Raw genomic sequence first — 72,089 nt, 5'->3', positions numbered from 1 at the left:
GAGCTGGTGGTTACTGTTCACCAGAGGCCCAAGGAAGAGGTCTGTAATTGGGTCAGTGGGGCTACACAACCCAAGGAGGAGGAGGAGGTGTTGGACCAAGGAGACAGGGCTGCAGCTGTGTCAGCGAGGCCACATGACCCAAGGTGAAGGAAGAGGCTGCATGGCTTGAGGAGGAAAGGCTGCAGCTGTGTCGCCTACACCTGCATGGCCTGAAGAGGAATCAGCTGCTCTACCGGCTGGGCCCGTGTGGCCCAGGTGGAGACTGTTGTATCAACTACCCTGTGGGACAGAAGAAAGAAGGCTGCTCCTGCCTGCATCCTGAAAACTCTGGAGGAAAGACAGCATTTATGCTTGTGTGTGTGTGTGTGTGTGTGTGTGTGTGTGTGTGTGTGTGTGTGTGAGAGAGAGAGACAGAGAGAATGTGTGTGAAACAACATGAGTGTGCATGTGTGTGAATGACTGGCAAAGAGCATGAGTGTGCAAATATGTATGTTTGTGTATGTGAGAAAGCATAAATAAGTAAGAGTGTGTGTATGTGTGTGAGAGAAAGTATAAGTATGCGTATGTGAGTGAGAGACAGAATGAGTGTGCATGATTGTGTGAGAGCATGTGTGTATGTGAGAGACAAACTATGTGTGTGTGAGAGAGATACAGGGCATGTGTGTGCGTGTGTAAGACAGCATGTGTGAGTGTGTGTGTATGAGAGAGAAAATGTGTTTCTGTGTGAGTGTGTGTGTGTATGTGTGTATGTGTGAGAGTGAGAGAGAGAGAGATGCTGCACAAGGCCAAGAGGAGGTTCTTGTTGCCTGTATGCTTGAGAGGGAGAGAGAGAATGTGTTGTGTATGAGGAAGCATGTGAAGGTGTGTGTGTGTGTGTGTGTGTGTGTGTGTATTTAAGAGAGCATGTGTGTGTGTGAGCAAGCGAGTGTATGCATGTTGGAGAGTGTGTGTATGTGAGAAAGAAGGAGAAGAAAGATTGTGCGCTCCCTTTCCCCACTAATCCATAACAATCTCAGGGTGACTGGAAATCAAAAGTTCCCGGGTATGGAGAGCAAGGGATTTTTTTATTCTTATTTGTTGTCTGCTGTTTTAAATATTTTATTGGTGCTTGTGAAATTTTCTTTTTAATTTGTATATGAGTTTTTAATTACTGGATATTCTTTTTGCCAGCAGTTTTAAAATATTTATTCTTTCTCCAAGTATGGTTTTATTATGATGTTTTATTGTTGATGTTTTATGTGAATTATGATGGGTGTGGGGAGTGGGGAGTGGGGAATGCAGGGGGTAGGAGAAGGTTAGGACCTATGGGCCCATGCCCTGGATCTTTGAAGAACCTACCAATGCCTCTGCTTTCCATTATTGAAGTTTCCCATGGTGGCGGCTTCCTACTCTTCTTCCCACTGCTGTCTTGGAGACTCAAATCACTTCTAACCTTCATCACGGAGGCAGAAAACAGGGTAGCCGCCTTGGGTTGTGTCTCTCCCTTCAGGAGGCCTTCCGCTGCTGCCTCACTGTCGCCTCCATGCTGCAAGTCTTTTGCTCCTCTGTTGCAGGTCTCGCTAGTCCTTGGGTCACAGCAAAAAAAATATATATATCGAGGCATACGACCTACCCCTCCCTAAGGTAAGGAATGCCTCCACCCGCAGCAACAGGCAGCCAGTTCACCAGGCCCCTGTTTACCTGGAGCTTTTCCTGCATCTCCCTAGCAACCAATGTGAGTAAAAAAAAAATGTTTAAAATAAAGTTAATAGGCTACTGCTCCTGCTTCTGCACTTTTTTTGGTGGTGGGGGGAAAGAGTATGTGAGTGATCCAGTCAGAGCCTGTGAGTGTGTGTGACTATATGTGAGTAAGCAATAAGAATGTATGACTCAGTGTGTGAGAAAATGTGATCATTTGGTTGCCAGCATACACGAAAGTGTGCACCTGTGACTGAGTGTATGTGTGTATCAGTGAGCATGTGAAAAAGTGTGTGTGAGACTGAGCATTTGTGTCAGTGAGTGTCTGAGAGAGTGTGTGAGACTGAGCATTTGTGTCAGCATGTGTGAACGTGTCAATCAGTGAGCATGTGTAATAGTGTGTGTATGTGTTACTGGGTGGATAAATGAGTCAGTCAGTGTGTGTGACTGTGTGTGCCTGAACATGGAAATGTGTCAGTGATTGTGTGAGAGTGTGTTTGTGTTAAATGTGTGTATATGAGAGCGAGAGGAGAAAGTCTGTGCAAATGGAACTAGTAATAAACATAGAAAAAACAGAATTCATACACCTTCAACGAAAAAAATTGTAAGAATTCAAAACCCCATTAACCTTAATAATAATAAATCAGTGGAGTTAACTGATAAGGCTAGAAACCTAGGGGTGATTATAGACACAGAACTCAGCCTTAAGCAACACATAGCGATAAAAACAAGAGAAGGCTACGCCAAACTAATGATACTCAGAAGGCTAAAACCCTTATTAACTCAAGAACACTTTCGTACAGTACTACAAGCACTAATATTTGCTAGCACGGACTACTGTAACACACTTTTTCTTGGATTACCATATACCACAATAAGACCACTACAAATACTACAGAACTCGGCTGCCAGAATACTTACTGGGAAAGGCAGAAGAGATCATATCACCCAAACACTGGCCGACTTACATTGGCTCCCAATAGAACAAAGAGTGCAATTCAAAACACTATGCACAATTCATAAACTAATAAATGACGAAAATGCCGACTGGCTAAACACCGCACTTCGATTACATGTCCCTCAAAGGAATCTCAGGTCTGCCGATAAAGCACTACTAACCATACCCTCAGTAAAAACTGCAAAGTTGACCCAGGTCAGAGAGAGAGCACTATCATTGACAGGACCATTATTATGGAACACATTACCACTTGAGCTAAGACTAATGAAAGATTTAAAACTCTTCAAAAAAAAGCTTAAAAACTTGGCTCTTCAAAAAAGCATTCCACAGTAAGGTCGCAGAAGAAACAACAAATACATTCAGCTGAAAGTCACCTATAAAAGCAGAGTTATTTGTCTTTTTATTTTAATTTTGCTATTTTACTCATAATTAAAAATTAATTTATAAACAGTATGCACATATACGATTAGAACGGCAATCAGAAATAGCATTTCCAACCCACTTTTCAACTAGAGTATATTATTGAACAATGTAACCGTAAAATATTGGCACCGCTTGGATAACTTAGAAAACTATCAAACCTACATCGTGCCTAAATGTAAACCGTTGTGATGGTCTACTACTAAACGACGGTATAGAAAAGTTTTTAAATAAATAAAAATAAATAAATAAACATTCCTCACTCCTGACCATCTCAGGGCTTTTGGAATCAAAAGAAAAAGTTCTGAGGCATTTTATTTATATTAATTTAAGAGTAGGAGATTTTTTATCTTTATTGGTTTTAATTCTTGGGTGTTTGATGTGTCTGCTGTTTTGAAATATTTTATTGGTCTTTGGGAAAATTTTGTAAACATTTTATATGAAATTTTAATTATTGGATATTCTATTCATCAACTATTTGAAATATGTGTAGTGGGTTCCCCATTCTCGGTACTTTAGCCTTACCTAGGGATTCTATGGGTCCGGGTTCAGTCTAGTCTGGGAGGAAGAATAATCTTCCAGGGCCCCTAGTGTTTCAAAATCTTCTCTCATCCCAGACTCACACTGGAGGTAGAGGACCTCCAAAAGGTGCCAAAGTGTCCAGAGAAGGAGCAAAAAAGTCAATAACAGCAAGAGTAGATGGAATGATTCATACTAGTGTTCAGCCAAACAGTTCCATCACTGGGTGGAATAATCATCAGAGAAAAAATCACTTGAAGTCCAAGGATGATGTTCAAATGAAAAGCTTTACTGTAATTTAAATAGAATGATCCAAGTCACAATTCCAAAAATTAAAAGCAACACAAAAAAGGTAGCGGCAATGAAAATTATTGTCAGTTTGTCCATCTTGGGTGTTAGCTCCCTTCTCACTTCCCTTGCACCATTATCCATGGAGAAAAATTCCTCCCCATGAAATGTGGGATAACTGGAATGGAGTTCCAGCATAAAGTCAATCACCAGACAGAATATCCCCAGACACAGAAACTGCAGGAAAAAAGTCCCCAAGCACAAAAACATTAAAATTCTCCAATGGGTCAAAATCCTAAACTTCTTTCTCAACTTGGAAAAATCTCAAAAGGGTTTAGCCCCTTGAGTCCTTATTTCAAAAGTATCAAAATTCTTCTTAGCCTCGCTTCTTGAGGAAGCTTAGGCACAAGATTCTATCCCCAATCCTTTGGGATACAAAGGATTGAGGATAGAATGCCCTTCCCTTCAGACCGGTCAAGTTCAGAATCCAAAAATTTCTATCAAAAGTCATTCAGTGCCCAACTATGAAAGTGATGAGCAGGAGGCCCACCAAAAAGTATCAGTCAGTCTCCTCGAGACCCTGGGAAGAATTTCAAACTCCACTCTCCTTCCAATCCAAACTGCTGAAAAGTAGCTGAAATCTTGAAGGGATCTCTTTCTCCTACTCCTCCAACAACTATCTTGAGATTTTGGGGAAATTTCTAGCTCCTTTATTCTCTTCACTCTCTCTCTCCAATCCCTCTCCTTACCCACTGAAGCACTGAGCATGCTCTCTGGGATTATATACCCAGTTGCCATTCCCCCCAAAAGGTGTGGTTACAGCAATTGGAGGAATCCTTATTTGCAAAACCCCTTCTATTAGGCCTAATTAGAAAAATCACTGGGGAAACGGTTAATGACTGGCAAAGCCCGGTCACACGTATTATTTTTATTAGCATGTTTTTCTCTATTATGTTTGATGTTTTATACTTCTTGATTTTGTTTGTTGTTTTATGAAAAATTGTGATATTTCTGTTTTTCCATTGATATACTGCATACAGAGTCTGACTTGTTGTGGTTTCCAGTTCAATTTTGTCTGCGTGTTTGTATTTATATTTTATGGTCTCTTTATTCTATATTTGGTGAAGGTCTGACTGTGTTCTTCGTGTGTGACCGAGGTGAGGAATTCTGCTAGCGTGTAGTTTCTGTGTAGGGATCAGTAGCAACCTAACTTGTTCTATTTTCCTAATAGGAGGTATATTGGTGTTTGAGGGCCTCGTATAATATTCGTAATGATGCCTTTTCATAAGTAGGATTGTTACTGTTTGAGTGCTGGCAATTAGTGCTATTTTGGTATGGGAGGCTTATTATATTGTAATTCAGTTTATGCTAAATTTTCCAAGGGCCAAGGCCACACCTAACAATAGGCCTACTACCATATGAGTTCCAAATGTGTTTTGCGGGGTTTTGTGGTTAGCACCACAGTAGTGCATGTAAATATACTATATATGTTGTATATAAATAGGGGTAGATTTTCAAATAGAGCGAATTGGCCTACTTTTGCTGGCGCATCAGGTGCAAGCAAAAGTAAGCTGGATTTTAGTAGATACGCGCGGAGCCGCGCGTATCCGCTAAAAACCTGGATTGGCGCGCGCAAGGCTATTGATTTTGTATAGCCGGCGCGCGCTGAGCCGCGCAGCCTACCCCCGTTCCCTCCGAGGCCGCTCCGAAATCGGAGCGGCCTCGGAGGGAACTTCCTTTTGCCCTCCCCTCACCTTCCCCTCCCTTCCCCTACCTAACCCACCCACCCGGCCCTGTCTAAGCCCCCCCCTTACCTTTGTCGGGGGATTTACGCCTCCCTGAGGGAGGCGTAAATCCCCGCGCGCCAGCGGGCCTCTTGCGCGCCGGGACGCGACCTGGGGGCGGGTACGGAGGGCGCGGCCATGCCCCCGGACCGCCCCGGGCCGTAGCCATGCCCCCGTACCCGCCCCCAAAATGCTGCCGACACGCCCCCTAAACGCCGCAACGACCGGGCCCGCCCCCCTCCGAGAACCCCGGGACTTACGCGAGTCCCGGGGCTCTGCGCGCGCCGGTGAGCCTATGTAAAATAGGCTCACCGGCGCGCAGGGCCCTGCTCGCCTAAATCCGCCCGGATTTGGGCGGATTTAGGCGAGCAGGGCTCTGAAAATCCGCCCCATAATGTTTTAGTTCAGAAGACTTTACTTTGAATGTAAATCAATTATAAATGCATACTTTTTCATTATGTGTGGGAGGGGTGGGGGGATGCAAGACCTAATACTCATGCCCTGGCTGCACTGGTTCCATGTGGGAAAGCAGGAACCCATCTCGAGCTTTGTGTCAGTGGCTCTCCCCAGTCTCAGCTGCAGCAGTGATGCCTGCAATCTTCGCTATGGCTAAATTGTCTTTGTTGTAATCCCAGAAGAATTCAGAGGCCTGAATCATTTCTGATCCTCTCTACCCAGGAGTAAGTAGGCAGAGCAGAGCCTGGAGAACCATAACTGTAAAAGCAGCACACCAAGTAGCACACAGTCAATGGGAAAGTGCTGGAGTAGCAGGGGAGACAGGGGGCGGAGAATTGGAGGCAAGTTACAGTCACAGAAAGGGAGGAGGTGAGTCGGGAGGAAATTTCTATGCATTGTTAGGGGCCGATGCAATACGGTGCGCTCAGCCAAGCGCAATGTTAACCTGCAGTCGGACGTGGGTAGATTAGGCGCTAATCAATCCCCTATTGCAATAAGAGGATTAGCGCATATTCTACGTGTGTCCAACGTGGAGCGAATCTAATAGCGCTCATCACATGCAAATCCCCTCTTTCTTCGCGACTTTATTGCATCGGCCCCTATGTGAGGCTTCTGCTGAGGTGGCTGGGCTGAGCTCTGAGAGGGGCAGATGGCTGTGGAGCCAGTGTGTCTCCTGGAAAGTGCGGATGCAGAGAAGGGATGAGAAAGGGAAGGGATGCTGCGGGCTGGGGAAGGGCTGGCAGCAAGCAAGAAATTTACATAATGATGCAGGGGGCACTCACTAGAAGGGTAATTTTCAAAAGGATTTACATACCTAAAACTGGGTTTTACACATGTAAATGCAGTTTACGCCTGTAAGTGGGCTTTTGAAAATTGATACAACATATGTCATTGAACTGTCAATAGGTCTTAGATGCGTAAATGTGCTGTAAGTTCATAAATGGACTTTTGAAAATTGCTACAATAGTATGTTACATTTACACATGTAATTCCTTTGAAAATTACCTCCTAAGTGAGCACATGAGCAGCAGCACAACAGCAGAATGTATCTGAGCCACTGGATGGCAATGTGGTTGCTTCATTACTTGGCAACTTGTTCAAGAGATGATTGGTTGGCAAGAGACTTTAACAACAGGTCAGGAATCCAGGATATACAGTATATAATGAGAGAGATAGAGACAGGATGGAAGCAGCTCAGAGAAAGGCAACCAAAATAGTGAGGGGTCGCCATCAAAAGCCATATGAGATGAAACTGAAGGACTTGAATATGTATATCCTGGAGGAGAGGAGAGGAGAGGAGAGAGAGGGGAGATACAATGCAGACCTTCAAATTCCTGAAAGGCATTAATGATACACAAGAATAAAACCTTTTCCAAAGGAAAGAAATCTGTAGAACTAGGGTCATGATATAAAACTCCGAGGGGTTAGGAACAATATTAGGAAATATTTCTCCAAGGGTGGTGGATGTATGGAAAGCCTTCCTGGAAGAAGTGATGAAGAGAAGAAAGGTAATGAAGTTCAAAAGGGTGTGGGATAAACACAGAGGATCCACAGTATCTAAAGGATGGAAATGAAGAAAGGAGGTAACCAGCATGAGGAAGCAAATATTGCCCTAAAAGAAAATAAACAAAAACTTGCTGGGCAAACTGGAAGGATCACATGAGTCTTTTTCTGCTGTCATTTACTGTGTTAACCAGACTTGTGAAGGGCACGGGGCCAACCAGATTAATGGATGGAAGGAGCACTGCAAATAAGTTTGCTCATCCCTGGTCTATGGTGCACTCTACTTCTTAGTTATTTAGGGAAAATGTGGAATTTATGTTAGAGATATTTTGGCTCCAGGTCACATGATGGACCTCTCACGGGTTGGCTTGGCATGCTTTTAGGAGCTGTTGAAACACTTGCTGCACAGACAGCCCACAAAGGTGTCAGATATGTTACCTTCGGATCTATTTTTAAAAAATCCCCTGGGCTGATATTTTCCTGCAATCCGCCCCTGTGCATGGGATTTTCATCCGAGGGTGCTAATCAGTAATCCCCTTTAGAAATGTTCATTTTCTACACGTAAAACCCTTGCTGCACTGGCAGTAAGTTTTGCATACAGAAAATGTGCGTTGAAGTGAGGGAGAAAGGTGAATTCAGCTGAACGTGCATCAGCAAGTATAAAAATAGCAATAACAATACAAATACAAGTATCATCGCAATGCAATAAATTCCTTAAACCTGTATCTTTATCATTGTGCCCTAATGAAGCAGATGATTGTTAATGCTCCCTAAATATCTGTGCTCTTTCTCTCTCTCTCTCGCAAATATAAATCAAATGTACACAGTACATTACCCATTTGGTAAACATTTTATTTTCACTTTTCCTGTTGAGAGGAGTAGCAAAACCTCTAGTGAAAAGTCCTAGGTTCTGTTTTCCAAAGTTTTGCCAAAGGCACACAACAGGATAAAAAAAAAATAGGAGAACAGACTCCAGTGTGTTTTTCGATGAGAAAACAATTGTAAATCTGTGTTCTGGCCTCATACTCACAGCGAGGACTCTTCTTTTAGAATATTATTGCTGATTACTGGTATCTAGACTATTGACTGCACAAACTAACAGTACAGAAGCAAGTATCCAAAACTTGATCTGACTTTCCTCTTTTCCATTACTTTAAGAATATAATTTCCTATTTATGGTTTACCATTAAGGACTTTATATTTCAATATACAGAGCCAATGTCTCTTCTTAACAGAGACATAAATAAAAATTGTTTTTAAATTGTTTAGTTCCACTAACTGTATTCATGATCCTATTACAACTGAAATTTGCAGTCCCCTTGCCACCTGGGATTGTTCCCATCCCACCTATGACATCATCAGTGAGGCAGCTATGACATCATCACTAAAGGGCCCAGCACGTCACCGGAGGCGACATTGAACATCATCGCTACCTTTGCATCATCGTGGGAGCTTTGCCTTGCCTGCCTGCTTGCTGCTAGGATTTTAACTGCTCTTACCATCGGCAGACCCCTTGCCGCCCGGGACTGTCCCCCACCCTGCTGTTCCCACCCCGCCTCTGACTTCATCAGTGAGGCGCCGGTTAAAGGCTACAGCGCATCACCAGAGGCGACACTGAACATTCACTACCTCTGTCTGTTTGGATCGCTACCTCTACATCATCGTGGGAGCTTTGCCTTGCCTGCCTGCTTGTGTTGCGCTTGCCGGCCAGGGATCCCACGACCGGCCGCGCTCACCTTTCAATGCAACGTTCCCCTCGCACCACTCAGGAACCACCGCCAACCCACAGCACATGTAGCCGGTCCTTCAGCCACCGCCGCCACTCCCCCTCTTCTTCGCAGCTTGGAGCCGATGCCGCCAACTTTCTGCACCCGCTGGCATTCCCTTAGGAGCATGCACGCCTCTCTTCTCCTCTTAAAGGGACTGCGGCGGGAAAACCTCCGCGGTCCTCCCTGTTGACACCAGCACTCCCAAGCTACTTAGGCCAGGCATTGCCATTGCTCCAGGCTTCTACAACAGGTTGATCTCCATGCAAGTAGCTGGTTGCTTGAGTCTGTGTTCCTGACTCCGTGTTCCTGACTCTGTGCTCCTGTCCTCGTACTCTGACCCGTTGTCTCTCCTTCCCTTGGATTGACTCTTGGCTTTGACTACGGACCTCCTCCTGGACTTGTTTGATCACTGCCTGCCCCAACTATGGTACATTTCTTGGACTTGCTTGTTCACTGCCTGCCTTGACCCTTGGGCTGCCTGCTGAATTCCGTTGCTAGCTGCCCGCCCTGACCCTTGGAATATCCCAACTCTTCTTCTATTGGCCGTCCATCGTAGGATCCTTCGTCACTAGAGACCTGGGCCTAAGCCCAACCAGCTCCAGCACCCAAGGGCTCAACCAGCGGGGAACAAGGGCTGGTAGTGGTGAAGGTTCTGTTGGGTCTACACACTGACCAATACTGCCCGCCATTGACTAGGCCCTGCAGAGCTCCTCTCTGCAGGTAGCATCAACCTTATCTCGGTCCAAGAGTCCATACATTCAACAGCTTGCTGCTGGGATTTTAGATGCTCTTACCATCAGCAGTCCCCTTGCCGCACGGGATTGTTCCTGCCCTGCCTCTGATGTCATCAGTGAACATAAGAACATAAGAAATTGCCATGCTGGGTCAGACCAAGGGTCCATCAAGCCCAGCATCCTGTTTCCAACAGAGGCCAAACTAGGCCACAAGAACCTGGCAATTACCCAAACACTAAGAAGATCCCATGCTACTGATGCAATTAATAGCAGTGGCTATTCCCTAAGTAGACTTGATTAATAGCAGTTAATGGACTTTTCCTCCAATAATTTATCCAAACCTTTTTTGAACCCAGCTACACTAACTGCACTAACCACATCCTCTGGCAACAAATTCCAGAGCTTTATTGTGCGTTGACTGAAAAAGAATTTTCTCTGATTAGTCTTAAATGTGAAGAGCAGGTTAAAGGGCCCAGCGCCTCGCCAGAGAATACATTGAACAATCACTGCCTCTGCCTGTTTGGATTGCTCCCTCTGCATCATCATGGGAACTTTGCCTTGTCTGCCTGCTTGCTGCTGGGATTTTAGCTGCTCTTTCCATCGGCAGTCTCCTTGCCACTCGGGATTAGTCCTGCCCCACCTCTGATGTCATCAGTGAGATGCCGGTTAAAGGGCCCAGCGCGTCACCAGAGGTGCCACGTACCAGAGCATCTCATGCTGAAGGAGTACGACAAATGGGCTTGCTCCTTTGTGCACCCCTTTGTGTAACCTCATACGACTCTCTCCCTCTTATCCTCAGAAACCTTAATTCCAACTATTTCTACATCCAGGTTGTACTTTTTATGTGCTCCATTTTACTTCTGTTTGTATAAGTCTGTTACTTGAATACCATGGAAGTCTGTCCCATCACTGGTAATAGATGTTATGGTCATTTGAACACATACCATCGCAAACCGCCTCACCACCCTAAGTCTTCGTTAATTTCCTTTCTACCGTCCTGTAAACAACTGCTGTAATGCTAGCATCACTTTCAATCTTAGTTTTCAATGCCCAGTTTATCAGAAAAAAAGTGCCGATTATCCATGACCTTAAATTCTGATGTCATTATCTCAGAAACTTGGCTCTGTAATTATGACAACATAATTTTAAGTAACATCTGCCAAACTGGTTACATTCCTTTTTCAGTTCCTCGGCTGAATCGGTGTGGAGGAGGTTTGCTTACAATTGTCTGGGCCGCCCTGCACCCTAGCAAGAAGGCCCTGACGTTTAACATCCCCCTCAAACTATTGCTTATCTCTACTACTATTTACTGTCTTCCCGGTTTACTCAATCATGATTTATCCCCTCTATTAGAGTCCTTATCCCCTCTATTAGAGTCCTTAGCCACTCAATCATGATTTATCCCCTCTATTAGAGTCCTTAGCCACACTACCTGTTGACTTAACCAATACCATTATTGCTAGTAACTTTAACTTACACAACCCACGTCCTCCAGCAGCATTACACCTGCTTGAATTTCTAACTGGGTTAGGTTGGACACAATTGATTAATGAGCCTACCCACAGATTAGGTCCAATTTTACAGCCCAGATAATGCTAATTTGACAGTGTCTACTCAGATTGTATCCTGGTCAGACCATTTTGTTATCCAAATAACAGGTAATCTTAAACACGAATATTCCAGAACATTTAACGAATCCAAAAGAATATATACAAGAAAAAAGGTGGATCCTGAAGCTTTAGCTACTATTAATAAAAGATATTTGAGAATATATTTCACCTGCTTTAGCTCAAATTGTTAACCTATCACTTACCACTGGTACCTTTCTGAATACCCTAAAACAAACCTCTATCTTACCTAACATCTATTCCTAAAAAGAAATCAACAGACCCCACAGATTTTTCAAACTATCATCTGATAGCCTCTTTACCTACCTTAGCCAAAGTGATTGAATCCATATCCTCCATCAGCTGAGTAAATACATAAATAATAACAACATCCTTCACCCAAATCAACAAGGATTCCATAAAGAACACAGTACTGAATCTCTCCTTCTTTCCTCTTGTGACTCTATTATCCGTGGCTTTGACTCCATCATGGACTATATCATAATTTTTCTGGACATTTCTGCAGCATTTGATACTCTAAATCATGAAATTCTTTATGCTAACTTTCAACATATTGGTATCAATGGTACTGTTCTTCAATGGTTTAAGTCATTTCTATCTCACTGTCCTCAACAAGATAATCTCGGGCAATGTCACGCAAACTGGTACTATATTAATTCAGGTGTTCTACAAGGTTTTGCTCTGTCAGCTATCTTATTCAACATTTAGCTGTTGCCTCTTTGTCATCTTCTGTCTGGCCTAGGTATAAATTTCAAAATATATGCAGATGATATTCAATTCATTCTACCTTGTACTTCTTCCTGGTCTGATACACTCAACTAATTAACTTACATCTCAAAACAATAAAAACATGGTTATCTCACAATCATCTTAAATTGAATGCTGCAAAAACTGAAATAATACACATCCACCACACCAAATTCATCATTTGCTCCTCCCTCAAAATTTAATTTTGAAATTTTTACCATTTCCATTCTGAGTCATGCACATAATCTAGGGATTGTCCTAGATTCCAACTTATCAATGTCTGCCAATATCTCATCAGTAGTTAAAGGTTCATTATACAAAATCCACCTATTAAAAAAATAAAACCCCTTCTGTATCCAAAAGATTTCCGCTCTGTATTACAAGCCTTAATTCTAACAAGTTTGGATTATTGTAACTCACTTTACCTAGGCCTTCCAGATTCTGTTCTATGTCCCCTTCAATTAGTCCAGAATACTGCTGCTCGACTTCTCGCCAATACCAATCATAGAGATCACATTACTCCCATTCTTCAATCATTTCATTGGCTTCCAATACGTCAACACATCCAATATAATGTTTTATCAATTATACCCAGTCTAATACACAACTTCTCAACAGTTTTGCTTTGTTCCTCACTGTGATTATATCAGCCTCCACGTCATCTATGCTCCATTGACAAAAACTATCTACAAGTTTCAAGCATCAAGACAGCTAGGTTAGATCTAACAAGGAAACAGGCTTTTTCTATGGTAGGTCCAATATTATGGAACTCATTAACAGGCACACTCTGACTTCTACCAAATACAAGAGTTCAAAAAGGCTATAAAAACTTACTTATGCTGTGCTGTATTTAACAAATCCCAGGCATGATGTTATTTTGCTTTATATTTTATATTATTTTAAAGTTTGTCTCTTTTTAATTTATTATGTAATCATTTTTATTTTACACCATGTTTTTATTTTGTCCTGTTTACGATTATGTATGTTATTTTTCATGTAAACCGCTTAGACCTACCATAAATTGTATAGGTGGTATAAAAAAAGATTATAAATAATTAAAATAAAGAAATGTACTAGTTTTCTATTAATTGTGAAGGTTTTATTTTTCTACTCTTTGGATGGTAAATAATTCTATAAATAACTCCTCTACTATATACCATAGATCAAATGAGAGAGTATCCTGAATAAACTACAGCATAATTGACATGGTATAATAACAAATAATCTATTATAAAATTAATAAATAATCCACAGTTGGTCTCTGTCTTTCAAACAGTAACACTTTGTGGCCACTGCGGGTACTGCAGCCTCTAAAGAAGATAGTGAGATCTTGTGGCCCCTTCTACTACTGCAGGCCTTAAGGGTGATACAAAGATCTTGTGGTTGCTACTGGTATGGTAGTCTCTCATATTTCCCAGAAAGACAAGAACTGAGAATTTTTATAATAAGCAGTTTTTGCCTGTTCTGAACATGCACACACATGCAGTGTTGGGAAGCAGAGCACATGCATAGGTTCCAGAATCTTGGCACCAAAGTAGGTCACAATGATCCCCCCGAGTGTTTCTTAATCTTTTCAAGCACAAGGTACACCTATATTAACAAAAATGTTGTGAGGCACACCAGCCTCCACGGAGTAGGCAGTGTAGACATGGAGAGGATTCATATTTATTTATTTTACTTATTTATAATTGTTATATATCCAATTTTTCATGCGAACATATCAAACCGGTTTACAGTAGCTAACAAATATTCATTTAAAATATTTGCATTTCCAAAAAGAAAAAGGAAGTAAATATATAGTTTCATAATATAAATAAAAATAAAATAAAATACTAAACTAAATAACATAGTAAACTAAATTGTAATAAAGTTTAAATTATTACAGAGACAGGATAGTGAGAGCAGAGATAATAAATTTAAAAGTATACATTACCTTGATATATATCGAGTATTCTTTAGTCACTAAGGGGTGGATTTATCAAAATGCGGTAAGTACCGCATGCGATAGCAAAAGGGGTGTGTTTTATCCTAATATAGCATTCATTGCAATTTGTGCTAATTACCTGTGTGAAGAGCTAAGTTAGTGCAAATTGTGATACCATTTTCAGATTCTGTGATAAGTGCCAGACCTGTTGTATTTCCTGCATTCAACCACTGGGGGACCATTGTTGTGAGAGAGAGAGAGAGAGAGAGAGAGAGAGAGAGAGAGAGAGAGAGAGAGAGAGAGAGAGAGAGAGAGAGAGAGAGAGAGAGCACCTGACCATAATGCCATTCCCATAGGTAGGTATTTGTATCCCTATGGTAGGCCCACCTAGTAACTTGAGGTGGGGTTTAGGTAAGAGTGCAGGGGCTTAGGGGCCACTTTGACATTCTAAGTGACACCTACGAACAGAACAGTGGTCTCTTGTGAAGATTTGATGACTTTTGGAGTGAGGAAACTCACTCCAAGATGAGATTTGGGCAATGTTCTCTCAACCTAGCTTGATGGACTCTCTACCTGGGTAACATCAAGCTAGGTTGAAAGAACATTGCACAAATCTCATCTTGGAGTGAGTTTCCTCACTCCAAAAGTCAACAAATTTTCACAAGAGATCACTGTTCTGTTCGTAGGTGTCACGTAGAATGTCAAAGTGGCCCCTAAGCCCCTTCACTCTTACCTAAACCCCACCTCGAGTTACTAGGTGGGCCTACCATAGGGATACAAATACCTACCTATGGGAACAGCATTATGGTCAGTTTCTCTCTCTCTCTCCCTCTCTCCACCTCAAATAGGCCTTACAGGAGACATCACAAATGGCAATGAAACCTTACCACATGGTCACAGCCTACCACAATCCAAAGAGGTGTAGTTAAAATCAGCATTATAGCTCTTTGCAGACAGGCTAACCCAGCCCACTCTCCACTCCTCCTATTTTCTGAATTTGCATCACACCATACGATATGGTGCGACCGCATGCGTTAACGGGGCTTTTTGCATGCGATAAGCCCTTAACGCATGCGAAAACGCCTTATCGCATTTTGAAAAAATGACCCCCTAAGTTAATAGCTTTTGGAAGGCTTGTTTGAATAGCCAAGTTTTGATGCCCTTTTTAAATAATTTAATGTCAGTTTCCAATCGTAGTTCCTTTGGTATAGAATTCCACAGTTGGGGCCCAGCAATAGAAATAGCTCTCTCGCTAACACCATTTAGATGAGCAATCTTAGGGGAAGGAATTGGTAACATTCCTGTACCTGTTGATCTAGTAGTTCTTGAAGGGATATGGAAATGAAGCGAGGATGTTAGCCATTCAATTTTATAATTGTAGAGCGTTTTATGAATTAGGGACAGGATTTTATGTTGGACCCTGTATTTAATAGGCAACCAATGAAGGTCCTTCAATATTGAGGTTATATGATCTGATCGTCTAGTTCCTGTCAGAAGTCTAGCTGCTGAGTTCTGCAGAAGTTGTAATGGTCTTGTTACATTTGTTGGGAAACCTAAAAATAAAGAATTGCAGTAGTCTAATCTAGACAAAACAAGAGCCTGTAAAACTGTTCTGAAATCTTTTGGGAATAGAAGAGGTTTTAATCTTTTAAGGACATTTAATTTAAAATAACCATCGTTAATGACTTTTTTAACACAGTTTTTATTTGTGAATTTGCAGTCTAAGAGGATCCCTAGATCTCATACTTCCAGGGAGATGGGGTAATTTTTGGCGGCTTCTTGAATTTCAAGTTCCTTTGCTTTGCTTATTTTAGATAAAATGTTTAGAATTTCAGGTTTTTTTTGTATTTAGGGAAAGATTCATTTGGGTTAATACTTTTTCAATGGCAGATTGATATATATCCCAGAGCTTAAGAGTTAGGTTGATAGATTTTTCAATCGGAATTAGAATCTGAACATCATCAGCACAGATAAAATGAGTTATACCGAAGCCGGATAGAATTCTGCACAAAGGAAGCATATAGATATTAAAAAGGGCTGCGGAGAGAGAGGATCCCTGAGGTACTCCATATTGGAGATCAATTGGTTCAGTTTCGTTATCAAGAAATTTTACTTTGAAGGTTGTATTTTTTAAATACGAGTCAAACCATTTCAGTGCGGATTCTTTGATACCTATTTCGTTTAATCTATCAAGGAGGATTTTATGGTTAATTGTATCAAATGCTGCCGAAATGTCCAGCATGATCAGGAAGTAGGTTTGGCTGTTATCGGCTCCTCTGAGGATAATATCTTGTAATGAAGTTAATAGGGTTTCAGTACTAAAATATTTCCTAAATCCATGTTGTGCTGGATATAGGGTACTGTGCCTTTCAAGATAATCTGTTAGTTGATTGTTAATTATTTTCTCAAGTATTTTTGATATACAAGGTAAATTAGAAATAGGTCTCAAGTATGATAGATCGTATTGTCAAAAGAAGAGCTAAAGAAGCACTAAAAGCCTCTCCAGTCTCTCTTCCAAATTTTTCAACAAAGGGAAAGAGGCTGCAAACATACACATGAAACAGCTCCCTCTATATACAAATACAGAAAAAGGGAGAAGTCAGTGTGGTGGGGGCAGCTGGCTCGGTTAGTTAGCTTGTGCTGCGGATGGAAGGGGGCACCAGGGGAGTGCTCCCCAGTGCGGGACAAGATGTGTGCCCCTGAGGCAAGAAGGTCCAAGTCTGGGAACTGGAGAACCAGGGACCTCTTACCGAACCTGCACACCCAGGTGAGACCATCAACGCAATGATGGTCTCTTGAAAAGTCCTCTGACCGTTCCAAGTCCTTTCGGACTGCCGCTGGGTTACGGCAAGGGCGGCAGACCAGACAGAAGTCAAGGGTGGACGGAGACGTGGAACAAGACAAGACTCAGACATAGGAAGATGAAGACTCAGGCGTTGAGGTAGATGAAGACTCAGGCACTGAGGTAGCAAAGACTTGGAAGGAGTGCTGTGACGCCACGTGCCCTACACACCCCAGCCAGGATGGTAATGGACCATGATGGAGGCGAAGCAGCAGAGCTGACATCGACTCACTTACATTAGCGTTCAAGATGGCAATGAGTACTGAAGGAAGGACTGGAATCAAAGATGAAGAATGTCAGGACAGACGGATGAAGGCAGAAGCAGGCACAAGTACTCCGAAGACCCAGGCAGGATATGAGAAGAAGGATGAAGCTCAGAGGCGGAACTCGGAGCCAGGATGAAGCTCAGAGACGAAACTCGGAGCCAGGGACACCAAGAAGAAACTCAGATGAGATGAGGGTGAAGGTCCAAGACAAAACTCAGATGAGACGAAGGTGAAGATCCGAGATGAAACTCAGATGAGATGAGGGTGAAGATCCAAGATGAAACTCAGATGAGACAGGGACGAGATGACTCCTCAGTGCTGTCTGATTGAAAGACCCACCAGTGCCCTACACACCCCAGCAGGGGTGGTCGCGGACCATTGGACCACTATGCACCCTACTCAACCCAGCCGTGCTGATCGCGGACCACGAGGGATGGGTCAGAATGGAGCTGAAGATATCTGGACGAAGACATCAGGAACAGACAGACACCTGGAACAGGTGGAGACATCAGGACAGGAACGGAACATCAGGAGAACATCTGGAACAACTTGGAGACAGGAACATCAAGGAACATCTGGAACAACTTGGAGACATCTGGAACAAGAACGAAGACAAGAGACCAAGGAACGAAGAACATCTAGATGACAAGGGATCCCACATGGAACAGAGTGCCTTAGAGAAGCTGGAAGACGTGGAGTCTTAAGGAGGACTTACTCCTTGCAAAGGCAACTTGGGAATGAAGCCAGGCCCTCTTTATAGGGCTGAAGAGGAGGATCCAGGAAGTGATGTTGTCTAGATGGATCAGGGAGCCACTCCCTCACTGTCCCTTTAAATCAAGGAAGAAGGGGCGGCCCTGCGCCTAAGGAGAGGAAGTAGAGAGTCTGCAGGACCCTGGACAGCGGCCCTGCAGACACTGATGCTGAGAAACAGGAGATGGGCCTCTGGAGTCCCTGCCGCCTGAGAAGGAACAGGGGAGGCTTCCTGCCGGAGGAGAGCGGGGATTGCGGCCTCTAGACCGTGAAGAAGATGACGACGTCCTGCTGTGGAGGGCAGGCTTGCTAGAGACAGCGTGGGAAGCGGCTCCATGTCGCGCAGAAGGGCCCTGAAGTCTGCGGCTCCTGCTGCGGTGAAGGAGAAGTCAGCAGCGGCCTCCTGCAGCATTGGAGGACCCTGGCACGGCTCCAGCTGCGCCAGCACGTGAGGTAAGAGGCCTCCTGTGGCTCTGGCCACGGGAGGATTCACAACAATAACCAGGGATAAGCAGTGACTTTCCCTAAGTCTACATGGCCAATAGTGTTTTATGGATGTTTCATCCAGGAACTTATCTAACCCCTATGCTGTTTTCACCACATTTTCTAGCAACAAATTCCACAATGTAATTGTTCTCTCAGTGAAAAATTCTTTCTCTGATTTGATTAAATGTGCTACCTAATAGCTTCATGGGGTGTCCTCTAGCCCTAGTACTATTGGGAAGGACAAATAAGCATTCCCCGTTTACCCACTCAACCTTACTCATGCTTTCTTAACCCTCTATCATATCCCCCCTCAGCCGTCTCTTCTCCAGGGCTGAATAGTCCTAATCTATTTAGCCTTTCCTCATAGGGGAGCTGTTCCATGCCCTTTATCATTTTGGTTGCCCTTCTCTGTAACTTTTCTGGTTCTACTATATCTTTTTTGAGATGGGGCAACCAGAATTGCACATAGTACTCAAGGTGCAGCCACACCATAGATCAATACAGAGGCATTTTAATTTCTTCTGTTTTATATTCCATTCCTTTCCTTATAATTTCTAACATTCTTTTGCTTTTTCGACCATCACTGCACACTGAGCCATTGTTTTCAAAGAATTATCTACAATAACTCCAAGATCCTTTTCCTGTGTAGTGACGCTTAATATGAACCCCAGCGTAGTATATGTTGTACTAGTGGACTCTTGGGTTGAGGCAGGATTGGTGCAACCTTCAGGAAGGAGCCCAGCAGGTTCCCACATTGGCAAGCGGACCCAAACGAGGCAGAGACCCAACTGGAGCTTTGCCTAAATCATCCCTCTTTCTCCTTGGGTAGGCAGGGCTGGTGTTAGCTTTTTGCTGTTTTTGTGTAAACAATCCCCCCCCCCCCTTCCTCATTCATTCATTCTCTGTCCTGGGCCCACCAAATAAAACCCCAGCTCCTTTCAATGATACAAACTTTAAAAACTGGCACCATCCTCCCCCATCCCCCCACCCCCGAACTCATGGCTGGTGCAAAGGTTTTAGGTGCCCCCCTCCCCATTCCACACACACAGTTAAGAGTTATACATTTATATTATACACAAAAAATATCAAACTACAGTATTCTAAGGTAAAACTATCACCTACATTATATTTACATGCATTGCTGTGATGTCAACCAGAAATCCCTTCAAAAAAAGACATTTGGAACCCCTATAGGATTATTATGATATGTGTTGGGTGTGGGCTTGACCCTCTGAAGGCCCAAAAACACTAATACACTTCCTGTTAGGAGAATGCCTCACCTCAGTAAGACATGCAGAACATAAACAGACCCTCACCAAATACAGAACAGAGCAATCATAAAGTAGAAATACAAACGCGCAGACAAAAACTGAACTGGAAACTAAAAGAAGCCAGAATCTCTATGCAGTGTAACAATGAAAAAACAGAACCATCAGCATTCTTATACATCAAACAATAAAATCAAGAAATAAAATAAATACATAATCATAATACTAAAAACATACTCATCATATTATTTCTAAAAGGCTGATGAATAAAATATCAAATATTAAAAACTCATATACAAGTTTTTTTTAAATATCCCAAACACCAATAAAATATTTCAAAACAGCAGACATAGCAAGTAACACCAGAAAAATAAAACTAAAAAGGATTTTTAAAATTCACACTCTCCATACCTGGGAACATTTGATTTCCAGTCACCTAGGATTGTCATGGAGTAGGGGGAGTGGGGTGCACAAACGTTCTCCTCGCTTTCATATATATATATATATATACACACACATGCACACACTCACACACACAAGCTCATACACACAGACACTCCCTCTCACACAAACCCCTAGGCGTCTCCAATTCTTCTTTGGCTGGGATCTGCCAGCAGCCCCAGGCCCTCATCTTCATTTCAGCTGCTGGCAGGTTGGAATCCATCTGCAGCCCCCATTTTCTCTCTCTCTCACACACATACACACATATACCCCAGACAAGCTTCCATTTACACCCACATACCCCAGGTAGGCTTCCATTCACACACACACACCCATCATAGGCAGCCTCCCATTCACACACCTACTCATTCCAGGCAGCCTCCCATTCACATTCACACACATATTCTCACACACTCAAACACACACACACACACACTCATCATAGGCAGCCTCCCATTCACTCACACACACATGCAGACCAGGCAGTCAGGGTCCATGGTAACATAGTGGATGATGGCAGAAAAAGACCACAGGTGCATCCAGTCTGCCCACTTATTCCTGTTCTTGCCATAAGGATATGTCCCAGCTGCCAAGCACAGACAATGACTGTTAATAAGACAACTTTCCTTATCCGGGATAGTTTCTGAATGGATGAGCATACAAATTTCCCACTTACTTCACTCCCAGCAGCCCCTCACCTCCCATATCTAACCACAAAATTGTATTACTTATTTATTTAAAATGTCTTATATGCTGTATATAATGGAGCATCTATTCTATGTGTTTTACAATAAAAACATTCATAATGAAACATAAACAGAACAAACTAGTTAACAAGCATCATTAAAATGGGATGCTACCAATACTAGTGTGGCTGTTGCCAGAACATCTTGCTTCCTACATCCTTTGTGTAGCCTGCCAAATAGAACTGGCTACTAGGGATGTGAATCGTTTTAGGACGATTAAAATTATCGTCCGATAATTTTAATATCGTCTTAAACCGTTATGGAACACAATACAATACAGATTCTAACGATTTATCGTTATAAATCGTTAGAATCGTGAGCCGGCACACTAAACCCCCCTAAAACCCACCCCCGACCCTTTAAATTAAATCCCCCACCCTCCCGAACCCCCCCCCCAATAACTTAAATAACCTGCGGGTCCAGCGGCGGTCCGGAACGGCAGCGGTCCGGAACGGGCTCCTGCTCCTGAATCTTGTCGTCTTCAGCCGGCGCCATTTTCCAAAATGGCGCCGAAAAATGGCGGCGGCCATAGACGAAAAAGATTGGACGGCAGGAGGTCCTTCCGGACCCCCGCTGGACTTTTGGCAAGTCTCGTGGGGGTCAGGAGGCCCCCCACAAGCTGGCCAAAAGTTCCTGGAGGTCCAGCGGGGGTCAGGGAGCGATTTCCCGCCGCGAATCGTTTTCGTACGGAAAATGGCGCCGGCAGGAGATCGACTGCAGGAGGTCGTTCAGCGAGGCGCCGGAACCCTCGCTGAATGACCTCCTGCAGTCGATCTCCTGCCGGCGCCATTTTCCGTACGAAAACGATTCGCGGCGGGAAATCGCTCCCTGACCCCCGCTGGACCTCCAGGAACTTTTGGCCAGCTTGTGGGGGGCCTCCTGACCCCCACGAGACTTGCCAAAAGTCCAGCGGGGGTCCGGAAGGACCTCCTGCCGTCCAATCTTTTTCGTCTATGGCCGCCGCCATTTTTCGGCGCCATTTTAAGACGACAAGATTCAGGAGCAGGAGCCCGTTCCGGACCGCTGCCGTTCCGGACCGCCGCTGGACCCGCAGGTTATTTAAGTTATTTGGGGGGGGTTCGGGAGGGTGGGGGATTTAATTTAAAGGGTCGGGGGTGGGTTTTAGGGGGTTTTAATGTGCCGGTTTTTCGATTTTTCGATTTTTAACGATTTTTAACGATTTTTCACGATATTTTACCCCCCCAAACGGCAACAATACGATTCCCTCCCCCTCCCAGCCGAAATCGATCGTTAAGACGATCGAGGACACGAATCACATCCCTACTGGCTACATGAGCATCTCTGTTTTTTGCTTGCACTTATAGTTACACTATGACCATACAATATCCCTTACTAAATTCAACACCCAGTGCCACCCCTTCCATGTCTTATCACCAAGCTTTGCAACAATCTAAACAGCACCCAAAATTAATGATACTGATCTTCAAGTTTCCAGTATCTTAGGTCAATGGGTCTTCAGACCTGATCAAGTGTACCACAGAAAAGTCACCACTATCTGATGCTCAGATACAAATCAGCACCTGGACGCTGCACTCAGCAACTTGCAGCAATAAGAGGCAAACCCAGTGGCTCTTAAATGAATAGGTGCCTCCTTTATGAGAACATGGGTCATCGTGCATGCCTCTCCTATCTAGCCACAGCATGAGACCTGGAGTATAGGAATTTAATGCATAGAGAGAGGAATGGTCAGCAGAAAAAGGGAGGTGATATTGCCCCTATATAGGTCCCTAGGAAGTCCTCACGTGGAATACTATGTACGATTCTGGAGACCACACCTTCAAAAGGATATAAACAGGATGGAGTTGGTCCAGAAGGTGGCTACTAAAATGGTCAGTGATTTTTGTGCTAAAGCATATAAGGATAGACTTAAAGATCTAAACATGTATATCCTAGAGCAGTGGTTCTCAACGTTTTTTTCTGTTGGGACACAGATGACAGATGGTTCTCATATGTATGACACACTGAACACATGATCGTCATGGGGCTAAATGTAAACATTACCTCTGTATCTACAGGAACCGCCCTGACCCCCCAACAATGGGTGCAGAACAGAACTAGGACATTCCCTGTTCAATCTACCATACAAAAATGGTATTTTTGGTGTGATCTCAGTAACAGCAACATAAACACTCTCGCCTACCAGGTGCAATAGCCCTCCTTATGAAAAAAACAGTAATTTACTATCAGTACATGTCCTATTGAGAAAACACAACAAATAATATTGACACAAATGCCTACAAGTTAGTAAACTACTTCACCTCGGTCACACACATAGAATTGACCTTTACCAAGTACAAAAAAACCATAAAGTACAATTATGGAGACAGAAACTAGAATGGAAACCCAAAAGAGCCACTCTGCATTCAGTGCAAAACAGAAATTTAGCACCTAACAGACTTCTGGTATCTGTAATAATGCACACAAACTAATGCACAAAAAGTTACACCTGCATGATGGAACTCACTCAAACAGTAACAACCCTATCAATGAAAAGGCAACACTATAAAAATTTAACCAGGCACTAAACACCAATGCACCTCCTATTAGGAAAATAGAACAAGTCAAGCTTTTATAGATCCCTACACAGAAACTACAAGCTTGCAGAATACCCTTAGCTGGGTCACACACACAGAACACAGACAGACCCTCACCAAATACAGAATAAAGTGACCATCAAGTTGATGTTATTGTTTTTCCATTGTTGCACTGCATACACTCAGTCTGGCTTCTTGCTGTTTCCAGTTCAGTTTTTGTTTCCACATTTCTATTTCCACATTTCTCAAGTAATATAAAATAATAATTCTAAAACTAGACTAATAAATATAATAAATGTTTCAAAACAACTGATAAATAGAATAACAGCCAATTATTAAAAACTTACAAAATTATTAAAAATTCTCTAAACACCAATAAAATATTTCAAACAGCAGTCACATCACATAATACCCAATAATTTAAATGGCAGTCAATCAAGAAAGATAAACTTAAGAAGCCCTCTCCAGTAACTCTCCTACTCCTTTACCTTGTAGGCCAATAGCACACACCAGAAGCAGCAATGACTGCTGAAGCTCTGTCCTCATGCTCCTCTTCCTTAGGGTCCATGACTAATCTATCTCACACTCTGACACACACACACACACGCAAAACTTTCTGTCTCTCACACACCAGTCATCTCCCTGACCAATCTCTCTTTCTCTCTCTCACATACATGTCATCTCCCTGACCAATCTCTCTCTCTCACTCACACACACACACACACACACACACACACATACACACGTCACCTCCCTGACCAATCTCTTTCTCTCTTACACACACACACCAGTCACCTCTCTGACCAATGTCTCTTTCTCTCACACACACTAGTCACTTCCATGACCAGTGTCTCTTTCTCTCACACATACCAGTTACCTCCCTGACCAGTCTCTCTTTCTCACATACACACACACACACACATCAGTCACCTCCCTGAACAATGGTCTCTTTCTCTCTCACACACACACACACACACACACGTCACCTTTCTAAAAATATCTCTTCTCTCTCTCTCACACACCAGTCATATCCCTGACCAATCTCTCTTTCTCTTACACACCAGTCACCTCCCTGACCAATGTCACTTTCTCTCACACACACCAGTCACCTCCCTGACCAATCTTTCTTTCTCACACACATAAACACACACACACACACACACATCACCTCCTTGACCAATCTCTCTCTTTCAAACACACATACACCAGTCACTGCCCTGACCAATCTCTCTTTCTCTCACACACCAGTCACCTCCCTGACCAATCTCTCTTTTTCAAACACACACACACACACACACATCACCTCCCTGACCAATATCTCTTTCTCACACACATAAACACACACACACACACACATGTCACCTCCCTGACCAATTTCTCTTTCTAACATTCACACACACATCACCTCCCTGATAATATCTTTCACTCTCTCTCTCTCACATATACACACACACACACACACACATACCAGTCACATCCCTGACCAATCTCTTTCTCTCACACACACCAGTCACTTCCCTGACCAATCTCTTGCTTTCACACATGTTTTCTCTCTTAGTTACACACACAGTCTCAATCACATACATTCTCTCATAGACTTATACACATGCTGGCTCACTCGCTCTGACACACTCACTCACCCCCACCCCCAACCCCATCCCTGCAGGAGTGACACCCCCCCCCCCCGCCCTGCAGCGAGAAGAAGGCAGCACCCAACTGTTTGTCTGTGTTGTGATCAATGCAGCAAAGAGTAGTCAGATGAGAATGTAATTCTATGCTTTTTCTTCTCCCGACACCAGCCTTTTATTTTTTGCAGTTTGATTATTATTTTTGTAATTTCTTGCTGGTGTCATGCTGATAAGAGAAGGGAAGGTCAGAGCCGGGTCAGGGCAAGGGGGGAGGGGTGCTGTGGCACTGTACTCCTGCAGCCCCTGGCAAAGTGGCCAGCCAGCACTGGTATTCAGCGTTGGGATTTCCTGCCACACGGTTGTTAGGGAAATCCATCCATTAGCTGCCCAAACCCAGACCTCGGGCAGCTAATGGACTGATTTCCCCAACAGTGGTGTGGCAGAAAATCCCTGCAGCCATATTCTCAGCTGACTGCTCTGTGCCGCGATGATCACAGCATAGGCAAACAGCTGAGTGCTGCCTTCTTATCGCTGCAGGACTGGGGGAAGCTTTGGGATGTGATGTCTGCAGCAGCAGCAGCATGTCCCTTTCTTCTTCCTGCATGCCCAGTAAACACCATTTCCTCTTCCAGGCCACAGAGGCAGGAAGAAGAAAAGGTTATGTTCCTGTTGCTGGCTTCCACAAACACCGCTGCCATTCCCTTCCGGGCTTGAATGTGCTGATAAGCCCGGGCAGGAACGGCAGTAGTGTTCATCTTGCTGAGGTTAACGGGGGGGGGGGGGGGGGGGGGGGAGAGCGGCAGGTGCGTGACACACCAGCTGGTGCATCGCGACACACCGGTTGATAATCGCTGTCTTAGAGGAAAGGCAAGATAGAGGAGATATGATAGAGACATTTAAATATCTGAAAGATGTCCATGCACAGGAGGCGAGCCTCTTTCATTGGAAAGGAGGCTCTAGAATGAGGGGTCATGGGATAAGAGTAAAAGGTGGGTAAACTCAGGAGTAATCTTAGGAAATATTTTTTTACAGAGAGGGTGGTGGATGTTAGGGGTGTGCATCCGTTTTCCACGTATTTGTAATCCGCAACTTATTTTTTGCAATCTGAAAAATACGTGGGGAGGCGAAACGCATCGCGACTCACCATGTATTCAACAGATATCCGTTTTATTCGGCCTCCTAAATAAACATTTCAACCCCCCACCCTCCTGACCCCACCAAGACTTACCAAAACTCCCTGGTGGTCCAGCGGGGAGTCAGGAAGCCATCCCTGCACTCGTTTGTGGTTTCCTCACGGCGCCGATAGCCTGTGTCACAGGGGCTGCCGGTGCCATTGGTCAGCCCCTGTCACATGGTCACCGGTGCCATCTTGTGCACCTACCATGTGACAGGTAGGTCATGTGGCAGGAGGTCGCTCCGGGACCCTCGTTGGACCCAACCGGAACTTTTGGCCAGCTTGGGGGGGCCTCCTGACCCCCATAAGACTTGCCAAAAGTCCAGCGGGGGTCCGGGAGCGACCTCCTTTCACGCCATCTGTCCGATCCCAATACTCAAAATGGCGCCGATCGCCGCCATTTTGAGACTCAAAATCGCCGTCCCGCCAATACTCAAAATGGCGCCGATCGCCATCATAGTGAGGGCAAAGGCGATCGGCGCCATTTTGAGTATTGGCGGGACGGCGATTTTGAGTCTCAAATGGCGGCGATCTGCGCCATTTTAAGTATTGAGATCGGACGGACGGTGTGAAAGGAGGTCGCTCCCAGACCCCCGCTGGACTTTTGGCAAGCCTTATGGGGGTCAGGAGGCCCCCCCAAGCTGGCCAAAAGTTCCGGTTGGGTCCAACGAGGGTCCCGGAGCGACCTCCTGCCACATGACCTACCTGTCACATGGTAGGAGCACAAGATGGCGCCTGTGACCATGTGACAGGGGCTGACCAATGGCACCAGCAGCCCCTGTGACACAGGCTATCGGCGCCGTGAGGAAACCGCAAACGAGTGCAGGGATGGCTTCCTGACTCCCCGCTGGACCACCAGGGAGTTTTGGTAAGTCTTGGGGGGGGGGTCAGGAGGGGGGGTTGTAGTTAATTTAGTAGTAACGTATTTACAGATCGACAACTTATTGAATTCTCCATACTTCCGCATGAAACGGAATTGACCCCCCACGAATACCTATCGCGTACGCAACGAAAACTTTTTGCCTGCACATCTCTAGTGGATGTGTGGAACAGCCTCCCAGTGGAAGTGGTGGAGACAAAAACAGTATACTTTTTGGAGTGTATAATTTATATAAGGTTATCCACAGTGTATAAAGTTATCCACAGTCCCTTACTGAGTGTATAATTTTGCAATGCTACTTACTATCAGCTCGATACTGTAAGGCCGCGGTAGAAACAGTGCGGCAGTGTCAGGCGCACCCTTCCTCCCCGCACGCACAGTTCTCTTCACTTAGCGCCCGATACTCTCTTCTAATTGCATGCAAATGCATGCCGCGGCTGCGAAGCCTTAGGCAAGCGTTAGGACCGCGCAACCCATTTTACTGTATAGAGCGCCTATACAGTATCCTGGGTTCGCGGGCCTAACGCTTCACGGCCGCGCTGGTATCTGTTATTTCAAATGTCATTTCAAATGACATTTGAAATGACAGGTACCAGATGTTCCCCGATGCTCAGCAAACTTTCCCCCAGCCCCCGCTTACCTGCCCTGGCCCCGTCCGGTCTCCTGCAGCCCCGTCCGGTCCCCTCCTCCCGAAGCAAAAAAAAAAACAAAATACCGAAAAAGTAGCAAGGCTCGGGCCTGCTACGGTAGTCCCTTCTCCTCTCCGTGCGATTCTCCTCCGTGCGATCCTCCCCTCCCCTCCTCTCCGTGCGATTCTCCTCTCCATGCGATCCTCCCCTCCCCTCCTCTCCATGCGATCCTCCCCTCCTCTCCGTGCGATTCTCCTTTCCGTGCGATTCTCCCCTCCGTCCCTTCTCCCCTCTCCTCTCCGTGCGATTTCAGCGCTCAAGGCAGTCACATGCCGTGACTGCCTTGAGCGCTGAAATCGCACGGCCATTCATCCAGGCAGAGGGAGCCGGCCTGCCTGGATGAATGCACGGCAGTGAAGGAATGGCCGTGCGATTTCAGCGCTCAAGGCAGTGAGCGCTGAAATCGCACGGCCATTCATCCAGGCAGAGGGAGCCTCTGCCTGGTTGAATGCACGGCCCCCGCCGGAATGAATGCCCGTGCGATTTCGGTAGTCACGTGACTCTGCCTGGATGAATGGCCGTGTGATTTCAGCGCTCAAGGCAGTCACGGCATGTGACTGCCTTGAGCGCTGAAATCGCACGGCCATTCCTTCACTGCCGTGCATTCATCCAGGCAGAGGGAGCTGGAGGCCGTTTTCGCCGCTGGCTCCCTCTGCCCGGATCCCGCCGCCCGTCTGAGACTATTGCGCGTCCACCCGCCCCCGCCGCCGCTTGGAACAGGCGCCCACCCGCCCGCGGCCTAGATTTTACACGCGACCACTCGCTCCCCGGCTCCCGCCGCCGCCCGCCTGGACCCACGCGGCCCTCCGACAGGTATTTAAAAATTTTTATTTTTTTTTTCTGACAGGTTTTTATGTGTCCCACAGCATTACATTTTCTCGATCATCTCTGTATCACTTTTTTTTTTATTGTGTTTTATTGTGTTTCAGTATTTTAAGTGGTGTCGATGGGTTTGCTACAAGACTCACAGTCCTAACACCTACTAGGGGAAGGCGGTAAACTAACACGTTAAGGCCACGGCAAAACAGCGGGTTACTAAGGAGATAATATCAGCGCCCGTTACAGTATCGGAGGGGAATAGCTAATTCCTTCATTATACAGCTAATTCGTTCATTTACACATCATCTACATGCTGGGTGCGGAAAGGGTTATGTGTCTATTTTAGGAAGCGCTAAGGACGCGTGAAACTGGAGACTGTATCGCTGGATGGCCTTACTCGTCTGTATTGTGTGCTCCCAGCACGTTACAGACGGGAAATCTTCAACCGCATGTTACTGTATCGACCTGTATGTTCTTCTGTTGTTTTCCATCAGGTACTGTTCCTTTTCTCCTCTTCCTGTTTTTCCCTCTCTTCCCTCACCCCTTCTCTCTTCCTATCTGCTCCCTCTCCCCCCACCCTAGTTTTTTGTAAGTTCCTCCTTCAGTTATATTGTAAACCGGCAGGATATACCCATGAATGTCGATATATAAAAGCTAATAAATAAATAAATATGACTTCAAGAAAACATGAGTTAAATACAGGGAATCTCTAATGAAGTGATGCAAAATTAATTGAATTGATGGGCAAACTGGATGGGCCATACAGTCTTTTTCTGCCATCATATATAGTAACAAGATAACATAGTGACTGCAGAAAAGGACCAAATGGTCCATCAAGTCTGCCCAGCAAGCTTAAGGTAGTAACTGCCACTCTGTGCAGATTACTCCCTTGTCCTCTCTTTAGTAGGAAGCAGAGTGGATGCTTTTCGGAGTGACATTGCCTAAGTTTGAGTCAAAATCGGTTGGTAGTGGAAGGGTTAACCAAATTAGAGAAACTGATTCTTTGTAGTTTGTAATTCCATAGACTGGGGCAGAGGGAATTAAGTATGTGGTCTCCATTTCTAAAAGCTCTATGGAGATCTCTTTGGTGAATCCAAAGAGAGGTTTTAGAAGCTGCAAATATTCAACCTCTTTGCAGCCCTATAATTGCTAAGAGCATTGTATCTTCTCAGGTAAGAGACTGAAATCATGAGTGCATTTTGCTATGCTGTGTAAAGGAAAGAACTGCTGATATTTCAACCAACTAAGCCACCGCACCTGATGGAAAAGTAAAGGCTGCTACTTGTTTGATGCATAAACAACTGCTCACATCCACGTCTAGTTCTCTCTATTCATTTAGGCATTCAGAGGGAAAAAAGAAGAATGTTAATTCACCAAATAAAAATTAAAGTTGAAACAAAAACAGCAGAGTTGCTTTATGGGGAGGATTGTTGACAATGTGACAGCAGATATGGATCATAAAGCTCATCTCGGCTGTCCACAATTTTCCTGGCACAATTCCATACATCCCAGATGATCACAGTTGATCTCTGTCTTCCCCTTTGCGTTCCTTTGAAGGGTGTGTAGCTTTCTGAGCTAGAAAATCTCATGGTACAGAAGCAGACAAAATGAAAGGCTGATGTTTCCTGTTAAGCTTTTTCAAACTGATTTCTAATTTTTCCTTTCGGTTGCAATTAGTACTTTCAGTTTCTTCTGCTTTTTCCTATAATTCATTCTAATCTTCTTGAAAGTGTTTTTTTTTATATTATCCATCAAGACTTCTAACTCACTAGAGTTCAGTCGAAACATATCTGCATGTCTGGTCCATCCGCTCTCTTTGTGCCTGCATATTTACATCATAGTGTTTTAGATATTTGCCTCAGGCCCAACCGTTCCTGACAATGTATAAATGAGACCAGCGTACATTTTTCTTGTATCAGTTTGGAATATATTATGGTCAAGGAGTCCATCCTTTGAATCTAATCTAATCATTAGAGTGCTTCCAAGTGACTTTTTTCTCAAAGCAAATTTGCGCTGATACTCTCCATTAGGGATGTGAATCGTTTTAGGACGATTAAAATTATCGTCCGATAATTTTAATATCGTCTTAAACCGTTATGGAACACAATACAATACAGATTCTAACGATTTATCGTTATAAATCGTTAGAATCGTGAGCCGGCACACTAAAACCCCCTAAAACCCACCCCCGACCCTTTAAATTAAATCCCCCACCCTCCCGAACCCCCCCCCCCAATAACTTAAATAACCTGCGGGTCCAGCGGCGGTCCGGAACGGCAGCGGTCCGGAACGGGCTCCTGCTCCTGAATCTTGTCGTCTTCAGCCGGCGCCATTTTCCAAAATGGCGCCGAAAAATGGCGGCGGCCATAGACGAAAAAGATTGGACGGCAGGAGGTCCTTCCGGACCCCCGCTGGACTTTTGGCAAGTCTCGTGGGGGTCAGGAGGCCCCCCACAAGCTGGCCAAAAGTTCCTGGAGGTCCAGCGGGGGTCAGGGAGCGATTTCCCGCCGCAAATCGTTTTCGTACGGAAAATGGCGCCGGCAGGAGATCGACTGCAGGAGGTCGTTCAGCGAGGCGCCAGAACCCTCGCTGAACGACCTCCTGCAGTCGATCTCCTGCCGGCGCCATTTTCCGTACGGAAAATGGCGCCGGCCATACGCGTATGGCCGGCGCCATTTTCCGTACGAAAACGATTCGCGGCGGGAAATCGCTCCCTGACCCCCGCTGGACCTCCAGGAACTTTTGGCCAGCTTGTGGGGGGCCTCCTGACCCCCACGAGACTTGCCAAAAGTCCAGCGGGGGTCCGGAAGGACCTCCTGCCGTCCAATCTTTTTCGTCTATGGCCGCCGCCATTTTTCGGCGCCATTTTGGAAAATGGCGCCGGCTGAAGACGACAAGATTCAGGAGCAGGAGCCCGTTCCGGACCGCTGCCGTTCCGGACCGCTGCTGGACCCGCAGGTTATTTAAGTTATTTGGGTGGGGGATTTAATTTAAAGGGTCGGGGGTGGGTTTTAGGGGGTTTTAATGTGCCGGTTTTTCGATTTTTCGATTTTTAACGATTTTTAACGATTTTTCACGATATTTTACCCCCCCAAACGGCAACAATACGATTCCCTCCCCCTCCCAGCCGAAATCGATCGTTAAGACGATCGAGGACACGATTCACATCCCTACTCTCCATGGTGATAGGTTTTGCTTACAGAGACCCTGCTTCTATGTTTCTGTGTTAGTGGGCACAGAGAGCCGGGCCTTGCTCTGGGCAGCACACACATTGCACACAGCACCTCCTCCTCAATCCAGCCTCTGTCTCATCCCCAAGCTGAGATGGGGAGAGCGTGCACCGAGCACTGGAGGGGCTCAGTCTGAGTATTGGGAACAGCAGCGATAGAGGAGCTCTGGCAACCGCATGCAACAGCCAAGGTAAGTAACCAAGCCAGCTGCCCCCACCACACCTTCTCTCGTCTTCTGCACTTGTATACAGAGGGAGCTGGTCTACTGTGATGAATTAATGTGTGTCTTTGCTCCCTCTCTCCCTTTGTTTTGAAATTTGGAAGAGAAACTGGAGGGGCTTTCATTGCTCTTCTTTTGACAATAGGAGTCTGTACTGTCTACTCCATGGAAGCTGGTGTGCCACACAATATTTTTTTTTAAAAAGTATTTTATTAAAATGCATGTCATCTGCCTATAATGGTATAACTGTGCTATGTTACTTAGATGTGCCTTAAACTTGAAAAGGTTGGAAAACTCTGACCTAGGTTACCATGCCTTTGCTGAACAGTACTCAGTCGTGAAGCTGTCCGTACTGATCCCGTTGGTTTCTGGAGAGTTTTATCTTGCATCATCTGTGCTGGCCATGGAGGACTTTCTGCCTCAACAAAGTAGCAGACTTGGTGTCATAGCAGAGGCAGCAGTGAGGGCCATGGTACTGGCCAGTGGCCACATTACGCTTTGGGGAAAGTATAGGGCCATGACTGGTGTACTACAGGAGTGGTGCCAGGTGTCCTGGGATGTGCACAGGCTGAGGTTGCTAGAGAACAGGAATAGGCATCAGAGGGGGTGAAGGAGGGTATTGGCAACTATTGAGGGAGTGTGAGAGAGGGGATCAGTTGTGGAGGGAGAGGTTGGGCATTAGGGATAGACTAGAGAGACAAGAGTGGTAACAAAAGGGATCTGCTTTGGCTGAGAGAGGGGATAGGCTAGGGGCAGCGATGGCTCGAGGGGATTACATGAGAGGAGGATGAGCGGCGGCTGTCTGAGAGAGAGAGAAGAGATTGGTTTTAGAGGTGTATCAGAGAGAGAGAGAGAGAGAGATTGACACCAGGATATGTAACTGTGTACCTCACAGGGTACCATAGATGGGAGGAAGAGGTAAGAGAGGTCCTCAGGGATGAGGAAGGGTGAGAAAGAAGGCAAGGGACAGTGAGGGGAATGTGGAAAGGGAGTGCTGATGTGAAGGGGAGCAGGACTAGAGCAGAGGAGGGACACCTCTCTCCTCGCATCAGTCGTGATCCTCTCTCCCTTCCAAATCTGGATCCTCCTTTGAAGTTTTGACTCTGTTAAACTCTTCGGTAAATGAATAATTAATAAACGTGTATTAACTACATTATTGTTGCAATAAAGATATTTATTTATTTATTTATTTTAAGTTTATTAATATTAATCTGCACACGCATATTTATTTTGTGAGTTTCAGTTAGTTTGGAAATATTTTTCCAATTCCTTTATACTTCTTGCTAGAGATCGTAATTTTAAGGGTGTATGTGTGTGAATGTCTGTGTTTGTGTACATATGCAGCCACACAATTAGAGTTGATCAAGCTGCTGCTTTTCACTGAAACTATTCTCTACCATGCTTTTGTAAACAGGGATTTTGCCAAATGGAAGTGAAAGATGCTCTTAACTGCCTTTTCTCCACCCCCCCTATGATGTCTATCTCCCCAGATTTTGCCTCTGTCCTGTTGTGATGTGACGTGAGTATACATTTTCCCCACTCCTTCTGCATCTGTTCTTTGCCCCGTATACGCAGCTTCGCGTTCATCTGAACACGTTTGACTGCTTTTTTGGCTGCCAGTACGGATAGAAGCCATCCTTAAACTGATGTGAATTTCAGCTGGTAACCAAAAAATGATTGGCACTGGGCACCACTGTCAAGGCTTTGGCACCTCACTCGCTGGACAACCTGTTCTAATGAAATGTAAGCCAGCCACGCCCACCAGATGTGCAGCCGGGTCCTGTGCCAAATCGGAGTGCAGTGCTGCCTGAAGGCAGTGCTGGGTTGTGGGGGAACTCATTTGGGGACTTTAAAGGGGGATCATTTATTATAAATCATTATATATGTATATGAAGGCATATAAAGCTTTACAAATTACCTAAACGTTGATTTTTTTTTATTAAAAAAAAAAGTCAAATCCGTGTCTAAAAACATCTTTGTTTCACAGTTTTCACAAACGTTAGTATCAGATGATTAGGAATAATTATAGCAATAGCTAAGGGCTAATACATTTAGAAACATTTTTAAAAAGTTGTCTAAACTCCCCCCCACCCCCAAAAAAAAAATCCTCAAACTGGAAAGCCTAACAGGGAATATAAGGCTAATCTATGTAGCTGCGTTTTTAGACTCATAACTTGGACTTCCCTCTTCTGCCCTCCATCGGAAAAATGTGAACATTCACGAGCCTTCTGATTAAGAGAAAATCGGTCGGCTTTTCTGAGCCATGATTTATGCTTGATTTCAACGAGCAGCGATCCCAAATTGTCAGAGGCACCTCACCTTTCCACGGGGGCGGTGATCTGCGCGATCGGAAATCGCTTTAACGCCCCCTAACGCTTTCTTGATCGTGGGCAGCGCGCCGTCAGAATGTAGGTATGTATTTATTTATTGATTTTTATATATAACCCGATTGATCGACCAGTGAAACTACTCCTCCTCCATTGCTCCCTCCTTCTTCACCCCTCCCACCCTCCTCACCTGCCATGGGGGGGGCGGGGACTTTACCTGGAAGGAAGGCATCTACCGCGGAAGCTGCAAAACCCGGGTGGGAGTAATCTCCATCTGCCGGAAGAGTAACCCTAAGGCTGCCAAGCTCAGCCGAGGAGCGGCACTTTTGCACGGAGCCAGCCCGGGACCGCCCCTCCTCCCCTCGGCCGGTGCCCACGCCGCCCTCTGCCCCGCTCCTCCTCCCCCTCGCTCCCTGCCAGGATCGGGCGATCGGGAGGAGGGGGCTTCCTGCCCGGGAGCTTCCGGAAACCTAGCTGGCTGGAAGCAGGAGGTAAGCCCTGGCACATGGCAGCTTGATTTCGCGCTGTGGGTAGGGCGACGGCGTTCCGGAGAGGCTAAACTGCAAAGGGGCAGGGGAGGGAGGCGCTAGGCTGGGCTGCTTGGGGTGCGTTAAAGAGGCACTTCTGGCGCTCAGCGCGAAAGGTAACGCAGCGGCACTGAACAGGACGGCAGGATAGCGGAGCATTATTTGTTTTACCTCCCTGGGATTGTAATAATAATAGAGGAGAGGAGAAAGACGAATCCCTTCTCACTTCGTTTCTGGAATGCCAGAGCTGAGGGCGCATGTTCAGCACGTCCTCCTGTGCCCTATAATGGGGGAGGGGAAAAAAGGGGGGCTTCTTTTGACATCTCGCCCTCCCACCATCCCCTCTCCCACAGAGCACCTTCAAAGCCCCTCCAAAGAGGGAGGGGGGGGGGGGTGTTCTTTTCCCGCCGATCTCAATCACTACATTCCCCTCTCCACCCTCTACCTCCTTCACGCACAAAAAAACAAACAAACCAGAGGCGACCCGGCCTAGGATTAGAGGCGCTGCTGATCCACAATCACCCCAAACCCTGTTTCCGTCTCCTCCGTGTCTTCCATTGCACAGCACCATTTTTGGGACTTTAAGCACTTTTACAGCTCCGAATTGTTTTTTGTTTGTTTGTTTTTTTGTTTTTACATTGCTGCGTTTAGTATGGCAGTCATGTGATCAAGCCCAAAGGCACATCTATGGTTAGTAATTTAATACTACAGTGCTATTGCTACTATTACCGACGGCAATCATGATACAGAGCAAAGTCACATGCGATGAATGTCTTCGTTCTTCGGCCCCCTCCTCGCAGTTTCTCTTGGCTCCTGGCACCTACACTTGAAGAGGAGCTCGCGCAACATGTTGCCAGTGCAATACCAGTCTGACAGCACTGAAATATCGCAGGGCTGCCCATTTAAATTAATAATTCAGCTCTATGAAAGTCTCTTGAAAATGCACGAACGGTTAGGTAGAGCAGATTTAACGAACAAGCGCGTGATATTCTTATTTGCCCCCCCCAAAAAGGGGGGCTCACAGAGCCCTGTTCATACTCACTGATGTCCACATTGAGCAACACCACTGGAAAGGGCAAAGGGCAAACTGACCATATTTTCACCCCTGCATCGGATTGTGATGTCGGATAACTTCTGCCTTAAATAAACTCATCTCACATCCAAGAGATTAGCAAACAGGTGGTAACCTATGCTCCTGTCACCAGGTCACTACCGAATTAGCGCTGCAAAGCTACAGCTAGTCACAAATGTAATGCGTTAACTTAGTCCAATAAAAAGGTGTCAGACAGACACCTACACCTTGTTTGTTGATCCTTATTTCTCGGAGTCCACGCTAAAAGGGTACTCGTACATTTCGGAAGGTACAGTGAGGAGCTGGCTTGTGCCTTCATCAAAACTCTTATTACTTGCTTTTTAGCCCAAATTGGTTTTATTGTAGCTTTTTCACATTGCTTGCACCCTCTCTTTTATTATTATTTTCTTCGCATTTCTCAGTTTTTTTTTTGGGCTACCTCCATGCCCTGCTTGTAACAGGGGAGCTTGCACATATGTTTGATGACAAACAGCAGCACACCACCCCAAACATATTAAGGTCGAGCTTTCAAAATCGGCAAACACTTTTTTTCACGGCTCGGTATTGGGAAGCAGAAGAGAAGGATGCAATCCTACGTTTGTTTAAAGTTAATTGAACCTGTTTAATTCTCCAGCGGAATGATTAAAATATCCACTTCTCCCTAGTATTGCGGCTTTAAGAGTTACAATTTGTTGAGCCCTGGGATGGCTGCAATAAATTCTTGAACTCCCCTGGGCCCCCTTTCCCTCCTCCTTTCTCCCTCTTTCAGTTCTGCCTTCACTCTCCCTCCCTTCAAGTAAAAACTGCCCCAGTGCCCACTGTATTCAGCCACAATGGAGAATATTGTGTAAAGAGGCGGCGGAAAGATTATAATAATTATGTGCTGCCCCCTCCCATATATATTTAATAATGACATTGATGAAGACAGAGAGGAAGAACATTCTGAAGGAGAGGTACTCACAACATTTAAAAAAAAAAAAAAAAATCAACTTTCGGCCCTGACTGGGTAATTAATTTTTGTGCTTCTTCCAGGACCGAATTTCACACAGAAAAAAAACAAAACAAAACCTAGCCCGAGGGCAGTTGGACGCCGATTAAGAAATAAAACAATAACAGATCTTACTGTCGTCCCCCCCCCGCCCCCAGCCGATGGAAGGGAAATCTGGTCGATAGCCGGTGTGGGTTTTTGGTAGCCGATTATTGGGGTGTGTTGGGTTTTTTTTCCGCGGAGTTTTCCCCTTGTAACCTGAGAGGACGCGTGGGCCTGGACATATTGTTCGGTGCCCCCAGCCTGCCATCGTTCAAAGAGCCCCGAAGCTGCCGCTCTGCACCGCCGAGCAGGAGATCGTGGTGGTTTGACTTTTGACTCCCCCTGGGGGGGGGGGGGGGTGGCAGGAGCTGAGAGAGAGAGGGAGAGTGCCAGAGGCTTTCGAGGAGGCCCTGCCTGACGTCACGCGAGCCCTCTCTGCGGATCCGGCGGAGCTCTCCGCCTCTTACTCTCCGGGCCGCGGAAGGGCCCGGAGGCTCGCTTGGATCCTCACCAACAAACAATTACACAAGCAATGGTTTGTTTGTTTTTTTTTCCAAAGAAGCTGAGCAACGTATTGTGGTTTCACTCTTACTCCACTTGGATATGTAATAAGGAGGATAAGGGTCAAACACAGAAGATGGAGGCGATTCTTTTTTTCATTGAACTAAGTACCTCTGTGACTAGCCTTCTAGATTTATCCTCCCTCCATCAGTTCAGCTACAAAACAAATGTCACCACAGGTCCAACTAGTCAAAAGCGTATTGTTAGCCCAATAAAAAGGTATCACCCACAGCTTGTTTGTTGACCCGGATTTCTATTTGTCAGAGGAGCTGTAAACTACTGGACCTAAGATAAAAGATGCCATGGGAAACGTGCTGTATTTCTGTATTTTTTTTATTACCCAAGTGCTGCTATTTCATCTTTACACTCTGTAACCTTCCCAGTAAGACCTCTTTCTTTATTCTTTACTATTTCTATTTCATACTGACTCCCATCGTGCCAACAGCACACTGATTTAGGTGCTAACTCTTAGCTCTACAACCCAGTCTAGGTGAATGATCAAGTGCAGAATCAAAGTGCTCCAAAATCACTGGTTCCCAACCCTGTCCTGGGGACCCCCCCAGCCAATCCGGGTTTTCAGGATCTCCACAATGAATATGCATGAGAGAACATTTGCATGTTATGGCGGCAGTGCATGCGAATTTTCTCTCATGCATATTCATTGTGGAGATCCTGAAAACCCGACTGGCTGGGGGGGTCCCCAGGACAGGGTTGGGAACCACTGTCCTAAACAGTCATCCTTTATGGCTTTCACTGTTTTCCTATTTCCTCTCCTTACCCTTCTTGTGCCCAACTAGGTAACCCATTTGCGTCCTGTTTGTGGAAGGAAGGTGGCACAACCAGCACGGTTCCAATGGCCTCTTTTAGCTCCTCTTTTTCATATGAGATGTATTTAAGGAGTAAAGGACACGACCCTGACAAACCAGCGGCAGGAGACACAGCGATCTTGGAATTCGATGTTGTCGAAAAACAGGGAGAAACCAAGAAATGACCAGAATCTGTCCTATGCCACTTTATCAACCTTCCCTTTCATTCGTGTTTCCTGTGAGCTGTCGTCACTTTTAGGGTGATTCGCCTGGTTTTTAGTTTGAACCTCACCCGCAGCTCCATGGTCAGCAACTTTTGGTTCCTCCGTCAAGCCCTGTGCTCATACATGTTCTAAGAATTCTGAGATATCCTTCCCCCCCCCACCCATCCCCCTCACCGATCCATCGAAGTCCAAAAGTAGGCCAATTCTAGACCCTGACCACCTTACTGCAAAAAAGCTGAGCACATACTTACAGCCAAGGCCGGTCCTGTCCCTAAAATGAAACAGGGACATTGAACATTGTGATTGGATAACCGAGGTGATGAGTTCTCAGGCACTGAGTATGGATATGTTTTCACATCCAGGGACCCAAAGCAAGAAAATATGATTTAATTTTTAAAAGCACAAGAACTCCAGCCAAGCCTGTTCAGTGAAAGAGAGCTCAGTGCACTTTTTGGCTGGTTGAATGTTTCTCCTTCACCTCTGGTTGGGGAATCCTCATCCTGAATTACTGCTGCGGCAGAGCTGGAAAGAGGAAGGCCTTGTAGGTTTTGTCTCGCTCACTGTAACAACAACAACAACAACAAAAAGTGTGTACCTTGCCCCCAGCTTCTCTGCGTGAAACCATAGGAGGTGTTCATTAAATTCAACTTTCTAGAAAGACAGATCACACGTATAAAAGGAGAAAAGAAAACACGAGGCGGCTGTAAACATTATTTTATCTGCTTAAAAAAAAAAAGGCCCTAGCAACTTAAAATCTCTTCCTTTCCTACTTTCATCAAATGTCTGAGAGCAGCATAACGCAAGTTTAGAGGATATCCATTCACCCTTAAATCCTCTGGTGAACATTAATCAAAATGGATAGCAAATACAAAATAGGTCCCTCTTGCCATAGCTACCTCTTAATCCTGATAGTAATTCAGCAAAGCAGCATTATACTATGCCTCTATTAATCCCCCACACAAACGAATGCTATCTCTGACTTACTGGTCTTTAAATATCATTTCAACAATGTTGGGGGGGGGGGGGGGGGGGGAAGGGAGGAGAAGGATTGGCCACAGAGAAATGTGGATGCTCAGCAAAACTGTGATGGAAATGTACAGTTATATAGTCGTGCAATGGTGCGCTCCAGTTGAACAATTTTCTGTTATAGAATCAAATAACTGAGTCATTAATCCTATAATTACCGGGGGGATGGAGCTACTATGTACAGCCTGCTGCAGATAGCTGGCGTGCGATAATATATACCTGATCGCTCTCAAATGCTTCTCATTGGATATGACCGAAATCAGGCTTGGAAGATGCTCACTCTCTATCTCTCTCTTTTTGTGTGTGTGTGTTTGACTAAAAAATACAGCGAATCGGGGGGGGGCGTGCCAGCTAGTGGACGGCTGATCGCACTTCTCTCTTCCCACATAACGGAAGCGATCAATTCATGGGGTTTTTAATAACTTCCATGCGTTCCCTCCAAGAAGACCGCCACTTTCCTCTTACTGGTAATATGCCCCATTGCCCTTTTATTTTCTGAATCAGGGCACAAAAGAGGAGAATGGAGGGGCGAAATTATGAACGGCTTTCGATAGCAAACAGACGCCCACTGGCGCGGAAGGCAGCGGTTCCTCCCACTTGCGCGAAGTGCGCAGAAGCCGAACGCCACCAAATCTGCCTTCCACGCTGTCGTGCCACAAAGCAGGCGTCGACTTCTGGTCCGTTTCTTCGTGCTCGGACAACGTGCAAGTTCTCACACAGAATACACTGATTTTGCTGCGCCTATTTGTTAGCGCACCTACATATGTACTTTATAGATGCAGATCCGTTTCTTTTAAATGTCAGAGAGTTTGCTATACAGAGAAAGCACTCGGAAGTTATCTTTGCAGTTGTATTTGTATTTATTCAAGAGTAGGGGTTTTTTTTTTTTCCCCTGTTGGTTGTTTCTGAGAAGCAGTCAAAGTGAGAGTACAGAGAGAGAACTCCTCTCTCAGCCATACACACACATATATATAAACGTTCAAATAATAATAATAAAAGTAGTACTAAAGTAGTACTAAAAAGATCGTCTAAGACTAATGTAGACTATTTTGCCACCCTTTAGATTTTTTTTTTCCAACCTCCTTATCTTGCAATTCAAAACCAATTAAAGGTTTCTATAAATCGTTTACGTCCCTTTCATCTCGGGACCTCTGAAGCATGCTGCATTGCCCTTTGGCTGGCTCTTCTTTTTTTGTTGTTGTTATTTTACAATTGTTGTAGCAACATAATGCAGCCTTTCTTCCTCTGACTCTATAGATGCACATATACAAGGCAAGAAAGCGACGGGTTTCAAAAGCTTTTCAGTGCCTCTCCATTTGTTCTGCCATCTTCACAGTGCTGCCTTTTTCTGTGTTGCCTGCCTCCTCCTCCTCCCCCCCCCCCTTTTTTTTTTTTTTTGCTTCTGGAGTAGCAGTTATGGTAGAAGCAGATGGCTACTGATTGGGTGAGCTTTGTGGCTTTAATACTGAATACTTTATGGAAAAGGACTTTATCATGCTTGGTTGGGCAGAGGAATAACGGCCTGAGATTTACGAGCAGGAAAAAATAAATCTTTTTTTTTTCCAGTTGCGGGCGCCTTCACGCCCAGTGTCAACTTGCTAAGCAATCCGGAGATCTTGACAGGCTCAATGTGGTTGTTTACACTACGGGGGAACGTCTGTAAAGTTTAGCAACCACCGATCACATAAAAGACTCCTTTCTATGAGGGTAAGGGTGAGGCTAGAGATATTGTGATGGCACAGGCATGCTATTTCGGTGAATAAAGAAAATAATTGACATTTTCTATTGCATACTTAAATATACACACACACACACACACACACACACACAGAGGCACAAACCAATGCTGCACATGCACAGGCCTCATGAATTTTAAACTTCAAATCATACACATGGCAATTAGCTGCTAATAATTATCATGAGTTCATTTCATCAGTCCAATGATTGTCACTGGTCTTTTGCTTCTAGCTATATTGTTTAGCAGATCAGTCCCGTTTCGTTCCACTTTATTGCTCAGTTGACGTCTGAGTTTATTATTAAATATTCCACCACAGACTCCATTAAAGGGTCCAGAAACCCCCCAATGTCAGCGATGGGATTGGGAAAGGCAGACCTGCAGGTCTTCCTATGCTTCGAGCAGGACTGGAAAAACGAAATACTATCCTGGGGAGGCACCTGAAAGATGGTACTTTTTGCATGGTGAATATTCATTACAAAACACTGGCATTCAGGCCTTGTTTACAAAGGACTTTTCCCATTCTCTGCCCATAGAAAAAATTATGAGGGAATTTAGTCAAGATTGGCACTTCTGAGTGAAGTTTTTCTTAAGGATTTAGCTTTACTGCAGACACTTTACCACAAAGCAGCGGCCCTTCTGAAAAAAAAAAAATTCTGGAAAGAGACACGGGTATCTGTACCCCTGTGCCAGCCATCAATGTTCTTTTGGTCTGTAATTGCTGTACTTTAAAAGATAGGTCATGCCAGTCATTAAAAAACAAAACAAAAAAAAAACAACAACAGTCACAGCAAATGGAGGGATCCACAAATTCTCAGCTAGCTATTCAATGAATTGCAAGTTAGCACAATGCAAACGTAAACCTGAAACGAGGCAGTGTGGTTACTCAATTCCACTGGACTCTAATAAATCGTGCACGGGTTTGCACAAAGTGGTGATTACATTCTAAAATGATCCGGATGATTCTGGGAACAGTCATCGACTAGTTTACAACAAATCTGCTGGTGGGAACCCCGCTGGGGGAAAAAAAATGGAATCCGTCCTTTCACTCACTCTTGCTTCATTAAGCAATGGTATGATTAGATTATCACCCTCCCTTTAGACAACATTTAGTAACTGAAATATCTTAATATAAATAAAATATCTGTTTTATAGTGTGTTGAAATGCTTCTCCGTGAGTGTGTGTGTGTGTCTCCCTTCGCAGCTAATCTGCGAAATGATAAGGCCGTGTTTACACATATTTCAGAACACACTTAATAATTACTGAGCATATACTTAATAGGTGTAAAACAGCAGGTCAGAGGTGTGCAATCTGCTTTAAAGCAACAAACCATTCATCTAAAATGGAGGTGGATGAAATTTTTCCAAAGAAAAGTAGTGGGGAACAAAATCTAGGTGGGTCAGTTCCGGGGTGGGTGGATCATTGAGAGGAGAGAGCGGGAGCTAGGCAGAAGAGATCTGATGAATGAAACAGCAAACAAGTATGTGTTCGGGTGTCTGTCTATCCATTTACTTGTTGTGCCATTATGATGTCCCTATTTTTCCTGTGATCTTTGTATATGTAGTACTTTGTTACTGAGCTAAACTTGTGTCCATCCTTCCTCTTGTTCACTCTCCTATTGGCACGCCTTCCTTGTCTTAAAAAGGGGTTTGTCAGGGTGAGTGGTTTCAATCACTTCTTTTCACTGGGGTCCTCAAGTGAGCATTTCACCCTGCCCAAAGTAATGATTGCAATCCTTTAAAACTCTAGTTCATTAATGGAGCCACACTCCCCCCCCCTCCCTTCCCCTCCCCCAACTCCTTATGGATTTAAAATAGTATTTAATTAACGGTTACCAAAGTAGACTTATCATTCAAAGTATCAAGTCTTTACCGTCTTTTTGTCCCTATCATCAAGGGGCATGAACAAGGATAAGTAAACCCCGTATGACCTTTAATCTTTCTCCAGCCAATATTTTTTTTCCATTAAAAATGCAATTTATGATTTTTAGGCCAGCAGCAAAACCTGGTGCTCACCTCTCCCTTTCATCCCTCTCTGCCTGCCTGTCATCTCCCATCCCCTGTCTTATTTTGTCCCTCATCTGGCTCAGACCAGCTGGAGAACCATCTCTCCTCTTCTTTGCAGACAACCTGGCGTGGTATTTATTAAGACATTGTGGGGGGAAGCAAGAGAGAAGTGGGGAGTGAAGGGGATCGGCCAACAAGGGCTCTGTCAGTGTTCAGCCATCCCGCCACTAAGGGCCTGATTGAGGAAGGCTTTCCCCCAATTCCTTTCCCATGGGAAAAGACATTCATAATTCAGGCTGTAAAGCAGAGCTTCCCAAACTTGTCCTCAGGGCGCCACAGCCAATCAGATTTTCAGGATATCCACAAAATATGCATGAGAGACATTTGCATTTATTTATTTAGTTAGTTAGTTAGTCTAGCAATAGCTCCAAAACAGTTTAAAATCAAACATACATAGAAACATAAATTAAAAAATAAAATAAAATAAAACAAAACAAGAATGATCTGTGAGTTTTAAGTCTAAGAACTATTGTTTTATGGGGCATCAAAGGTATACAAATCAATCTCATGCATGTTCATTGAGGATAGCCTGAAAAGCAGACTGCTTGTGGGATCCCTAGGAGAAGTAAGGGCAGCTCTGCCCTAAGTGCAGAGAGAAACCACACTCAGTATGAATATACTTATTTTCCTGGCTTTCAGACTCAGTTCTAACAACTTCTTATCTGAAGCTAATCCAGAGAGCAACAAGCAGAAAGACAGTAACAGCAATACCTTTAAGATCCTGTTGTAATGTCTCATCTATATCAATACAGGTGAGACCTTACAAATAGATGCATACGCTTTTATCTGAACATTAAAAATATTAATTGCAGCAAACCATCCACTCCCAATCATTCACAAGCACCCTAATAAGCAAACATACTTTCACTGAAAACATCAGCTCACTTATTACAAACTACTGCAAATGTTTTTCACAACCATCATATAAATTGCTATTTTATGTTATGATTCAGTCAATATGTGCAAATTAAAGTGCACAAATATTCAGACAATTACCCTTGGATATCCAACAAACAATAAGTGAACTGTTGTTTTTAGTGAAAATGTGTTTGCTTATTAGGGTGCTTGTGAGTGATCATGTGTGGATGGTTTGCTGTAATTAATGTTTTTATTTATATGTGTAAAGGTTTTCTGAAAACATTATAGTTGATTAAAATAAGATAAAACTACATATATTTTCAAATAAAAGCATGGTGTTACTGATTTGTATCTGTTTTAGAGTGTATGTATATATATATATATATATATATATATATATATATATATATATATATATATACATCTATACATATAGCATGGAAGCCTTTTTTAAAAAGTAAACGTGTTTGCATTGAACACTTTTGGACGGCAGGAGGTTACATGATAGTACAAATATTTAAAATTACCCCATTACCCCAAACATAGAATTCCCCCTCAAGGGCTAGAAGGCACTTTAAGGTCGATTCCTCCAGTGCCACGTTCCTTCTTGTCCCATGCCTTAACACATCTGTTGGAATTAAAGCAGCTGTCTCTCCTCTGAAACCCCCCCCCCCCCCCCCCTGCTCTCTTCCATGTTTTCCACCTCATTCTGGCGAGGATCCTAGTGCAGGTTCTGAGCTAGGAGCTGAAGATGGACTGCTCATGGCTTTCTGGCTGAAACTGGGAGCCATGCCACAGGACCCTATTGGAGTCAGCATGGTGTAAGGACTACTGCCCAAACAGGCTGAAAGCAAACAATCCTCCTCCCACAGCCAGGGCGGGATTGAGGCAAGGACAACCTAGGCATGTGCCTTGGGCATCAAATTCCGAAGGTCCCCCACCCAAAACTGGGATTCCCCCTGCTGCTCTTTTCTTTCCAGAGAGAGAGAGAGAGAGAAAGGAGGGAACCCTTTAACTTAAGTTCTCTGCCGATGGGACATCTTAAATCCGGCCCTGCCCACAATTACATTGTGTGTGTGTGTGTGTGTGTCTGTGTGTGTGTTTTCCCCTAATACCTTTTTTTGTTTGTTTGTTTGTTTGTTTGTTTTGCATCCAATCCACACCAAATGTTCTGGCCTTGTCAAGGCAGACACGAGAACTCTCACAGCAATGTTCTTTTTTTCACATTCGTGCACTTAGACAGATTGTGGATAGGCATCTACACACTTCCTGGAAAATGGGCTCCTTTGTTCTGGGTGGAACTTTTTGTTTTGTTCAGAGTTTCAGCTAATTCATAAGAACATATTAGTAGTTAGAGCTTTTGTAAGCTTGCCCTCTTGTCACTTCCACCTGAACGTGGGGGAAAACTGCAGCGGGCATCACAGATACATGTTCATTAGTAATAGAGAATGAGCCATGAAAGAGTAAACTCGGGAAAGTATCGTTTTAAAAACAGAAGGTGTGGTCATGTCAAAAGGTGTGCACAGCTGGTTCCAGAAATGAAAAGAAAGATATATTGTGCCAAAAAGGAAAGGGAAACTAGGAATAAGACCCAGAGAGGAAGCAATAGGGTCAATAATCAGGCAGGCTCAGCGGCCGGCAAATGTATATAGTGCTACAGCTCTATACAGTAGGAGAAGAGCAAGATCAATAGCAACTGATTCTCAGGTACTCTGTTTCCCTAACACTGAAAGGTTTGTGATAGGTGGAATATTATTTGTATTAGGTATGAGGGGCTGTGTTCAGAGATATGATTAGCAAACTGTTATAATTTTAAAATAATTATCAGTGTGAATGCCTACTGCTTTGTTAAGTACTTAAACGCCCAAAATACAGATAGAACAAATAGATCTGCTGACTCAGTCCGGGCCCCCTTTACTCAGATAATGCCAACCGCTCCAAATTCCGAAGCACATTTTAGGTAAACTTTATCATGGAAAATAAAGTTAGGCAATCGTTCCAAGTATCGTGAAGACTCAAATATCTGCCAGAGTAATAGAGGCCAATGAGTTATCAGAGTACAGTGTACACGTTTCGTTAACTACCGGCCTCTGCTAGCAAACTGGAATATCTTTAGATCAGACAGAAGACTTACCCTACAGTTTAAAATTTTGACTTTTGATGCTGCAGCCTAATTAATTATAGTTCTGTTGTAATGTCTACACACTTTTGTGGCATGTCTGTCTAAATCCGTGACAGACGAGCTTACTGGTCTGAGGTACATCACTGATTTACTGGAGTGTCACAAGGGAGTTTGCATTAAAAAAAAACAATATTTCCCTTTTCTGAACTGAGTCTAGAATCCCTTTCCAGACTGAACCCGGGCACGCTCTCTCTGAGGCAATGCAAGCGTACACCAGACAGCAGACATGCTTGATAATCAGCAAAGGTATTCAGTTTATTTATTTGCCTCAGTCTGGTTAAAGTTTAAATATTATCCGGAAAAAATTAGCAGTAACATTAAAGAGATATAATAAATACACCCATAAGTAAAAGGCACCTAGTTGCTGACAACTGCCTATTAGGTACACTATGAACCAGCTGATACATTTCTTACATAAACTGGATAAGAAGATCACTCGCCTCTAAAGGCGATCTGCGTTTAATGGTGGTGTATAATGACCGCATCACTGCCTGACTTACTGCTTCATCGATAGGGGAGGGAGTTTAAACAAACCTCCAGAGAGCACAGAAGTTATTCTAGCAAAAGGTAACACTCCCTTACTTACGATCTAGATTTCATGCACTACCGACCCCTGTGATATGCAAGAACGCGCATAAAAACACAATGTGAAGAGTTAAATATTTTAAAAGATGACCGTCCTATATCCATTTCTATATGGGTCAGTTACATTCAGGGGGAAAAAAAAAAAAACCAAACCCCGATGCTCTTTGATAAGCGCCACTAAGTTTGAGATAGTCTCTCCTATTTGTTGCAGTTGCAGTTGCTGTTAAAGGTGCTTAACATTTCTAATTCCTCCGCCCCGTCAATGCATTTTCAAAGCATTTGCTTTATGGTTTGGACACTCTTTCATGCCTTTGTGAACCATAATGTTTTGCTCTCTCTCGACCCTGAGAACAACTTCGGACTACCCAAAACCTCGGCTTTCCCTTTATCACACCTTTCGTCCTCTTCACTCCGAAAAAAAGGCTCAGGTGACAGTGAATGCGGTGCTTTTGATCCCTTGTGCGTTAGGATTCTGTTTTCTAAAGATGTTTCTCACAAGGCTTGAAAAGCGGCAGGTACCAGATCAGAGGTAAAGATCACGCTGGTTGCACCAAATTCTTCCATGAAATACGACGCCCGAGAAGATACTGGCATCATCACCATGACAGGTCTTGCTCACTCGGACAACTGAAATGCAAGCACTATCGCGAAAGCTTTAATTCTGAAAGGAGAAAGTCTGCCCGAAGCTTAGGAGATGTGGTACGTGAGAAGCAGTTCTGCAAAGTTTGGGGAGAAGAGAGAGAGAAAGAGAACCTCATTAATGACTCTTAAAAAAAAAAAATCAGAACCGAGCTGCATAGGGATTTCTGAGGGAAAGATTTATCCTGAGCTCTGTGATCCCGAGTTATTGGCGAGCTCTCTCTCTCTCTCTCCCTTTCTCATTAATAATCGCAACACCCCAGAATCTTTGCTCGGCCCCCCGGTAGCCATTTGTTCTAGAAGTAATGGTCTACTAATGTCTGATCGTTACTTTTGTTTGAAATCTTCCGAAGAAACACACACACACACAAACACACAAAGGTGACAATAAAATTAACGACACGTGGCGTTCGGTTTTGTTGATGTTTGCAATTATGCCTGCGAACTTGAAAACAAAGCTTTGAATAAAAATTATTGTTCCGCGATGATTAGCTGAAACTGTTGGCTGACGGTGGCTTTTATAGGAGTATTTTGAGGGTGAATAAGTGCACATAAATGTCCTAACGCAGTGAATTTCAGTAACTGGTCACGACAAACTCCATTTCGAGGATGCGTGCACATTATGAAACACAAAAAAAGCCTTTAAGGTTCCTTCCAAACAAATGTTATTTGCGGAGTTTTATCCCTCTCTAAATGACCATCATTTAGATAACCGATAGCAAAAAAATAAAGCTAGACTGAAAATGTGTCAGGTAAGAATGTGTCCTCCTGGTATAAACTACAATGCACTTTATCTTACTGCCATAGCAGTCAGTCCTGGAGAAGACACTGGGATTTGGTGAATTAATATATTAAAGGCTGGCAGCCAAGCAAAGCTGGACTTTAATCTCCGTGGCACAAAAAGTTCTAGAGAAAACACAAAGATCCTCCAATTTCCACTTTATTCTGCTCTGCAAATTTGGGTTTTCCCTTCTTATGGAATCTTTCTTATTCATGCTACTCTGGTTACTAACATGTTTTTAATCGTGTGTTATAAGGTCATGTGCATGGGGGGGGGGGGGGGGGGGGGGGGGGGAAGGTTTTTGTTGTTGTGTTTTACTACAGGGCCTCCGTTTTATGTTTCTACATAGCCTAGCCCGGAAGGTTTGCCATACCTAACGAAAATAAGTAGGAACAGAACGGATACACGCTGTCTGCTTTTCTCCTCCTATTAGTCCAGGGGTCTGCTGTTACTCCTCGCCTTGTTCTCATTTCTCCTAACTGTACATTTTCACCAAGCCTACCCACAGCTATCCTCTGCTCTTATCCCAGCCAACTCAGAAAAGTTCATCATTTCCTTTTCGCTTACCCTCTCCCCGCCCACTTTAGGTTTTATTTTTCTGGGGTTTAAAAGCATCCAAGGGTTGTTTTCTCGCTTCCCTTCCACATTGTTTTGTTTTTTTTTGCCATACCGGTCAGCGCTAGCTGCTTTCCAGCAGGCAGATTGCACAGCCCTTACTGAACGCGCATAGTTTCATGCTAGCCTAGTGGCCACCGCTTCTGATTTCTTGCACGGAAGAAGAGGCAGTTTGTGCGAGGTAAGAGCTGCCAAAAAAAACAAACAAAAAACCCAAAACAAACCTACAAATTTCCTTAAGTTTCCGGAAAATACGATGTTTAGAAAGGTAAGTTTTCACTAGCTTCTGTCCAGCTGTTAGTTACCGAGCGAGCATACCAATGATCAGCTTGTTGTAGCAAAGGTGCTTCGCGGGGTTACGTTGAAAGGGACTGCACGAGATAGAAGTGGGGGAAAAAAGGTGTTTCGGCCTTAAATATCTACTGCAGCTGCCGGCTGAGGGGAGGACAGAAGAGCACCCCCCTCTTTAACAGGTCAAAGGATAATGTGTGCTCTACATGTAAAAGTGGCTTTTCACTTTTCCTGTTCGGCCGTTTTTTTATTACTCTGATCATTCCCCTCCCTCCCTCTCTCTCCCCAGCAGTGGGAGGAAAGAGCGTGAAGTGGACAGGCGGGGACTGCGCGCTGTGTGTGCTCAGGGTCAGAGGCGAGAAAGGCGCTGTCCATTCAGCACCGCCCTCTGCCCGCGCACAGGCAGGGGGGACGCAGGCTGGGAGTGGCAGGGCCGCGCTGGCGGTCACAAAGGCAACCTTTCTGATTAGATAACCCCCCCCCCCTTTCTCTCTCCCCCCGCCTCTTTTTCCCCTGCCTCCCCCCCCCCCCCCCCCCAGGAGAGGAAAAAGCCAGTGGGATCGGCTTCTCAAGCAGTGCAAAGCAGGGCGGCCCTGACGCTCATTCACATCTGCCGTTCAAAAAAAAAAAAAAGCTTGGGATGGACTCACAACTTGTCCATTCCTTGCAGGAAAGTTTAGGGGTCCTGGATAAAACTGCCTCCCTGCCTTCGCCTTGTGTGTGCTTAGCTTCCAGGGGACTCCCTTGAAAATATTATAGTAAGGGGGTGGGGGGAAGAAATGCGCCGCTGACCCTGGCGAGGAGAAGAAACTCGGTCAAAATGCACAGCACGGAATGTGTTTTGGGGTTCGTTTGAAACTCACCTCTGTTGCTCTGACCAGCTCCTTCCATGAAGGAAGGGGAGAGAACTGGGGGGAGGAGGTGATGCACCGATAGACCGAACAATTACGTTCGGGAAAAAAAACCCCAAACAAACCCAGGAAGCGAAGCCTGGAGCTAAGTTCATTTCTGCATCTAGACGCTAAAATATCACCGGGATTTTCTCTTAAGCTCAAAAAAACCCCAAAACTCCACCCTAGCCATATGTTGTTGGCATGATGTACAGAGGTTTAAGAAACTAAATTGTACGGTTGGAACCAATGAAACGTTGATATTGTTTTCTGGGGCACCTTCGTCTGCAACGCCCCTCACCTCCTAAAACTTTCAGAAGTGATCTATGGTCCCTTAGCGGGGAAGGGCGCAGGCCGAAATGTGTGCTCCGTAATTAAAGCAGGAGAAAAGAAAATACTGAATCCGGTCAAAGAGCATGAAGTGCGAGGAGTTCAGGCATTAATACGTCTTCTTTATACAGGGGGGGGGGGGGGGGGGTAGTGTATTTTGTGGCTCGCAGGTTTGCTCTGGGAGGTGTATGGTAATCTGCACAGTATGAAGCCATTAGGAAAGGTTTTATTCCTGCCCTAGTAAATTCCCAAAGTTGCCTTATTATTGCATTTGTCTCTGTCAGCAGTGAGGAGCTTCAGAATCGCCACATCTGACAGGAAGGCGGTGCCCCAGAAGAAGCCCCCCAAATCAAGCTGTAAAGCCATGCAATTATGCTAATAATAAAGTCTCCTTTTCTACATAACATATTGCACAATTTGCTGTATATTTCTGCAGTCATCTGCATGCTAAAAGACTGATTTTTATTAACATATGGATTTTTATGGGGTTGTTTTTTTTAAAACATTTTTCTTTTGTAGATTGTATAATATGCAACAGAAACCACCCCTACCACAATGCAATCCAAGTGCTGGCAGTGCGGGAGCTTGGCAGTTGACGCTGACCCAAGTACCAATCAGTCCATGACCCCCAAGTCACAGCAGGTAGGAGCAGCAGCAGCAGCAAGAGGGGTGCAGGGCGGTCAGAGGGAAGAGAAAAGTGTTTGCCGAGGAAAGAGTTAAAGGGAGGGGACATGGGCTGTCACGCGTCATTGGGCAGATTATGTGCAGCAAACAAAAAGTGTGTGCTTGCGTGCCAGTCAGTCACTGCATCGGGTCCATCTGTACAACTCCCTGTTTCTCTCTCTCTCTCTCAGTTTCTCTCTCTCTCTCTCTCTCTTTCTCTGTCCCTTCTCAGTCTCCACTCCCATCTATCCAGAACACAGGAGAGCAACACTAGCATCTTTTTTTTTTTCTGACATGGAAATACACTAATCCAACAGACCCTGGGAGGGGAGGGAGAAGAGAGCGAGAGAAAGACACACACACAACCTCATCCCATGCCAGCTTCTGGTTTCCTTGTGTTTAGGATTATATTCTGACCTTATTTCTGGTAAGTAAAATATGCATTTTCCCTCCAATTGTTTGTTTGAGGGTTTGTTTGTTTTTTTTTGGGGGGGTAGCAGCTGGAAGGCAGAAAGATTGCAATGTCAAGACGACTCATACAAAGGAGAGGACGGGAAAAAAAAAAAAAAAAAAAGCGGGCTCCACTGAGGTGGAGATTCTGTTGCCACACAATACCAGAGCTTATGGACAGGAAGGGGCGAGTATCCCCTGGCTTTTCCCTTCCTCCTCCTTTTTTTTTTTTTTTTGTCTGTTAAATGAGAGAATCTGGGTTTTATAGTTGATGGTGATGAGAGACAAGAGCAAGAGAGAAGAGGAGAGGCGTCGTTTCTTAGGCTGCTGCTTTTCAATCAGCCAAGGAGACAGAGAGGAAGAGCTCGAGCACTATTATTATTAGTAGTAGTAGTGCGATCACTCCGAGGAGCATTTCCCCTGTATTGTTTGGTAGAATTGCATTTTAATGACCGCCTTCCCGCTGTTCCCCCCCAAAGTGACGCTGCCGACCTCGGCCGCAATAAAAAAAAGCTGGTGGCGGGGGGTAGAAAGGACTTTCAAAACATTAACTGAGAAAAGAAATGAATGGCTTGCAAACAAGCAAAAAGGCTTGAAAACGCTGCGCCTTTCAATAAAGGAGATTGCCACTTTTATTCAAAATTTCTTACTTATTTTGACGTTTCTCTGACATTGGTAATCCCCACCACTCAACAGAGAAAGGGTACGGAAGGAAGTTGTATGTTTCAGCAATTCCTGGTTGCAGAACACAGAAGAGATTTGATAAATGGGGGGGGGGGGGGGGGGGAGAAGGGTACAAAACGTGTAAGTTTTGCAAGCCAAAGTTCCAGACTTGTGCCTTCAATTTTCTTTGAGATATTTTCCCGTTTATCGGATAATGAAGCCAGGAAAGATGAACAGATGGCGTTAATGGCTTTAATAATATTATTTAATGTGTGCTATGCGAGATCAGTTTTAAAATAATTACATTCAATGGCTTTTTTTCTTCTCGTCCCTCACTTACTGGGGGGGGGGGGGGAGAGAATGCCAAATTATCGATTATCTCATTGTTTAAAACCGATGCACTACAAATACTTCGTACATTTTAATATCGAACAATCACAGAGAACAGTGATACTACTGGTATGCATTGAAGAATATAATTAGCACTTGTGTGTTGGCAGCCTCTAGATTTTATATGCCTTACAAGCCGAGAGATTAGGTGGCACACGGCTGCCCGAGTCATACCCAAGAAAGCAGGATTCCCAACTCGTTGCCCAAAACTGTATCCACCAGCAGCGTTTTCTGCTTGCACACCGTCTGCCTTACCTGCACTGCTTCCCAAGCCCTGACTCTTATCGCTTTAGTACAACAAGGTGGCTGGGGCTCACCCTCATCCATAAATAAGCGTGTCGAGGTAAAAAAATAAATAATAATAATAATAATTACCTCCGCTTGCTGCTTTTAATTAAAGTCTCCGAGGGAACGTGCTGGATGATGGTAATGAGAAGACATACGTTCCCCCTCTTGTAGATGAGAGCTAAAGGTTAGGTGACACGAAACCGGTGACACTGACAGCCCACTCGGAATCCATTCGCCACGCTCTTCTGTCCTGGTGTTGCGAGCCCCGGACTCCGCTTTAGGACCCGATTTCCCTCCCCCCCCTGCCCTGGGACGAGCCCTCCTTGTGGCTGCCTTGGGTCTCCGATGACTGACGTTTCTTTACATTTCCAGGCTGGCTTCACGTCCCTCTCCTTCCTAATGTATTGCCCCCCCCCCCCCGTACCCGACTGCCTGTTGTTCTTTTTTTTCAATGTTATGTCTGGATCGTGTTTCATGGTTTTCTTCAATAAAGAAATGATGGTTCTAATCCTGTTGCACTTTGCCAACTTCTTTAGGTACATTTTTAACGCTGGGCACAGGATAAAAGTGTTTTGTTTTTTTTTCGTGCTGCTTGCATGCTTTTCAGCGACCCAGGGAATATTTCGTGTTTTCTTTAAAGGAGCGCCACATACATTACCTATTTATTCAGACAAACATTTCTACATATCTATTATAGGAGATTATGTAATGGTCCTTATTTTCCCCATTAGGCTTCTCCTAGTGATGGAGGACGTCGGGGCTCAAAGGGGGATTTGGGATGGAGACGCCAAGGCTGTTCAGCAGTGTCTGACGGATATTTTTACCAGTGTTTACACGACCTGTGATATCCCAGAAAATGCCATCTTCGGCCCCTGCGTACTGAGCCACACGTCTTTGTATGACAGCATAGCCTTCATAGCTCTCAAGTCCACTGACAAGAGAACCGTCCCTTATATATTTCGGGTAAGACTTCACCTTAAAAAAAAAATAAAAATAAATTAGGCTTTACGATAAAAGTGCATTGCTTTAGTTCGTCAAGTCTAAAGTGTTAACTGAGATGTTAGACAGCAATCATCATACATTTTGTGTATTTGCATGCACCGAGTCATTCCCTGATCAAAAATAACAAAAAAAAAAAAAAAATACACTCATTTGTACAAACTCCGATGCTGTCATTGTTTTAGAGACCACTTTATGCGTTTGTAAGATATATCCCAAGATTTTTTTTACTGATTTGGTGTTATGCTACTTCTCTCACTACAAATTTAGAAAACTATTTTGTGCAAAAGACTGAACACATACATCGTCTTCAGTTTCTGTCAGCAACTCATTTTGATTCATTTTTACGAGCACTGCCACATTTTATACAAAGATAAACTTTCCTCTCTAAATAATGCACCATCTTTGATTTTGCCAATGTTTAATACAGCCAGCAATCTGTGCCGTCTAAAAAGAACCTGGGTCAAAGTTGCCCACATAATGTAAAAAAAAAAAAATAATTATAATAAAAGCGATTGTCTTGTAGATATTCAATTTATCTCAAAAGATATGGTGACACTATTCATTCTGATTATTTAAATATAAATTGCCTGCTTCCGTCTTACAGAAGACCCCCATTTATTCTGACGAATTCAGCACTTAATAAAGTGTTGGCTTTGCTTCTTTCCCAGAAGACCCGAGACGACTGCGCTGTGGGATTCTTCGGGTTTTTAATTCTGGCTGTGATTTCTCTTTTTGCAGGTGGACACCTCAGCTGCAAATGGTTCCTCCGACGGGTTAATGTGGCTCCGCCTGGTACAGTCTGCCCGGGATAACGAAGAACAGAATCTAGAGGCCTATATAAAGAATGGACAATTATTTTACCGGTCCCTTCGCAGGATTGTCAAAGATGAGGAATTATTGGTTTGGTATGGGAAAGAACTGACGGACTTATTGTTGCTGAACCCTGCCAGGACCCACAGCAAAATGAACGGTAGGTGCCTCCCTATTCCTTTTTCTGAATTCACAAGGCCCACATCGTTCAAACCAGCCAGGACAGTGGGGTGACACTGGAGACTGGAAAAAGGTTAAAAAAAAAAAAAAGCATATCGAGAATGGATCCTCCAAAATAGCTGCCAACCTGATACCAATCAGACAGACTGGGCAAAGCTCTCTTTTGAATTAGTGGCTGTAATGAAGTAGCTGTCTGGCTATGACCTTTTTTTTTTTTTTTTTTTTTTTTTGGTAAAGGCTAGTAGATAAGACTAAATAAAGAGAGGCCTACTGAGAAGGAAAGCACGGACAAGAAGTAGAACCAGTGCACCACTACCCTTTCAAAGTTGTTGTGGCAGTTTTAAATGCACTTTACAATAAAAGCCTGGTGGTGGTGGTGGTCTATTTGTTTTGGGTGGAGGCCCGGGCCAGATCTCTAGAGTGGGGAGCCGCCAGGGACCTCAGATTTTCCTTCAGCAAAGGCGGGGGGGGGGGGGGGGGGGGGGGGGTGAGGAGTTTGTTGTAGGTGGAAGTACCCCTGCTAAGTGACTGGGTGAGAAGCGGGCAGTAGATCTGTGAAAGCCCGACCCCCCTAACCTAAGCGATCTGCTCGCCCGGCTGCACTCTACTGAACTGTGTCTCCCTCTCTGTCCCCGCAGGCTGCTCTCCGCACTCGTGCAGGGACTGCGGGCTGCGCTCGCAGTTCGAGTTCCCGCACGCGGCGCACGTGCGCTTCCGCTGCCCCAAGCGGCTGCACCGCCCCGAGGAGCTGGAGGAGGGCGCCCCCCTGCTCAAGTACCGCCACGGCCCCCCGCCGCCCAGCGAGCTCAAGCCCACCACCGATTTCCACAACCTGGCGCGGGACCTGGAGAACTCCCGGCCCGAGGCCAGCAGCCAGCACCACCCGGCCAAGAGAAAGGGCGCCGAGGACGGGCCGGAGCCGGGCAGCGGGAGCCGCTTCCCGGCCGAGGAGCTGGTGTGCAGCCCGCAGAGCTTTCGGCCCAGCCTCTACTACGGCCTGGAGGAGAACGGCCGCCGCCTCTACGCGCCCCCCAGCCCGGAGACGGGCGAGGCCAAGCGCAGCGCCTTCGTGGAGGTGAAGCGAGGAGCCGCCGCCGCCGCCGCCGCGGCCGAGCAGGGGGAGGACAAGGACCCGTCGCCGGCCCCCTCCGCCTCCAGCTCCCCGGCTCGCAGCAGCCCCTCCGGCGAGCCCCCGCCCGAAGGCAGCGCCGCCCTGGGCTGCGGCGCCAGCGCCTTCAGCAGCGTGCAGCCCCTGGCCAGCCCCGACGAGCGCAAGAGCGCCTTCAGCCAGCCCACGCGCTCCGCGGCCTACGGCCACGCCCACGCGCCCCTGCCAGGGCTGGGGCCCAAGCTGCTGCCCGCCGCGGGGGCGGGGCTAGAGTGCCACGTGGTGGGCGACGGCCCCGCCCGCCTGTACCAGGCCGAGCCGCTGGCGGCCAAGCTGCAGAGCGCCGCCGAGCTGGGGCCGGGGGGAGGCGGCCTCCCCAAGCGCAGCCCCTTCCTCTACGCCACGACCTTCTGGCCCAAGAGCTCGCCGGCCGCGGCCTCCCTGCAGCTGCAGCTGCCGTCCACCCTCACCCTGCTGCCGCCCTCCTTCACCTCCCTCTGCCTGCCCGCGCAGAACTGGTGCGCCAAGTGCAACGCCTCCTTCCGCATGACGTCGGACCTGGTGTACCACATGCGCTCGCACCACAAGAAGGAGTACGCGCTGGAGCCGCTGGTGAAGAGGCGGCGGGAGGAGAAGCTGAAGTGCCCCATCTGCAACGAGTCCTTCCGCGAGCGCCACCACTTGTCCAGGCACATGACCTCGCACAACTGACCGCCGACAAGAGGGCCAGGGGAAAGACTGCCTTGCTCTCTCCGACTGCGAACTAAAAACTCTGGAGAGGCTAAATTTTGTTTCCTCCCTGAATGCACGTATTTACACTTTCCAAAAATAATAATAATAATAAAAAAAAAAGTACATTTTTTAAAATGTCATATATTGCAGCATATTGATGCATTTGTCATACGTTTCTACTTAAATTATTAAGCACTTACGGTTTAGATGTAACGATGATTCTATGTAAGGGTAAATTTTTATTTTAGATATAAAAAGTAAATTGAAGGGGAGGGATGATGAGGTTACACTCTGCATTATTTGATGACAGTATGAGCTCAGAAAACGGAAGGACGACATTCCACTAAAAAGTTTCCTTGAGAAGTGCATGCACCACGAAGTGATGGTTGAACTTCACTGCAGAATGTCATCGAACCTGTGAATGTGTTTCCTTTTCATACAAAATGTAATTTTGTGCCAGTGAAATAGTTATGGTTTTTTTTCCCTTGAAAAAAATTTATTAACCTTTATAGTTAAGCTGGATATGTTGGATGCTTTCACAATAAATGACTTTATTTTCTTCAAAGCACTTGGAGGTTGGTAAGCATTTATTCAAGGTTCAGGTTTACAGTTCTCTTAAGAACCCTGGAAATAGTTATGGTCTAAAATTAATGTCTTAATTTACATGTACATACACAGTACAGAAGAGTTAAAAAGCTGCTATAAGGTGCAGTTAGTTTTATGAAAGCAGACAGTGGTTAAAAGCATCATCTAATCTCTGTTTTGGAACCTAGCAAGGATGTGTCTAGATTAATTTTCAATGCAAAGCCCTTGGACAAGAATGGCTGTCAGCTGACCCTTGAGTCCACTTTCTTTTCAACAGCTATGCAATTGTTCATGGCACAGATGCTTTCAGGGAAAGGCCATTTTATAGATAAGTAACAGGATAACTCTCCATGTTCATTGTGCAATATTATAGCCTATGCATATCCCTGAAATAACAGTACACATTTTGCCAGTAGTGGGTATTAAGGTAGGGCAGGCTTATTTATCTGCAATGGTTTGCTGGCTAAGTTTTATTGCCTTCTTCAAAGCGAGGGACACAGACTAATCCTGTGATTTTATAAAGTTTGAGCCTTGCTACCTTTTTTGCTATGCACTCTCAAATTAGATAATGTAAGTGTTTGCAGCATATGGAATACGCAGATTATTTAACGATAAGAAATAAATGCACTTCGTGCTTACTGCTTAGTAACCACTGTTTCCCATGCAGGCTGTTTGCAAAATCTCAGAGTGAGATATAATTCAGAAAACCTCATGGATAAAGCCCAGCCACTAGTGGCTTCAGTGCCTTGTGGTTGCACATTGACAGCATATACCTGCTATACATTTTTTATATTTAAAGTGAAGGCCAGATGTGGAGATCTTTACATAGAACATGCTTTTGTGAGCAGCAAAGGTGATATTTTATCCTAGATGGGCATGTAGACTCTTTTGATCTTATTTTAAATATGGTATAAACTACATGCCGTTGTTTGAATTATTGTGAGTGGACATTTTATTCAGTTCTGTTCAACCTGTAGGCCATGTAGTCTATGCTTCTTTTTTTCCCCCCTAATGCATTGACAGAGCAATGTCTATAACACAGAAGTCAGTTGCCCTGCTGCCCATGGAATTGAGACCCTGATACCCACCAATAAAAGTATACTTGGGTCTTGCCACAGATCAGGCCTCCGTCTCCTTCCAGGCCAGGGATCCCTATATCCTAGTGTGTTTTCCAAAATTAGTTTCACCCCATTACACCTATCCTGCTGTGGTGAGGGAGGGTGGCTTTAATACCGATAGTTAGTCACACATTTAGCTGTATGTCCCAAAGAAAACTAAGACTGTTTGCAGACTGCAAGGTGTTTTGCTTGGTTCTCATTTTGGATTTCTTTGGTATTTTAATGTTGACATTTCTGATCCTTTCTATTGCATGGATGAATAATAAAGATGTATACATTGTATTTTTTTTTTGTGAAATATTTTTGACCAAGTAAGGGGAGGGAAGGGGTAGAGAAGAAAAAGTATCTAACAGTTGGATGCTAAATGCAGTTTTTATTCTTGAATGAAAGACAGGGTCAGAATTTATGGCTGACAAAAAGGATGGTTGTTCAGGCTTGGCTTTTCCTTTGAGCTGTTTAGGGGAAAAATAAGCAATTATACATTATGCACAACCTTTTAGAGTTCTGCTATTACAGATATCAAAAGAGTTTACACACACTATTCATGACTGATTGTAAAAGAGAGCTTGGTTTAAACAAACAAACAAAAAAAACAACCTGTTTTGAGGTTTTTCAGAAACGTTTAATTGTTATGTAGTTACTTGTGATTTGATTCTCAGACCTTTATGGAAGCAAAACTGATTCCAAAGTTAGGAACCAGGGAATCAGAAAAGAGGTGAAATGCAAAGATTAGTGCTGTTTTCTATTTTTTAGAATCGTCATTCTTATAAATTTTCTATTACATAATATTGGAATGAAAAGTCCTTCGTCATCTTTCACTTTTTACACAGCAGCTCTTAGACAGTGTTGGCTGAATTCAGCTTTGTGAGACTGGAGCTCGCTTAGCCTCATTCCCGCATTGTGCCATGGTTGATTATGAACCCCAAATTTATAACCAATATGAAAACTCCCCTGTAGAATATAATGGTCTCATATGTTATATGTACTTAAAGCAATAATTACCAAGGGGCAGAGCATTTAAAAACAGGAATGTTTCCACCAGTTTAGGAGAGGCGAGTGATGGAAGGGTGTTATTTGACAGTAGAAGCTGGCATCATGTGGTTTAATAAATTTAAACTACCTTTAAAACCTATTACAATTGTTTAAAAATTCCATTGCCTAACAGCAATCTTCTTCATGGTAGCAGACTTTGCCATAATTATTACCGTGTTGCTTAATAATGACCCTAATTGAAAATGCTGCAGGCCCAAGGAGTTGAGTCCAACAGCAAGATTGACTGACCAAGAATGTCCAGTCTTGACCTGAGAATATTACTGCAGGTACGTGGGGAGGCCAGTTTATTATGTCCAGGTTTTAATTATATTTAAAGTACCATGCGTCATGAACATCCCTTCTAAAGGAAACCCATAGAGATAATACATGTGTTCCCCTATGCAGTTTGTATTCTCACTATCGAGTATGGAGGGGTTGGGGGGGGGGGGTGAGTGAAATGTTTATGAGTGGCGAAGCTCAAAGTGAGTTACGGAGTCGAGTGAGGTCTCAGTCTAAAACCTTCATACAATACTGAAATATAAGGGGGGTAATGCAAACTGAATATGTGGTATGGATATGATTTAAGTTGCCCAAAATTAGACAACGTAACCTAATGCATTCTGCTTACTATGAACATGTTTGAAAGCTCAGCAGAACAGTAAGGATTCTTTAATTAGGCTTAACCAATTCAGGAAACTCATTTACCCAAGCAGAGTCCCCATCCTGCGGTACTTTCCTAGACTGCTTAATTCAGCTGCCCTGTCAACTCACACAGGGAGACCACTTCAATCTCTTCAGAACTTGTACTCAGAGTTGTAGAAGAAGATGTATTATTCCTCATCTCAGCTTGCTTGTCTGTTGGCTTAATTCCTTCCTCTTCTGGTCCCAGGCCTGGATTTGTCAAGAAGCAACCTAAGTTTGTAACTAGGAAGGCCCTGTTGGCCCGGACTGTACAGGGTGAGGGCCAGTCTTCTGCCTAGCTGGTCCCCTCCCCTGCTGGTTGAGCCTTTGGGATCTGGGGGCCAGTAGGGCTTAGCTGTGGCACCAGTATATCTTGGTGAGTGCTGGTGAGGGCAGGAGCTGGTACAGGCAAGGCTGGATACTGGATACAGGCTAGGGCTGGATACAAGGACAGATGCGAGACAAGGACTGGACAAGACAGAGGCTGAGGCAGGAAATGGCTGGAACGGAGGTTTGAGAGCAAGCAAGGACTAGAACTGAGGTTTGATGGAGGCAAAGACTGGAACTGAGGTTTGAGTGCAGGAAAAGGCTGGAACTGAGGTTGATTAAGACAGGTCAGAACAGGGCAAGACAAGGACAACACAGAACATGGAACATAATGGCCCGAAGGCAGTGTAAGGCAGGGAAGACTCCAAGGGGCAAGACAAGGAAGAGACCTAGATAGGCCACAAAGGAAGACAATGCCTATATAGGCCAGAAGGAAGGGCAAGAGGCAAGAAGGCCCAAAGGCCACAAGGCAAGGCAGGGTAAGACAAGGGTCAGAAGGCCTGGAGGCCATGACGCAAGGCAAAGGTTAGAAGGCTCGGAGGCTGCAAGGCAAAGGTCAGAAGTCCCAGAGGCAACAGGAGCCGGGACAATGAGCCAAGACAGACTGAATGAGAAGGCATCAAAGCAAGGGACAGACAGGGTGATGTAGGGCTGAGGCTTGGGTGTAGTGCAGGCATGGAGGAGGAACTTGGCAAGGGTGGAGAGCAGGCATGCTGAGGACTCCTGGTGGCAAGGAGCTGCAACACTGGCTGAGTAGTGAGGAGCTGGCATGGGTAGCATGGAACGGAGCTCCGAGGAGACCTCTGCTGGTAGGGAGGCATTATGGTCAGGGTACGATAAGGCTGTGAGGTAGTTAAAATCATAACACTAGGACAGCAAAAAATGTGGGGGACAGCAGGCTGGCTGAAGATTTGCTGCCTTCCAGATTTGCTGAAACTCACTCGGCAGAGAACAGCCCTCTGCTTTGTGATCGAGTTTCCCCTCTCTCAGGCAGCATTCAGAGAACAAGAGGGGAGAGAAGAGTGAGCCTGGAGCAGACGAGAGCAAAAAAGAGCTACTCTGCTCCCTAATCCAAAGGGGAGGGACACATAGTTTGTGTGTATGAGAGAGCATCAGGTGTGTGTATGCCAAACTGGGTGGAAGGTTAGATGGGGAATGCAAAGGGGAGTAGGACTAGAGCATGGTAGGGGCACCTGTTTCTTCCCCATCACCACCACAACAATTCATAGCCTATCATCAGTAGCATGGGATCTTCTTGGTGTTTGGGTAATTGCCAGGTTCTTGTGGCCTGGTTTGGCCTCTGTTGGAAACAGGATGCTGGGCTTGATGGACCCTTGGTCTGACCCAGCATGGCATGTTCTTATGTTCCCTTGATCTTGGATTCTTTCCCTAAAACCCAGGATCTCTCTGCTTTCCTACCTCTCTCTTCTCCCTAGATCTTGCAACCCTCCCTCAGTCCCTCCTCCCCTTCCAGAGCCTTAATCTCTCTTCTTCCTCATTCCACTTTACTGATTTTCCTTCCCTCCTTCCTCCATCTTTCTCATCTTCCATCCTCCCAATCCCCATTCCTCTTTCCTTCTCACACTCCTTTCCCCCATTCCTGGTCCTCCTCCTTTCCTCTCCAAATCCTTGGTTCTCTCACCCCCTCCTCTTCTTATCCCTGAAATCTCCTCCCTGTGCTGATATTTGAAATCCTTTTTCCTCACCCGATTACAATAAAATAAATTATAGGGACACAAGCTGGGTTGGAAAATTATGTTTATAATGTAAAATAAAATATAGAAATGTTTGTTAATGAGTTTAAGCCTTTTCTCGTTTTTGCCATAGAATCTACCCCGAGCTACTTCAGGAAACTGTGGGGCTGTGCCTTACACCTTCTGCTCCCTGTTGTCCAACCCTATGGATAGGGGGTGCTCATACAGCTACAACAGTACCCAAGGGTGGCAAAGTCCTAAATCCATCACTGTCTGGTCCTGTTTGTAAGCTTCATGTTATTATTATTATTTTTCTCCTTATTTTAAGAGCCCAGCTTTGAAAACTGCATGCAGTACCACCATTTGCACATGTAAGTGCACTCGCGAAGATTTATGCTAGCATTTTATAAACTATTTGGCGGGAGCTGCAGGTTCATAAAATATTGCATGCTTCTGCCCCCAAAGTACATGCCTATGTTTCAGTTTGTGCATATCTTTGTAATGCAGTAGCATGCATACCTTCACTGCCCATTTTGCAAAGTTACACACGCATACTTTGTACATGCAATAGTTATAACAATGCATGTGTAATAGCCCAGAATTAAATGCAGAAACAGGTATTTTATGAAATATATGCATAACCCGTTTCTGAAAAACATACATGGGTGCACCTGGACTCAGCAGTTCACCAGTACCTCAACCAGATCACCTAGACCCTCCAACACTTCACCCTGATCCCCACCCAAAGACTGCAGAGAAAAGACAAGTTTGGTTTCAGATGTTTGATACTGTGCAAGCATACAGTGCTTACAAAACAGCAAATTGTGTGCGTACCTCTGAATCCCAACCTGGAACGTCCTTAGATCACTCCTTTATTCCCTGTTAACATTACGTGTGGCACTGCAAGTATGTGCCACATGGTTCACATGTCCATATACTAATTTTATGCATGCACCCCCCCACATATGTCTTTGAAAATGACCTCCTTTATACCTCTGTCTATCCAGGACTGTTTTCCTGACTGTAAAGGAAGAACACCTTTTTTTCCTCCTCTGCATCAGCCCCTGGGAAACTGCAGGAGGGGAGCAGAATAGTTCACTTCTGTTCTGTGCTGACTGCTCCAGTCTCAGGTTCTCTGCTCTTGATCTCTGCAGACTGCTGTCTGGGAAGGGAGGGGGTTGGGCAGAGCCGGAAACAGAGGCACCATGAACCTGGTAATGAAACAGAGGCCCCAGAACCTGGTAATGATCCATATTATTAATCATGCTGAACCCTGTAATTTTAACTACTGTTATTAGCACTATTATGTATTTGCATGTCCCGTTTCTCCGTGTAACCATTTTATGTATTAACTTAGCAGCACATGTTCAAATTTTGTCATGACGATAAAAGTTTCAGTGAAAAACACCAGTAGGGGAAGGAAAGGAGAAAGAGAGAAAAACATCAGGGGGGGGGGGGGGGGAGGAAGGGCAGAAGAGAGAGAAAACACCAGGGTGGCTTCTCACGTTCTCAACCCTCACTCTCTAGTGCTTTTCACATTCCATGAGGATGGCAGAGGAGGCACCAGCAGGAAAGAGTGCTGCTCTTTTATGCCTCCTGCTGGCAGGGGGGGAGAATAGGAAAGATGGGAGGAACACGCCATGTCTGAACCCTGCAGCCAGTTGCAGCAGGTGGGGCTAGCGTGGTATTGCAGGAGTTTCCCCCCTGAGTATGGGCAGGTTTCTTTCCAGTAAAAAAAAAAAAAAAAAAAGCACTATATGCATAATCTTTTCTCAATAAAATGTGTGCACTGTTTATTATACTCGTGGGCCCTGCTTTTAAAATCCATTTTCCTAAATCCACCTGGGAACTATTTTTGCTCTCTCTGCATGCGGTGTGACAGCGTGGCATTTTGCCCCTGAATTATTGAGTGCAGAAAGGACAGGTGAGGCTTAAATTGTGAACTCTCTTTCAGTGTGAAATAAAAATGAGGATGCAAAAGGAGATTTGAATGATTTTCTTTCTTTTACTGTTCTTTGATGCTCCTATGGCCTTTCATTCACTTCTTTTGATTCTTATGTAATAAATGTTCCTTAAGAACTTCTGATTGTTCCATAAGACACCTCATGGCTTTAAATACAAATCTGAGCTTCCTTTGGTGCCTGCAATTTGCCAAAGTTGCTGCCCTATTGGCATAACTAATGCAAAACTAGTTATGCATCCTACTGGATGACAGGAGAAACTTAAAGCTTGTTGATTCACAGCACGGTGAACTAGTCTGTGGCTTGGTTCCTCGGCATACTGCAGCTCTGTACAGCCCTGCAACATTGTTTCAGCTACTGCCTTTTGGATTGTTTTGTTTTGTTTTGTTTTGGTTACATTTTGAAATAAATTATCACATCAGAGTTCATTTGCTTTATTCTGAGCCACTGAGACAGTCAATTTAAAACATGCCAATAACTTACAAACAAGGTGACTGCTGCCAGGCAGTGCAGTGGAATTCTCATTGCCTCCTGGCTGGGAGATGTGACATTTTAAATACTGCTAGTAACATTTCAATGAGCTACGCTGTTCAAAAGTCCTCAGTGTCAATTGAATTTTGAAGCAATTTTTATGTATATGTATTTATGTAGTAGCAAGGAATGAGGGAGCCTTCTGAGGGCCATACATGTATGTGTTTACAATGCATGAGGTGGATTTGGGTTTGATTCAGCCCTTTCCAGCATCTCTTTGAATGAGAAACTCTATTGGTCACAGCAGCAGTCAATCAAAAACACATCAATGTTCTATCCTGGAGCTTTGACTTTCAGCAGCCATGATGGAAAATTAACTACCTGAATATATATAGATATTTAAAAAAAAAACAAAAAAACAAACAGATTTCTTCTAAACATTTTTATCATTTTCCAGCTCTTGGGAAGCTTGGAGTATCTCTAAGTCAAATTTCTGTTTTGGGGTCTTGTTATGCTATGCAAAACATATTTAAGTCACAGTATATAAAGAACTGCATTTTGGCACTTACAATTATGGTCTATCACTGGAAAGCTGAGATTCATAGCTTTAAAATGGTATGACAAGTCTTCAGGTCTTGACCAGGTCATGACAGAATCAGCAGCAGTAGGAACTGAATAAAACAGCACAAACTGCTAGGGGTTCCAGAAGTTTCTGTCCGGTGCAGTTGCCAGAGAGACAATAGCTGCCTGCCTCCTGTTAAGAAGCCTCATTTCTCATTCTGATGCAACAGTTAAAATTCACTTTGCCAGTACCTTTCTTAACTAAACATATAAATTCATAAATTCAATGTACATTCAAAAGAATAATTAGAAACTGTGGCATTAGTTCAAATTCTGGGCCCCGTAAACAAAAGGTTTCAAGAGGGCTCCTCAATTGCTCCTTCTCAGACAGCAGAAGTGGGAAGGGGCATTTCTTTCCAAATATCTGCTCCTCAAATTTCAAAGCTGGCTTTTAAGGGTGGAACCATCCCATCTACCCCCCCCCCCCCCCCCTTAAAGGCACAGTGGCTCTTGGATCTACCCGAGGATGGGGACATTCAGGATAATGACACATACAGTTGAGACATGGACCCCATGTGGCAGCACAAAGTGATGCCCTTGCTCATACCCTTCCTCCCCATGGTTCCTTGACTTCTTCTGCCAATCCTTCCTCTCTCCCCTATGATCCTTTCCTGGCCTGTCCACTCCTTCTCCCCCTCCCCTCACCTCATTTGGCTGATCCTGAGCCCAACCGTGACAGCAATAGGGCCCATCAGTAGCCCTGTCCATTACACAGATGTCCTTATTAACAGGAAGACCATATAAGAGGAGGGGGTAGGTCCACCGCAAGGCCTGTGAGCACACACCGGTTCACAGGCCCCCGCACTTATTTTCCCTCCTATTTCAGCCACTGCCTCCTGAAGATTTCTACTGGCCCTGATCAACTGTTCCAGAGTGGTGAGCTGGCATGCCTGTTTCTTTCTTGGACCCTCCCTGCTACATTGTGGGGGCTGCTTGGGCAGAATTTACATCACTGTTTAGAAACAGAAATGAGTAAGAACTTTATTTTTCTATTTATCATTAATGCTTTTCATAAATTACCCACACTACTATATTTTGCTATAAATAAATGTCAAGCACAAATGATGAAATCAAATCAAAGATTTTATCAGTGGAATAGTACATGCCAAGGTGTGCTGTTGTAACCTTATATGTGCATTTCTCTGGTTCCTATATACTGACAGATAATGTACAGTCTATGGTGATAAAGCTTATGTTTAGGGAAATGAAGTAACTAATAGGGATGTGTAGGAGCAATGTGTAGGAGTAAACATTTCATTTTGAATTGTTTGTTTCATGGGTAGCAATCATTTGTTTGGATCATTTCAGATTACAAATTGTTTTTGTTTCTTCGTTCATTTATTTCCCATTAAAGTCAATGAAGGGAGCAATGCATCCTATTTTGGGCCTGAGAATTAGGATTTTCTAATAATTTCTGGTGAAACTGGTGAGAGGACATCATCAGAAGGGTGAAGGGCAATCCAACGCACCAAGATTGTGTCAATGTAGCATCGAAAGTGGCATGAATAGCCCAAGGACCCGTAATGGATTCAAAGGGTATCAGCAGTGTCAGTTCTCCAAGGCACCATGAAAGGAGCAAAGCAGCAGCAAGAATGGCCAAAATGCCCCAAGGTTCCAATGGAGGGGCAAAAGGCACCAACAACAGTGGCAAGACCCCCTTCCCCCAAGGCAGCATGAGAGAGGCAAAGTGGCACCAAGTGTGGCATGAACAATTTAAGGCACCATGAAGGGGGAACAAAGTATCAAAAGTGGCAGGAAAACCCCAAGGCATTGAAGACCAAGATGCTATTGACTAGAGGTCCAAATTCTTTTCAGCCACTGGCTGCTCAATATACTGTGATTCATAGAATCTAGGGCATGATTCTTTCTCTGAATCAGTTTTTGGAAATACTGCCTCCATTACCTGAGAAACAATAATCATGGAAGAGCGCGGCCCTGGTTTTGGGTGCTGCAATTCAGCGCCCCCTACCTTTTTCTGTGGTATACTCTATCGAAGGCTATAAAACCAGATGAGACCAATAATAAGTAAGAACTGAAAGGGAAGGGAGTTTGAAGAGAAAGTCCAAGAGGGCATGAAACCATTAAAAGTAATTGGAAAGAACTGTGTAAAGTATCAAAGTGCCACAGCAAAACCCTCAAAGTGTATCATCAGTGGGTACCTTCATTTTTTGTTTTTATTGTTCTTTATTTTTCCTGGGAATTTATCAGGGTTTATTATGGCAAGACATAAACAGGAGAAACTCAGTTCAAAAAATGTACTCATTATTTTTTCAGATAAATATCGGAGTTTATTTTTGTGGACCGAATTCACTACAATAAAACATTATTAAGCAGAATCACCACTCAACAGCATCCCCATCTCTATCTCCATCCCTGGCCTAGTATGTCCCTTTCTCTCTATCCATACTCCTGCCAAGAATCTCCCTCTTTCCCCCCTCCCCCCTGCACTTCCCGCACTGCAACAGTATTTATCTTTACTGGTGGTAGCTCCAGGCTTCTCCTCTATCCTTCAGCAGCATGCTTACTGATGCTCCCGAGATCTGCATTACTGTACATCTACTTCCTGGGAGCCTACCAGGAAGTGCTTCTGGTGGGCAGGGCCTGCTTCAAATGCATTCATGGTACCAGTCAGCAAGCACCGTGATTGCTTAGGGGATAAGGAGGTGGGACTTGAAACATGGCATGAGTGACACTTGAAACACAGCATGTGCTTTGGCAACACTGGCTTCCAGCAGTGGCTGTAGGCCTTGAAACGCTGCATCTGCACCTCTGGAGCTGCCTAAAATTAGGCTGAATATCGGTTTAAAACAATTGTCACCTTTGGAAGGATCTGGGAATTTATGGGTGAAAAGCAGTTTAAACTGAAAACGAAGGACCCTATTCATCAGGAGCAGGGCAGCAAGGCAGAGTGGCAACAAGACCCCCAAGGTGCAGTGTTAGAGGCATGGCAGCAAGACAGAGTAGCAGCAGTACCAGCAAAGGTGTGGCATCAGAAACTGGGCAGCAGGACAGAGTGGCGCAAGACCCCCAAGATGCAGCAACCGAAGCATGGCAGCAAAATAAAGTGCCAGCAACACCACCAAGATGTAGAATCAGGAGTAGGACAGCAAGGCAGAATGGCAGCAGGACCCCTAAAAGGGTAGTGTCAGGAGCATGGCAGCAAGACCCTAAGGTGCTTTCAGTAATCTTGCCACTTGCAGGGAAATTCTGGGAAACCCAGTAAAGAGAGACTGATTGTCAAGAAGACTAACTTTTCTATCAACTCTGGCGCGCCAGCCTTGAATGATGAGAGTTCTCTGTTTCCCTGCCATTGAGGAGACATTGTTTACTGGGAATGCTGGCTGGAGAAAGAAAAGATAATGATGAGCCAACTTGGCCAGGTCTGGCCAGACAGCAAACATATGTGCCCAACCAACAGGTCTGTGGCCATGTACTTGATGCCTCTGCCAGTGCGTCACAGACATTTCTGCTGGGGTTCTCTTTGGCTGGGATGGGCTGAGGGTCTCTGCTGCTAGCTGTTCTAGCTGTGGCCTGCATCAGGATAGACAGTTCCGTGGAGGCAATATGGCTGTGGTGTACTGAGGTGGGGGAAGAAGTGGTAGTTGGCAGGGTGCTGCTTCTGCTCACAAAACTCTCTGTGGTGGCCACTCTTTCCTGCACTATATTCCCACTGCACCTCTTCCTCTGGTGCTTCTGCTCATGCATTCTAGTTGCCAGTATCTCGTTCATGGAAGACTGGAAGATTGGGCATCCAAATGGCAGATGAAATTTAATGTGGACAAGTGCAAGGTGTTGCACATAGGGAAAAATAACCCTTGCTGTAGTTACATGATGTTAGGTTCCATATTAGGAGCTACCACCCAGGAAAAAGATCTAGGCATCATAGTGGATAATACTTTAAAATCGTCGGCTCAATGTGCTGCAGCAGTCAAAAAAGCAAATAGAATGTTAGGAATTATTAGGAAGGGAATGGTTAATAGAACGGAAAATGTCATAATGCCTCTGTATCGCTCCATGGTGAGACCACACCTTGAATACTGTGTACAATTCTGGTCGCCGCATCTCAAAAAAGACATAGTTGCGATGGAGAAGGTACAGAGAAGGGCAACCAAAATGATAAAGGGGATGGAACAGCTCCCCTATGAGGAAAGGCTGAAGAGGTTAGGGCTGTTCAGCTTGGAGAAGAGACGGCTGAGGGGGGATATGATAGAGGTCTTTAAGATCATGAGAGGTCTTGAACGAGTAGATGTGACTCGGTTATTTACACTTTCGAATAATAGAAGGACTAGGGGGCATTCCATGAAGTTAGCAAGTAACACATTTAAGACTAATTGGAGAAAATTCTTTTTCACTCAACACACAATAAAGCTCTGGAATTTGTTGCCAGAGAAGGTAGTTAGTGCAGTTAGTGCAGCTGGGTTCAAAAAAGGTTTGGATAAGTTCTTGGAGGAGAAGTCCATTAATGGCTATTAATCAATTATACTTAGGGAATAGCCACTGCTATTAATTGCATCAGTAGCATGGGTTCTTCTTAGTGTTTGGGTAATTGCCAGGTTCTTGTGGCCTGGTTTTTGGCCTCTGTTGGAAACAGGATGCTGGGCTTGATGGACCCTTGGTCTGTCCCAGCATGGCAATTTCTTATGTTCTTATGTTCTTAAGTGAGATGCTGGGACCAGAGGCCAGGACTCCCTTTCACCCATGGATCACAAACCATGGCAAGCATGTAAGTATTGTTTTTTTGTTAGAAATTTAAGTCTCTTTTGCATCTGCTACTACAAGGAGTTAAAAAAAATTGTAACATCTTTGCTTCCACTACCTCTTGATTATGGAAACCCTCTAACTTCTCTTTCAAAATACTATGGGGTTGATCCTGCCTAGGCTGGTGCTTCTGGAATTTATATTCTTCGTGGCATCTATAAAAGGCTTCAGAGCTTGTATCAGCTGCCTGATCACTATCCAATCACACCACAGGGGAAGTCCACACCTAAGTCTGTTTCCACAGACAGACATGAAGCAGTGTTTGCTACACCACTAAACTCTGCAGCCTCAGATAGGTGGAATTCTAAAAGATGCCAACATCTAGAATTTGCTGCTCATGAGCATCTCAAATTCTTCCTTTTTCTTGTGGAGAAGCTGCCCACCTTTCATGCTACGATAAATATACCTGCACCTCTCTATCAGGTCTTTCAGGACAGGAATCCCATGTTCCTTGGGCTCCAGCCCCAGCCCCAGGGCATCCTTCAATGCCAGGTGCAGAAGAGTGCAAAGCATCAGATCTCCTAATAGTCCCCATCTTCCACTGCTGTTATCACATTTGCTCCAATGTCTGTCTCGAATGTTCAAGCCTGCATGAACTTTCCTGCCTCTCCGGTCTAGCTGCCAGCCCTCCAGCATCTTTCTTATGGCTGTTAGGACATTGAATGAGGTATGGATGGTATCCATCACCTGGGGGTGCCGCATAGCCTACCACTACTCTCATGCTCATTCCCAACTGGAGCTGCTGACTGCCCCTGACTCAGTCAGCTCCCACCAGAATGCCATCAAGGAGAGGTAAGCTTTTGTAGTGTTTACACTGGTTCAGATTTTGCTAGTGAAATGCATGCTACTCCCTTCTGCCTTGGCCCACTGCACCTTCATGTGACTATGGCACTGATTATATATAGTAGGGATAATCTGCCTAGTGAATGTAGTCCTGGATAGCTCTTAGTAATTGGAGGCTAAGAGGTGCAGCAGATGCTTAAAGCCCAGGGTCTCCACAATCTCTAGGGCCTGGTCCTCTAGGGCAATCATATCCTTCATATATCTTGTCACTACTTTGGATACTGCATGATTTTTGCCTCAGGACAGTGATACAGAACACCACCCAATCTGCAAGTGGGTGGCTGGTGGATGCTGGTCTGCTACCTGACTGGTGGAGTCTGCTTGGAAAAATGTCTTCCCCTTATAAACCCTTTTCCTGCTAGTTCTGCTGTGGAAGAGGTCATACCCAAGCTATTACTATCACTATCCCCTGATACAAGTGCTAGTGGACCATGTTTCTGTAGGTGATGTTGCATATCAGCATTTTTCTGATGTTCCAGTACTTTCCCTCTACTGATGGCCTTACTACAATGAATGTATTGAGCAAAACATGGGTCCTCCCTCACTTTAAAGGCCTCCTCGCTGGCACCAGAATTGAGGTTGAGAGTGGACAATGAGGTAAAAAGCCAGGGGTATCATCACATTTACTAACTGTACTGCCTGCTTTTCCTAGGGGTTGCATTCAACACTGTCAGTATCATCTACCTCCATCACCTCCTCATTGGAGGCTAAGAGGCTACTGACTAGAACTCCCAATTTCCCTTCAGCTAGTAGTTCAATATCTTC

General features: G+C 44.8%; 1 protein-coding gene across 3 annotated transcripts; it reads left to right on the top strand.

Moving 5' to 3' along the window:
- The first annotated feature begins 34,951 nt into the window (after nt 1–34,951).
- PRDM8 (PR/SET domain 8) lies at nt 34,952–57,351 on the top strand. 3 transcript variants are annotated; one of them, XM_029600208.1, is made up of 6 exons: nt 34,952–35,219; nt 51,467–51,589; nt 51,928–52,037; nt 54,133–54,364; nt 55,142–55,373; nt 56,032–57,351. In XM_029600208.1, the coding sequence occupies exons 4-6, from the start codon at nt 54,146–54,148 to the stop codon at nt 57,210–57,212; spliced, it is 1,632 nt and encodes a 543-aa protein (XP_029456068.1). In that variant the 5' UTR covers nt 34,952–35,219; nt 51,467–51,589; nt 51,928–52,037; nt 54,133–54,145; the 3' UTR covers nt 57,213–57,351. The 3 variants fall into 3 exon arrangements, with proteins under 3 accessions (XP_029456068.1, XP_029456077.1, XP_029456087.1); XM_029600217.1 differs by lacking the exon at nt 51,928–52,037; XM_029600227.1 differs by lacking the exon at nt 54,133–54,364.
- The last annotated feature ends 14,738 nt before the right edge of the window (nt 57,352–72,089 follow it).

Source organism: Rhinatrema bivittatum, chromosome 1 (genome assembly GCF_901001135.1).
Source record: "Rhinatrema bivittatum chromosome 1, aRhiBiv1.1, whole genome shotgun sequence".
In the NCBI taxonomy this organism is placed as follows: Eukaryota; Metazoa; Chordata; class Amphibia; order Gymnophiona; family Rhinatrematidae; genus Rhinatrema; species Rhinatrema bivittatum.
The sequence above is the reverse complement of the archived record's forward strand: the minus strand, read 5'-3'. Positions and strand labels throughout refer to the sequence as shown.

Bases quoted from the DNA above. Each gene is read 5' to 3' on its own strand.
- PRDM8 (XM_029600217.1), top strand. From the start codon at position 54,146: ATGGAGGACGTCGGGGCTCAAAGGGGGATTTGGGATGGAGACGCCAAG. The intron at 54,365-55,141 runs GTAAGACTTCAC...CTCTTTTTGCAG, and splicing joins CCGTCCCTTATATATTTCGG to GTGGACACCTCAGCTGCAAA. The intron at 55,374-56,031 runs GTAGGTGCCTCC...CTGTCCCCGCAG, and splicing joins GACCCACAGCAAAATGAACG to GCTGCTCTCCGCACTCGTGC.